The 72,089-nt window shown below is 34.5% G+C and overlaps 4 protein-coding genes and 1 long non-coding RNA gene across 5 annotated transcripts; 4 read left to right on the top strand and 1 right to left on the bottom strand.

Moving 5' to 3' along the window:
* Positions 1-14,226: 14,226 nt before the first annotated feature.
* LOC128221791 (uncharacterized) lies at positions 14,227-20,650 on the top strand. Its single transcript, XM_052930393.1, has 12 exons — positions 14,227-14,323; positions 14,783-15,100; positions 16,185-16,481; positions 16,724-17,029; positions 17,144-17,446; positions 17,645-17,962; positions 18,212-18,493; positions 18,743-18,862; positions 19,232-19,283; positions 19,502-19,518; positions 20,010-20,113; positions 20,465-20,650. The coding sequence occupies exons 1-12, from the start codon at positions 14,227-14,229 to the stop codon at positions 20,648-20,650; spliced, it is 2,400 nt and encodes a 799-aa protein (XP_052786353.1).
* A 7,829-nt stretch (positions 20,651-28,479) lies between these two features.
* Positions 28,480-40,646, bottom strand: LOC128221033 (macrophage mannose receptor 1-like). The gene is made up of 6 exons (XM_052929436.1): positions 40,277-40,646; positions 38,633-38,708; positions 31,545-31,670; positions 31,241-31,402; positions 29,044-29,202; positions 28,480-28,734 (listed from the first exon to the last, which is right to left on the bottom strand). The coding sequence occupies exons 1-6, from the start codon at positions 40,487-40,489 to the stop codon at positions 28,727-28,729; spliced, it is 744 nt and encodes a 247-aa protein (XP_052785396.1). The 5' UTR covers positions 40,490-40,646; the 3' UTR covers positions 28,480-28,726.
* Positions 40,647-48,331: 7,685 nt separating this feature from the next.
* LOC128221790 (uncharacterized) lies at positions 48,332-52,895 on the top strand. The gene is made up of 9 exons (XM_052930391.1): positions 48,332-48,534; positions 49,411-49,716; positions 49,841-50,143; positions 50,441-50,758; positions 50,989-51,108; positions 51,477-51,528; positions 51,748-51,764; positions 52,285-52,382; positions 52,710-52,895. The coding sequence occupies exons 1-9, from the start codon at positions 48,507-48,509 to the stop codon at positions 52,893-52,895; spliced, it is 1,428 nt and encodes a 475-aa protein (XP_052786351.1). The 5' UTR covers positions 48,332-48,506.
* A 6,698-nt stretch (positions 52,896-59,593) lies between these two features.
* Positions 59,594-61,399, top strand: LOC128221789 (uncharacterized). The gene is made up of 4 exons (XM_052930390.1): positions 59,594-59,878; positions 59,994-60,296; positions 60,557-60,874; positions 61,125-61,399. The coding sequence occupies exons 1-4, from the start codon at positions 59,785-59,787 to the stop codon at positions 61,397-61,399; spliced, it is 990 nt and encodes a 329-aa protein (XP_052786350.1). The 5' UTR covers positions 59,594-59,784.
* Positions 61,400-61,497: 98 nt separating this feature from the next.
* LOC128221031 (uncharacterized) lies at positions 61,498-62,255 on the top strand. The gene is made up of 3 exons (XR_008258873.1): positions 61,498-61,615; positions 61,988-62,039; positions 62,243-62,255. It is a non-coding gene; the product is annotated as an uncharacterized LOC128221031 (long non-coding RNA).
* Positions 62,256-72,089: the final 9,834 nt, after the last annotated feature.

Raw genomic sequence — 72,089 nt, 5'->3', positions numbered from 1 at the left:
TGAACAAAAATCTAACACTTTTAAGCTTAAGCCGCTGTGATATGAAGTATTTTTATCGTGTATTGAACAGTGTTAGGCGATGCAAAGTAATAGAATTGCGTGAAACAATTTCTGTAATATACTAATATGCTGTTTTTATTGATCGGGATTATTGTAAAAATAAATGTCTGCTTATTCGTAAGTCTTTAAAGTCGCATAAACGATAAACGAGGAAGTAAAGTTTGAACGCACATGTATACAAATAATGGACAAATAGTAAACACATTACAAAGCTGAGGGGATTACGTGATCCTTATCAGAACGCTAAACCCTCAAACTCGTGATAAGGCCGACCTTTACATCTCGAATTTCTAAATATAAAATTTTGGCAAAAAGATAGCACCGTATTATTCATTTATATGCAATCTCAACGAACATATTATCACCGCCATCAGGAATATTGAATACTTTAAGATATTGAAATCTGATTTGCAAATGTCATTATATGGGAAAATGCGACTGTATGAAAAGCATTTTAAATTTTGTCAAATCTGTGTTAATAAATGGTGGTATATGAGGGCTTGAGCGGGTGGTCCTCGTAATGTAAACACAGCAGGTTCATTTTGTACATGAATACGTGGAATGTGATCGGTTTGTACAAATACAAATTGTCAGGATCAATGGAACTCGTGTTTTACTGGGTTAATTTGAAAGGGGCTGTATCTGTATGCTGAATAGCGGGATTTTTTTTTGTCGAAAACTGACATAAACTTGGTACCGATATGTATAATGCATTGAAACTTACTAACTGAGGTGCCACATAGTTTACAATTAATTTATTTTTCGCAGTTTTTTCGTATTTTTCCATTAAAGAAGATTACTAGGTACGTCTACCTAGTAGAATTCATTCCTTATGCGTGATTGGCTAGTCGATGTTATCGCGTGATATTACCAAGTTCGGTATATAGCTTAAATATTCCAACCGTTTAGGGTAAGCCTTCGTTGCACAGTGGATACAACACTGGACTGCGATTTGGGCGACCCCGGTTTTACATTTTATAAAACAAAACTCTTTGTATAATGGCTTAAGAAACACCTGTCAACAGGATCTTCACTGTTTAACCTGGCGACAGGATCTTCACTGTTTAACCTGTCAACAGGATCTTCACTGTTTAATCTGTCAACAGGATCAAGATGGTTGTACCTTTAAACAGGATCTTAGTTATTGAACCTGAAGGAGGATCTGGAGTTTTGAACCTGTAACTAATGTAATCATACATTTGATATGGACTGCAAAATTAGATAAATGTCTTATTGTACATCGGGTACCTTAATATTCAAAAGTAGTAAAGCCACCGAGTTGGCGTATCTCAAGGACGCTGGTTTCCGACTGTCATTTTGTCGTATGATTATGGTCATGTACACTATTCACTCCAAGTGTCCACCATAATCTTATAACTTGAACACAGCTTGGAACAGAGATAAAATAATAATAAAATGAACCCTTCTTTCGATACGCGATAAATCAGGGCCGAGTTAAACACTCGCGAAATTCAAGGACAAAGGTTCCTGTATGACATACCGTCGTATACATTTACTCATGTATGCCACTTATTTCAAGTTTCATTCACAATATCATAGTGTAAGAGTACTAGAATACAAACTGGAACATCGATAAAACAAAGATAAAAAGAGCCGCATCTTTAGATACGCGTCAATAAGAGCTATTATGGAATACTTCGGTCTCAAGTGGTTTAAGTAGTTTGATAGTATTTGTAAAATAGGATGCGGGTTCAAAAGGAGCATTCAGTACAAAAGGGCTATGGGAGTTATATCCTCAAGTAGAATGCATTTAAAGAGGATTAAGTTCATATAATAGGTTATAAGGTACAGAGTGTCTTGCATATGTCGAAAATTTATACTGATAATGATATTGTTTAGCAAAATACATTCAAAACCTTTGACATAATTATACAAAATAAACTACTCGGACGAGCCAAGTAGTCAACACTGTTAACAAGTTGTAAAGAATTCAAGAATCAGTTGATATAAGGTAAAGAATAATTGAGCCATATACATAGAAACAAATGTGTGCTATTATATGCAGCACAGTCAATTTAATAAAACTTGATAAAACGTTCCACATTGACGTAGAATTCTTAAATGAGAACGGCATATGTGGATAAAAGAAAAGAAAATCCCTGTCTACAATTTATAATGTATTATTGAAAAAAATGAAAGTTCTTTGAAAATAAGTATTTTAAAGTGACTTTCATGTAACGATAATGTAATTAGGTCACACCTTCATTCTTATATGTGACAATATGTCGACCCACGCAGTGCACCTTCATTCTTATATGGGGCAATCTTCTAGACGCACGTATCGCTTCTTCATTTTTATATGGGGCATTCTTCTAGACACTAGTACCGCACTTCCATTCTCATGTGGGGCAATCCTCAAGACACACGTATCGCACCCTTATTCTTATATGGGGCAATCTTCTAGAGACACGTATCGCACCTTCATTGTCATAGGGGACAATATTCTAGACAAACGTATCGCACCTTCATTCTCATATGGGGCAATATTCTAGTCACACATATCGCACCTCCATTCTTATATGGGACAATCTTCTACGCACACGTATCGCAACTCCATTCTTATATGGGGCACTCTTCTAGACGCACGTATCGCCCCTCCATTCTTATATGGGGCAATTTTCTAGACACACGTATTGCACCTTCATCCGTATATGGGACAATGTTGTCGTCCAACGTAGTGCACCTTCATTCTTATATGGGGCAATCTTCTAGACACATGTATCGCCTCTTCATTCTTATATGGGGCAATCTTCTAGACACACGTATCGCACCTTGAATATTATATGGGAAAATTTTGATGACCCACGTAGTGCATCTCCATTATCATGTGGGGCAATCCTGTAGACACACGTATCGCACCCTTATTCTTTTATGGGGCAATCTTCTAGAGACACGTATCGCACCTTCCTTCTCATATGGGGCAATATTTTAGACACACGTATCGCACCTTCATTCTTAAATGGTGCAATATTCTAGACACGTATCGCACCTTCATTCTCATATGGGGCAATCGTCTAGACACACGTATCGCACCTCCATTTAAATTTGGCAATCTTCTAGACACACGTAACGAACCTCCATTCTTATATGAGACATTCGTCATGGGGCAATATTCTAGAAACACGTATCGCACCTCCATTCTCATATGTGGCAATCTTTTAGACACACGTATCGCACCTTCATTCTTATGTTGGGCAATCTTCTAGACACATGTATCTCAACTTCATTCTCATATGGGGCAATATTCTAGACACACGTATCGCACCTTCATTCTGATATGGGGCAATCTTCTAGACACACGTATCGCACCTTCATTCTTATATGGGGCAATATTCTAGACACACGTATCGCACCTTCATTCTGATATGGGGCAATATTCTAGACACACGTATCGCACCTTCATTCTTATATGGGGCAATATTCTAGACACACGTATCGCACCTCATATTCATATGGGGCAATATTCTATACACACATATAGCACCTTCAATCTTATATGGGAATTTATTCTAGACACACGTATCGCACCTTCATTCTTATATGGGTTAATGTTCTAGACCCACGTATCGCACCTTCATTCTCATAGGGTGCAATCTGTTAGACCCACGCATCGCAACATTATTCTTATATGGGCAATATTCTAGACCAATGTATTGCAACGTCGTTTTTATAAAGGGACAATTTTCTAGACTAACGTATCTCAACTTCATTATAATATGGGACTACCTTATCGTCCCAGGTATTGCACCTGGTACTGTTTAGTTTCCTTTGAAAAATTATCACATACTGTAAAATTTGGTAACATGCATAAAACTGATTTACATAAACATTAATATGTTTTTTGAACATTAACGAATACGCTTCGGTAAAATTACCCTTTCAAATCACATAATATCAATCTTTATATGAAAAGCTACAGAGAAAAACTCAGTATCCAAAAGTTTAAACATAAATCTCATATAATGGCACAGCGTAAACGCCAAAGACATATAACACAAAAAACAAAACATCACAACCAAGAGACATGGAACAACAGCACAAAACTTCACAAACATCACAGTTCATATATACTATATGAAACAACTAGGTATTTTTAACAAGTATTGTTAGTTACCACCTTGTAACGGTCACTATACCTTCATGAGCTGCTATATCTAAACCAAGCTATTTTATAACTGTATGTTAAAGATTATACTTAAACTATATTATGTTGTTTTTTTAATAGCCAGCTAACTAGCACGTCTTATTTTAGTAGATTTCTAGATTGCATCAAATACCTGAGCCGTTAAGAAGGGACTGTCACAGATTGCATGTGGGTGATTATTTTTTTTCAAAAAATAATAGTCTTAAACTTGATGTGCACATTGTTTTTATTCAGTAGAAGACTCCTATTTATGTCATTAGGTAAAAGGTCAATGTCTTTTTTAGAAAATATTGATGATCACTTTCGACAGGCGGCAGAAAATCGACTGCGCGGAAATCTAGTTTCATATCTTCTGTAGATATATTCATCCGGCAAGCGACCCTGAGAGTTAGTTATATATTACTGCAGTCTGATCATATAAAACACCAGAACGCACCTTTAAAATATTGGTTATCATTGTAGTTTTACATGATTTTCTATGTGGCATTTAGTGTTTACTAAACTGTGTCAAATATCAGAGTTGTTTTAATATGTAAATTGTATATTTATTTTGAATTGTGATTGCTTACTATGGAATAATAAAGCGTAACATGCATCGTGCATGTTAAAAACATCGTCTTCTATTACGTTTTAAGTGCGCAGTAAGTATTACCTTATTTCATGTAAAACATATTGTTATTTTATGCTTGACTTCGCAGTGAAACAACCTGTTCATATCCTTAAAATCGCACTAAAACATAGAAGTATTAATGCTTTACTGCGCAGTAAAACACGGGTGCTATACTATTCTTGACTTTGCTGTAAAACAATGTGTTATTTCATGGTTTACTTCGAAATAAAAGATTGTATTAAGTCATGCTTGTTTTTTTTGCAGTACAATATACTGTTTTTCTTTCTAAACAGCGCAATAAAACATGGTGTTATTTATGCTTGACTCAGCAGTAAACCGTGTGTTATTTTAGCTCGACTATTCGAATACTAAGGGGCTTTACCACTCGCCCTCGGTGTTGGCGTCGGCGTCCGGTTTAAGTTAAAGGGCAGGTTGGCATTTTTACTTTTAACTCCAAAACATCATTATCATATTTATTTTTTTAAGACAAACCGGTGTATAGTCGAGCTCAATTACCGACGACTGATATTATGTGTTTGACTGTGGAGCTAAACAAAGAGCTTTTTTATGCTTAACGGCTCAGTTAAACATGGTGTTATTTATGCTCGAGTTCGCAGTAAGACATTCTGTTATAATGCATGACTGCGCAGTAAAACTTAGTGGTAGTTTAATGCTTTACCGTGTGGTAAAAGCATTGTATCATTTTATGCTCACCTGCACATTAAAAATATACGTTAATCATTGACAGTGCAGCAAAACATGGTCGTATTTAATGTTTTATTGCACAGTAATGCAAGATTCTGTGCACCCCTATGTTATGTTGTTCATTTTGCTTGCATCCAATTAGGCTGTAATATGTGCATCATCAGGTTGCATCGTTTGTGCTCAACGTTGCGCTCGAGACTCAGAGTTTTGTTCAAGACGAATAAGCACTGGTGGATCAAAACAAATATAATTGTAAACATGGCCGTGAAAAGATACCGAGTTCCGGCCTTGTCGCGAATAAAGAAGGCGGCTTATCACCAGTTGTGAAAGAGGAAATTTTCGCTTACTACTTAGGTTATATCCAAACCCTTGAAAAAAAGCGTTGACTCGTTTTATGACTCGCAAACATGACCACAAACATCAACTAGCCCTTCACATAACCGGAGTCTTCTGTTCAAGAGTGGCAGGCAGACAGCGCTCGTGTACTCCACAGATTGCCCAGAGTATGAAACTTAACCCGAATGGCAGCTTTGTCTCGCTCTTGCTGGAATAGGATGAGTACCTTCTACCACGTGTCATTGAGGACACCTATCATTCAAGTCATCACTCTTGGAAAGAACGCTAATTCAAAACAAAAAACAACACATTTTTAGAGTTCTAGAGTTACGGACTTGATTTATACTCACTTCATGTAAGAAGGTGAATGACCACCTACTGGATGTCATAGAGGGCATGCCCAACTTCGACATAATATAAGACACCAAAAGTTTCTATTGTGAGGTTGTTAAATTAACCTAATATTCAATCGACGATTGTTTCTTTTATACGATTTGACTTGTAGAATGTTGAGGGAAGTTGCTAATAAGCATTTTACTGACATCGCTTTTGCAACATGAAGATTGTTACGAGCATGCATATAAATACAAAATGTGTAAATAGACAGATGCGAATCAATCCTTAGTTCAATTCCGAGTATTCAGCTTTTGTTAATATTGTCTAGTTTAGTTCAAAGGTAGTTTGCTTTTTATGATAACCACTTTTTGCGCCAATCTTATTGGGTTATCCCCTTTTTGCATGCATTGACTGTTTGTTTTGACCGGAAGATTCTAGCCTCGCAATATCTTTTTTATGATGGTTTCAGTGAATCGTTGTGCTGTGTATTTTGATTCTTTTGGTTTAACATTTTGTTTTCCAATGGGCTGCACTGATTTAGCAACTTCAGTGTCCTTATCCGCAAAACGCTTCTTGATAGCATATATGCTCGAATTTTGCCTCGTTACATCAGTATGAAATGTTTGTAAATGTAAATCAGCTTATTGCATAGAAAGGGCGGCTAGATGACTGTTAAACGTTTCGTTAAATGTTGAAATCGGCACTTTTATTGTTAAAATCAGTATGCAACTGCTGGAGAGTGAACAAGTCATGCACTTACTGTATACCAATCTCATTAATGTCCGTCTGTAAGTCTGACAGAATCACATATATGTCTTACTAGAGGAATTTGTCATTGGACTAATCATCGTCAGTTTCAATTGCGTTTCAAATTAGTTGGATAAGTCAGATTGATCGAGCATCTCATTCTTGATATTAATTTATTCATTGTTGACAACCACCTATGTGTCGCCGAGGATAAGTAACGTTGTAATGTTTGGCAACTCCTGTAGACCTCGTTAATGGTCGACAAGGAGTTACCTCCCTTGTTCTGGTATTGAAAGGTGTTCACTGATTTACCGTTATCGTTTTTAAAGTGCTGTTATCGGTAGTTAGCCAATAAGTAAATCCAGTAGCGCGCAAACTATTATTTTTCTTGGTTTGATACGTTGTTTTGATTCGTTATTCCGATGTTTTAAAGAAATTTGTAAAATTAAAATGTTTCCAGCAGGTAGTTGGGCAGATAGACTCAATCTTTGTCTTCGGTGTTTACCATGTGAAATTATACGGATTTTATGTTTCCTCAAGTTTATGCAAATTTTGATCAGATTTATCTTTTACGTTTTTACTTTATTCAGGATTGTTGGGATAAGAGTGAGGATGTGCACACAAATTTACATTTCACTGACCGTTCCAAGGCGGTACCTAACAATCCTTGATAAACATACCTAGTTTTTTTATATATAGTATGTATGCGCTGTGCTGTTTGTGGAGTTTTGTGCGGTTGTTCCATGTTTCTTGATTGTGATTTAGTGTTCTATGTCTTTGGCGTTAACTCAGTGCCATTATACCGGGTTTATGTTTAAACCTTTTGCTACTGAGCTTGTTTCTGTAGCTTTTCGCATAAATGTTGTTTTCAAAGATAAATCCTCAACCACTATATTGGCATCTAACTTGAAGTATTTGCGCTATTCCTCTTACTTATATGAATAAGCACATATACATTCCATGTCTGCATATTGAGTAGTATTGTTTGAATATGTTATTCAAACTATGGCCTTTATATATTTGACCTAGAGATTACGGTAATATGTTTTAGTAGTAATTGTTTTGCCTGTAATGTGCATAAGTCAATAATATAGCAACTACTCGATGTTTTGCAATAAAACTTCATACAAGGACTACCCATAATCCAACCTACTCAACAATGCAGCCATGTTATTATTTACCGTGTATTATTCATTATGGAACTTTATTTGTGGACAAAGTGGTGAAATGGTCTTAGTGGCAGCTTTTAGGCTTGTTATTTAATGTCTCATGGTATTACATTGATCAACCGTGCGGTATATTTGGTTATACATCTGAGAAACAAACGTGGTCGAGCGGGCTGTCTAAAGACACATCTTGTTCATTTTTTTTTTGTGATCATGGTCAAAATGTAAATAAGTATTAAGCCTCATAGCTTTTATGGGCCATCTTAGTTTAGTGCACACTTACTTTAAGACGAGTTACGTGGTATGATTATGTTACAAAACATTTCCTTACAGGACAGCGTAACGTTGTTTGAACCGAAATGTTTGATCAACAATTATCAGTGAATTTTTATGTGAATGCGGTATTTATCTCAGTTATACTGAAAAGTATTCCTGTATTAATATACTCTCACTGATTATCACTGGTATAAACTGATTATTGTTTTGCCGTGGTTTGCAGTCCTCACCTCACACATCATCACGCCTGCTTTAACAAATAATTGTTTGCCTAATACTTCTTTAAATCTGTTATTTCCTAAGATACTGAGGAGTGCTTGTAGCTCGCCATTATAGGACAATCTAACATCCTTATCCTTACAAAATTTATTTTGTTACTTTATTTAACGCAAAGAGCTGTTTTCATTATGATTTTACAAACTACAAACTTGTCTATCGTGGTTCTTGAAAAGATACTTTCCTTTAAAAGTCTCACGATGAGCCACAACCAAGATTGCGATGATACTTTTAACGGCGCGGATACTTTTAACGGCGCCGATACTTTTAACGGCGCCATGTTAAGCTCTTTAGTCGTTTTCTTTACTGTATGGAATAAAATGCAGAGGTTGCGTCTGCCAAATTCGCATATTACGTGTGATCACCTTTGATAAACAACAATATGCATAAATCAAATTTACCAAACATTCACATTTTACACTACTAAATATTGTATATCGGGGGTTCTAAAGTTCAGTTTTTGTCCTGAAAAAGGGATTATAACTTTTAGGCTTTTTGTCAGTTTTAAAGATTGATTTATTGCTCGGATATTTGTAACTACATTGTTTCTTGAGATGAATAACATGACCGTGTTTACAACTTCAGAAGGGTTCGAATCAACTTTGCTCTGCGTCATTCATGTATACCTTATATTCATACAGACCCAATGATTATTTTCCAGGATTGACAATAATCACGTGTTAGAACCCCTGATAAATGGGGAAAGAGAGTGTTTGTTCTATGAACATAATTTAGCTTCCACTCTTTATTGTATATGTGTATAGAACAATTATAAAAAATATAAAACACCATTGTTCTAGTAATAAGGAGACACATTTATAGATATATATATATAAGAAGAAAAGTACATTGATCTTCGACAATATCAAGCACAATATGATATAACCAAATGACATGTCTCAAGTCATTGATACATCATAGACAGACGCTTAAGCAGTTGACTGTTCCAGTTTTTCTTAGAATGTCCAATTGACACCTGCCGGTAATCATAGTGAAGCTATATGACAATGAATGCTATGGCATTTTGACTACTTCGTAGCGAGATAGAAATGATGATTTAAGCAAGAACAATGTACTTATACTATTAGCGGCAGGCCATGGTGTTGAATCACGTTGTATCGTAAACGGTTTTCACCATTTCCATGTTGACTCATGTTGTTTTGTAAACCGGTTTTTCTCATCCCCAAGTGAACTCACGTTGTATCGTACACCGGATTCCCCCATTCACAAGTGATCTCACGTTGTATCATGAACCGGTTTTCCCCATTCACAAGTGAACTGACGTTGTATCGTAAACCGGTTTTCCCCATTCACAAGTGAACTGACGTTGTATCGTGAACCGGTTTTTCCCATTCCCAAATGAACTCACGTTTTATCGTAAACCAGTTTGGCCCGATTTCAAATATTACCTCACGTTGTATATTTAGCCGGTTAGCACCATTTCCAAGCGGGTACTTTCTATTGTTAACCGGTTTGTCTCCTTTTTCAAGCTAGCTATCTTTTCCTGTTTGGTTTGATGCGGTAGCAAAAACATTTATTTACAAATGCTATTTTCAATGGCAACAATGTTTCTGTTTTTGCTTTGTTTGTTCAGGTAGTGGATTGTTCTATTTTAGTGAAATGGTGCTGTGTGTAAATGTTTCAAAAAAGAAACCAAAAATGGTTATACATGATTTTGTTACAAACTGGAGATTAAGAACCTATGTGCATTGCGTGCCGAAGGAATCACAACTGCCTACAACTGCAATAAATCAAACGTGTGCTATAAAATTATTTAGACTCAATGAACGCATAACCCTGGGTTAAATTATTTGCACCGTTATTTGCCCCGTTATTGGCTTAAATTTAACATTCGATCTACGATTGTAATGGGAATACTTTTTGCATGAACAAAAGGAGAATTAATAAACTATAACATACATTTAAATGCAGAAAACTTAGCTCCTCTTTCGAAAATGTACTTTGTATAACCAAAACGACGGTACCACTCACGTAATTGTTCTTTTTGTATGCATTATGCCGAAACGAGCGGAAGATATAAACATAAAATCACTATCTTCCCATTTCGAACTTCTTACATAATTTATCAACAATGGAAACAATAACAACACTAAAAACACAAACAACAGCAACAATACAAAAAATAAGAAAAAAGAAACAGCAACAAAATCAGCATGAACAAAATAACAATAATTATCGCATCGGTTAAATTGAACAGAAAGTTCAACCAAAGAAAATGTAATCATTTCAACAATAGACATGTATAACATTCTAAAAAATGAAATGAAATGAACGGTTTAAAAACATTCGATATAAGAATAAAACAGTCATGGAGTCTGAAACAATTAATGTATTGGCATGTGATAAAACATCATTAGTCAATATATGTTGATCGAATTAATGTTTTGTGGTATAGTTGTACCGGTAGTGAAGACATTAATAGGTTTAAACAGTAGTTGTCATAAGTTGAACTACAGTGAAATATAATATAAAAATAACAAATATTGCCAAATGATGTATTTGGTGATAGCGGAGCTTTATAAGCCATATTTTCGCCACTCGTGCAAATACGTTTTTCTATGTAAGTCGTGAAATAAAAATATAATCTTACACTAAAAATAAAAATATATCCTCTTTTTTCTTTTTGAAAACAACTAATAAGTAAACTAAAATATGACAAACAACTTTGACCTATCAACATTTGTTTTATTTGTATTTAATAAATAGACACAGTCTTTTTTATTCATTCAACTTAGTTCGTGCTTCATACATTTGACATTTTTAAGAAAAATAAAGTATAAATCCTTTCAGTGTATGTGAATGTCTACAGATGACATTATAGTTATTATTGCACAAAGACTATTACTATCAAACGTATTTGAACTAGAATTGAATAGACATAAATCAATCTTAATATTAAGGTCAATCATGGCCAAACCTTTAATCAGTTACTAATATCAATACAAAAGGAGTCTCAACCCTGAAAATGAAAACAAATATTAATTGCACATGCTTAAAGAACTATTTATTGCCAAGCAACTACATTTGCAAAAAACATCTCAGTGAGAATACAGAAAGTATTCTTTTATATTTTTGCTATAAAAATAGCATAACCCAAAACCAGTTAAAACATTGTTGCCAAATTAAATGTCCTGTTACCAATACAGCAGAATAATAGAAACACACATTTCTAAAACTTATTAAAATACCATCAAGTATTTGAAATGATAAATAAATTTGACAAAATATATATACCATGTTAACAGTGTAAAAAATTAAATGAGCTAAATTTCAATTCATTTAAAGTGTGATAAGGTATAACGTAAAGCCGCTGTAGATCTGTTCATGTTCGTTGTATTTGACACTTGTTCGTGTTTCCAGTGCGGAATTAAAAATATATTTTGACTGTATCATTTTATTGTTTCTATCTACATCAATTGATCATATTTTAAATGTTGTCCACGAATTTAAAATAGCTTCCCTAAATTAATTCAGTTATATAAAAAATAGTTCTGTTTTAGACATTTTACAGTGAAAAATTCACGTACATATGTATATATCTTCTGAATTTTAGATTTTCTAGACTGACCCTTTTCTCTTACCTTCCTACGGAAAGGTTTATTGTTTACATCTGGAAGGAAAACAATTGAATTAAACGATAAAAGCTGAAGATAGATGAACGAGAGAAAATAATTACAGTTAACGTTGGGGTATTTATGATGAAAATGTAAGTGATTTGTAGTATCAAGATTATCCTACATACTTAAAATAGTTCATGGATACGGTTCTTTATGATTAGATTTAGTCAATGACTTGTATTAAACTCAATGATTAGCAATACATGTATTGAATGATGTACCTACAACACTATATAATGAAAGGTCGGGGACAATTCAGTGAAATTCACGACAGCAAACAATTACGCGTAATTGGTGGAGGGGGAAGTTTAATACCTACAGCAATGTAGGTGTTGAACTTTGTTCCTACATAACTTAATACTAAAAGGTCGGGTATAGCTCGGTAAAATTCATGACCGCAAACAATCAAGCATAATTTGTGTGGAGGGGGGCGTGGGGGTTGTTGTTAAGGTCTGTCGCAATGTAGGTTTTAAATGATGTGCCTTCAAACACTTAAGACTAATACAACAGAATAATATTTTTCACATTTCTTAAACCAAGATATTTTTACTTTCAAGTATTTGAAATGATGAATTAATTTGACATAACATATATAACATTTTTTTAAAGATAATGATTGAAATAAGCTGAATTCTAATTCATTTAAGCTGTGATAGGGTAAAATATTAAGCCGCTGTGAAAAAAGTTCGGGTTTAGACATTTTACAGTTAAACTTTCACGTACATATGTATTCTTCTTAATTGTAGATCACATTCATTGACCCTTTTGTCTTGCCTTACTAAACAAATGTTGTTTTTTTCCATCTTGTGGGAAAAAAATGAATTAACAGAACAATAAAAACTGAAGATAGATGAACGAGGGATAATACTTACAGTTACCGTTGGGTTATATGATGCAAATGATTTGTTATATCAAGAATACAAGTATTGAATGATGTACCTACAGCACTATATAATAAAAGGTCGGGGATAATTTAGTAAATTTCTTGCCAGCAAGCAATTAAGCTTTATTGGTAGGTGTGGGGGGAAGTAAACGCCTATAGCAATGTAGGTTTCGAATGATGTACAAAACCACTTTATACTGAAAGGCCGGGTATTGTGTCAGTGAAAACACTGTCGATATGGGTTTAAGTGCCTGCATCAATGTAAGTCTTGAATTACCTTATCAAGGAAAAAATGTGTTTCTTTGTACCTTATAGCTTGTAGACACAACTGTCAATATTCCCGATTAAATGGGTGCACTTTATGTGAGATGTTCGAACTTATTCCTATGTATTTCTGTATACTTAAGCATATTAGTTACTAGTATTCATTTGAAGGTTAAATATATCATTGATACAATTTGAAATTTCAATAAATTATAAAAAGAAACATTCCCCCTTTCTACATTATTTCATCTTTCAATACCATTTAATTGTTTGAGAGATTTGTTTTAAATTTATAACAATGTAGTTTGGTAGGTAAAATGAATTTTTTTTTGTATAATATCCTTAATGTTACACATCACATCTGGCAATATAGCCTTTGGTGAGCGGTCAGCCTCCGAATATGACTGACTGAACCTCGGCTTAATTATTAACCACACTCAAGAAAACATCCATTTATTTCATAATCATTATCATTTCCGTTCGTTGTTGGCCTCTATGTGAGGACGGAAGGAGGCGGTAGTGAATACGCGGCAGATAATAAGAATTGGTGTGTAATAAGAACAAATGTTGGAACAGGAAGTGTCAACTGAGTTGCCAACACGAGTGGATATTGTTCACTCATGTTTCGGCGGAAATTAAATGGTATTGCATTGTGGGGTTACATGTGTCATTTTAATGTTTTTGAAAGAATTTAAGACTTTGGACTATTATTGTTAACTGAAAGCGTGAGGCAACCATTTTCTGTAGTATCTAACTAGTGGCACATGTCTAACAACCGCTACGTATCAATGCACATTTCTTCATGGTACCACGCAAGTGTAATGGATAGGTGCTGCCTGTTAACTCTGATATTTGATCTCGGTAAGCATTTTCGTTGTAATGACGTTGTGTGAACATCATTATTATGTAGCTGTTGCGTACTTTAAAACGTTCATCTGTGATGCAGAGTCTTACAACAATTTTACTAGTCGAAGAATGCCTGATATTCCTTTTCAAATTGTTTTAAAATAAATAAATTAGTATTTAGATAAAGATAAAGTTTTATTTGTATTTTAATTTCTTATTTTGTTTAATTTTTCAAGATTTTGTCGGTTGTGGTTAAGTCTTATCAAGGAATCTGTGCAGCTTCATGTTTCGATATTCACATACTCTTCATAGCTTTAACTTGATATTCTCCGTCGTAAAACATCGGATTGTAACAGCTCTTCAAACCTGAAATATGTTACTGTCAATAATTAGACTTAATTTGAGATAAAATGTCAAATAGCGTTATTGGTGGTAAAACATGTACTTGTTGTTGGTTTGCAACCTCTATTCCAGGTCTTTTTGGCTTCGCCTGTGCAGCCGGGAACCAATATGGAACGGTATCAGTGGTAGGTCCAGCTTTTGTGAACAGGGAGGTTACACTGAAAATGATACCGTTCTTTCCTTGGGGATGTGATGTAGAATGGAGATGCATTAGGGAGGGCAGCACAACATTCCAAACAATGACTGGGACAAAAGTTGAAAGATATTCGGAAGATGGGTCATTCTTTTTTAAATGGATAGCTTCAATTGAATATGAGAACGCTGACTTCTACGCAGTATGTTCAACAAACACGTCGATAGGAACAAGCATGGTATCTTTAAATATGAAAGGTAAATATCAAATACTGTTTTAGGCTATAACTACAGCTTGTATTGTTTGGGTTGTATTATGTTTAAAAATAACTGTTTGTGGTCATTTGCTTCATTATCATTAAAGATATAGCACTGTCGCACTAATTTATGTCGTTAAACCGTATTTTGTGACAGTCAAGTCCGATAATACATGTTTTATTGTTCGTAAATATTATTTTTTGTTGTCAAGTGCTTTAATTCTTTCAAGGGAGAGAAAGGTAAAATCCACATCTTAACCAGAAGCAGACTGCTTCAAACTCGGTCCACAGTCCCACAGATTTAACACTATTTACATACTCTTAGATTTAACCACTTTGCAGATCTTTCTAGAATCCCTTGAAATTCTTTACAAAGGCGCATATTAGCCTTATGTACTTCCAATTTGACCTGAAACTCTTATTTGTCATTAAAAAACATTTTATAATTCACCTGATGGTTAATTGACATAATGTGTCAACATCAAATAATACTTCTTAAATAATCTTACTGGCTATAGCCACCAATTGTGAATCAAAATAGTCCGTGACGTATAATTGAGCTAAGCCAAACTCTTTTGACTGATTGATTGAACACAAGGTCGAAGTCTCTTGCTCTTCGATAATGTCATGCACAGTATGATATTACCAAATGACTGGACCTTAATATTATTCAAGTCATCGAGACATCCGAAACAAATATTTTCGCGATTGACTGTTCCACCTATCCTCATAATGTACAATTGACACCTGCCAGTAATCATAGTGAAGCTATATGAACATAAATTCAAGGGCATTTTGACCACTTAGTAGCAAGACAGAAATGATGACCTAAACAGTAATATGCTGATAATATAAGCGAGAGGCCATGATGTTCAAAAGTATAATTACACATTCAGTGTAGTTGTTTTGGAACTAGGCTTCTCCATGTATTTTCTGTTGTAACACTATTTTTTTCTTAGCCCGTATCCCTAAACACCTATGAATATATGTTTGTCTTTTTAGAATTGAATTTTAATTGATTACAACCTAAAATTACAAAAACATAAGTAGATTAAGTCTATTTTATCATTTCGTATAATTAATAGATATTGATGGAAAATGTGGAGCTCTCGTGCAGTTAAGCCCGGTAGTACGCGGCGCAAACGTCGAACTGGGATATTTTCCAGCTGACTTTTATATACAGCGCCAAACATACAATACACGAACATGGAAGAAAAACATCAACGAGATACAGCTACGAAACGGTTCATACGAAGAAGACAAAATTTCTGAATATTTTTACAAATTAACGGTATTCAACTTTGATGAAACAGACGAGGGAACATATATTTTAGAGTGCAATCAAGGAGGACACACGGAATCAGTACACCTTAATATGCAGGGTACTATCATTGTACTTCACCAACTATTTAAACATTTTATTATATATATTAATTTTAGTGATATAAAAGAGCGTTTTGTTACGAATGCATTGAGTATAACCACGTGCCATATAAGTGTTAGAAAAGTAATATATGATCATGATAATTGGTGCAAAAGCAGCAATGTAAAAAACCTTTCCGTTTGTAGTTTTAAATGATATGCAATATGTCAAATGATTTAAATGAGTTATGTTCCTTTTCAGAGCAACCGAGCCACCCAATACTCGGTCCAATGTCCCTTGACTTTAAAACAACAGAATGCATTCATGTTTATGGTGGCTCTGACGTGTATTGCATAACTGACAATAGAACCGAACCAGTACAAGTTGTACTTTTAATTGGCCAGGATTCATTTGTTCTTGCTGAAAGCAAAGTAAACAAAGGGTCGTACCGGTTGCATAACATCCATAAACATATGGCTGGACTGTCGAGACGGAATGTGACATGCCTTGTTTCATATGCAGCCCTTGAAACACCTTACGAAGTGCACGGCATTCTATGTAACGTGGGTAAGCAAATAGGAGATACATAATGACATGACATAATGGTTTTTTAGTAGAGGTATAACGTATTGCATCTGGAATGATATTGAATGCTGTTTAAATATTGTGTTTCAATTCCAGAGGAAGGAAGCCCGCCCGAGCTAACAGTTCCCGAATTCGTTGTTGGAGAAAACTCAACAGCCGTATGTGAAGTGCGCAATGCTTTCCCAGCTCCGGCAATAGAAATACACGTTGGCAAAGTATTTCTAGCTGATGTTCAACAAACTGATTCATACAATACATCTTCTAATATGTTTATAAGTCGGGCAAAGAGGACAAAGACTTATAAAACGTGGAATGGAAAAGATATGTGTTGCAAAAGGCAAAGCAAAGATGATTTTGGTTTCAAAGATGTGTCAGTATGCAAATATATCAGTATAAAATGTAAGTATAACTCAGAAGGATTGTTTTAAACAAGCGTATTGTTAAAAGTTAAAAAAATGATAAGGAAAACACATTTAATATAACTTCATTTCCCATATTAAATGATTGTATTATTGGTGTGTGTGAGTTCGTATCATTGAAAAATAATCGATATATTTTAGATTTTAAACTCAAACACTTTTATACTTCTGTTTACAGATCCGCCTTCGGACATTTTCATATCCGTAAACAAAATACTGAAATATAACAACAATGTTTCAGTCAGATACTTAAACATGTCTTGTGAAACGAATGAATCCAATCCGCCTTGCAGAATTGAATGGTCAAGCGACAACGATAATATAACAGTCGTTCATAGCAACAACTGGACGAATGGTGAAAAAGGGAGTTACCTTTCTGTGTCCAACGTGCTTTACACTGTCACTGAAGACATTGGTGGGGTAACAATTACATGTGCAACAAAATGTAACCACTTCCCATCGCATTTATATAAAGACTATAAAATGTTATTTTCAGGTACGTACTCGATTTTATTTAATTGTAGAATTTCGTTCTCACTCTCAAACCGAGACTGCTATGTCTGTGTACCATTTTCCACAGGATCTATCTTCCGAAACGTACTTTATTTATCATATCTTTTCTTAAAGGTGATTTATCAACATGTTTCTGGGATAGGATTATAGAAACCTTACAATATGCAAATATCTATTGTTTTCTATTAGGTGTGATAACTAGTTTCTCAACAATTGCTACACAACATTTCAGATTGTCCGACTCTTAGTTTGAACACGACATCACATGTTAATTTATGTCCGAAAACTACATTGACAGTAAAATGTATTTTGGATGGCTGCAATGCTAAAGAGCAATGGACGCTACGCTGGGAAGATGAAAATAGCACTGTTATAAAGTATTGTAATAAAACAGGGGAATGCCTGTTAAGACTCAATTATACAGGAGAAGTGGAAAATACTTACACTTGCACAGCTTGGAAATCAGAAGAGCATCTGATAAATTCCTTGACCGTTTTAAGCTCAAGGACAGATGGTAAGTGATATTAACATATTTTATTGCCTTTTTTCTTTCAATATAATAGGGTTTTACAACAATGATATAGAGTATATAAAAAACAAATGGGATGGACACAAGTGCTAATAACATTAGTAACGTCTTCCCTATAGTAACGTCTTCCCCTTAGTAACGTCTTCCCAAAAATATGGTTAGTTGTTTATCTATTACTATACAATAAATGAAATGTCTTCGATATTTTTAATGATATGAAAAATTCTAATGCAGGAATGCAATGCCAGGACAATGACAATCAGACATTTTCTCCAATATTCCGATTTTCTGTCAAGAACTTTTTAATTGGAACAGTTGTTCTCTGTGGACTCTGCATCGTGTTTGCAATGGGAAGTAAGGATTTTCAATGAAGTGAAACGTTATTTTCTGCAAATAAGTCAGAACGTGCAGTTTTAAGAAGATTTACTGGCGTGAACAAACTCTTTATTTAAATTGTATTGTTTGATTTAGAAAAAGAAACAACAGTCCGTTTACCAGCACAATATTTAAAAGTAGGTTTAAAGACTGAATTATAGTCAAAGGCCAACAAGGGAATATAAATGTTTGTGCAAAATGTATTTAGCATAAGCAAGCAGTTAAATACATCTTTTCAAATTATACAACTATCACAAAATAAAAATACTTTCTACATAGACACTCCAAACTAAACTATTTGGAAAAAATGTATAATATATGTTTCAAATGTATGAATATCTGTTTCAGGATGGATATTTCTTAAACGACAAAAGGTCAACGCACTCAACACAGTTGAAATGTATGTACTAATTATAACTTTGATTTATTGATGGAGAACTTCAGAGACATGTTGCGCAGTTACTTATACTTAAATTATTGATATATTATGAAATTTATTAAGGACAGTTCTTCCGCTAAAACATAATTTCGTCTATCGAAATTTGTGTTTATAAAAGTCTTAAAAGGAAGCGTAAGTACGAAAAGAAGGCGTGAAATAATTGTTTCGATCTTTTTCAGTGTTGAAAATCACAGCGGTAAGTTTTTTATTGAGTTTACTAATACATACATGCGTTGGTACTTTTCTTGCCCTTTGAAAATCCCATCATATGCCAAGGTGGATCTTTTTCTTTGTTTTTGTTATACTACTATCTACTTATTCCGTATGAAACTTTACTATCCATTTCCGGAAAAAAATAAGTATAATAATCATAAAACTTTCACATAAATTAAATAAACATATCCAAATTAAAAGTCAGTGCTGCATTTGTATCACTTAAAAATTGAATAAATAAACATCTTTATAATATTTATCGCTTTCGAGATCATTTGCATCATTGCTAATTCTCTTTTTGTGTTCCATTATTGATTAATTGGCTATTATTTACCGAAAGCCACTTACACTTTGAAATACAGTCATTTGGAATCATATCCAGTTTTATATTGGTTCTATTTCTCTATATGCTATCATAACCTATATTTCTCCAAACTGCCCTTTATAAATGAAAGCAATTTATGATACTTTAAGATACAGACACCTCGTCAGAAAATGACGTCATACACATAAGAACGGAAGGTGTCCAGTATGCAGTCGTACAGAGGCAGCCTGCCACACAGAGGATTGAAACACAGGTAACTCACTTAACTTTGCAATGTATTCTTAGAGATTTATTCTGTGATGTAAATATCACACAAAAGTAGCTTGACCAGATGAAGTAAGACGTGCAAGTTAACCAACTTCTTTGCGTTTTACCGTAATTGTGAACATTCAAGATTGGAAAAAGTAAGGCAGTGCGCAATATGCTAAAAGGTGACGGACATTTATATCTTCAAAGGTAATGGTTTAGCATGCTTTACTACCAAATATGATGCCATGCAAGTTTAAACATGAAAGGATAATCTTTCTACGAGACCCGTAACCGGTTATACTTATACTTTCTAATTATGTCATTTGTTAACGTAATACAATGTTATATATTTCAGCAACCACATAATGACGACAGCTTAACGTACGCCGAGTTGGACATCAATTTCCTACAGGAAGCTCACGCCAGAATTCCGTCAAGGAGAAATGATATGCGGACGGAGTATGCTGACATTGAGGTTTCCTCAAAGCAGAAACCTGCTGTAGAAGATCCTGTGTACGACAATGCATCAGTGTTAATCTAGATCATAGACGAAAACATATAACCCAAATATACGCCGTATTGTATTGTTTCTATATTACATTACATATGCATGCTTTTATAGAAAATCACTTGTACATATATTGCAAATTATTGTTAACTTTTTTAAGTAAAAACTAAGGTTTTATGTAATCGTACAAATGTTCGTTATATTATACACCATTGTTATACCATCCTTCATCAAACATGCTTTGTTATTGGTTAGTTTTATTTTGCTGTAGTTCCATTTGATTTATATACCTTTTGAAAATGTAGTCTCCTCTAATATCCTGTGCAAGATACAAAGATCAGATTTTATTGATAATGCACAATCCTTTAAAACGTTATATATATTGGGCCTATACGTTAATCCGATATAGTTAGTTACTTTTACGTGTAATTTTCTTAAATCCGTTTAGGCTAAAATAGGAATGGCATACTGTATCAATCAACAACAAGTAGAAACCTGAATGAGGTAGTGTACAAAATGTAGCCCCCATTTTCATGTACCGGAACGTATTGTCAACATATGTGCGAATCATCGTAATATCATGTTTGTATATCAATGTTAAATGTATATGTCAAATTTAATTATTAGTAATGTACTTACGTACTTACTTACTTGCTTGCTTAACTTCTGAATACAATTTAATACAATAGTGTTTTCCTTATTGCTTTTATTTTTCGCTATTTTGCTGTACAACGATCATACTATTATTACACATTTGAGTGCAAAGATATACACATGTGTTGAGATTGTCTGATTTTGTACTATGATTATAGCTTTATTACACATATGTGAACAAAGATTCAAAATTATGCTAAGATGATTTGTATTAGACGGGTGTCCATTCTGGTTGTATCGTACCTTAGAGGAGTCAGCACTGTTTATCTGTCTGTACTTACTATTATTCAATTCAATTGTTTGTATCTTGTCGTTGAGTACTTAAGGTTTATAATACGTTTATATGCTGTTTTTGGTGTTATTTTATCAAGTTGCTGCAGGCCTTATAAATCTATAGGTTTAATTGTGCGATTATTTGATACGTTTAATCTTGAGATCCCATTAACCGGTTAGCTCACGTTCCCATGTAAACTCATGTTAAACCGTTAACTTTCAATTTAAAACACGTGCTGTCGTTAACCGGTTAGCTTCCGTTACCATGTAAACTCATGTTAAACCGTTAATTTTCAATTTAATACACGTGCTCTCGTTAACCGGTTTGCCCCCGTTCCCATGATGACTCATGTTGTACTGGTAACTTTCAATTTAATACACGTGCTGTCGTTAACCGGTTTTCCCCGATTTCCTATTTAATTCACTTGACTCATGTTGAACCGTTTACTTTTAATTTAATACACGTTTTATCGTTAACCTATTTGCGCTGATTTCCAATTTGATTCACTTGACTCATAGTGTACCGTTTACTTTTAATTCAATACACTTGCTGTCGTTAACCGGTTTGCCCCGATTTCCAATTAAATTCGCGTTGTATCTTAAGCCGGTATACACTTTTTCCAAGTTGACTAAAGTTCTATAATTTACTGGTTTGCCCCGATTTCCAATTTAATTCACGTTGTAACTTAAGCCGGTACACACTTTTTCCAAGTTGACTAACGTTCTATCGTTTACTGTTTTGCCCCGATTTCCAATTTAATTCACGTTGTATCTTAAGCCGGTATACACTTTTTCCAAGTTGACTAACGTTCTATCGTTTACCGGTTTGCTAGCTACTCAGGTTCTCGGTGTCTGGTTCGATGCGGTTATCAAAACGTTTATTGATAAGCGATATTTTGATTTTAAATTCAATGGCAGCAATAATGTATGTGTTTGTTGTATTTTGTAAACTCAGTGGATTGTGGCATCAGGAACTTGTACCTTTAAACCCTGTTGCTGTTAAAGGGTGATTATGTTGTTTTTTTTAATTCAGAAACTGAAAATACCTAGAATCAAATGAACATGTCTATAATAATAAAACAAAAACTTCCAACGTGCAATGTTTGTTAATTTTGTTTGTAAATGAAAATGTTACTACAACACAGGTGCACGATTTATATCTATCGTATCTGTGCCGCCTAAATATTATCACAGCCATGAAATAAAAAATTATAATAATATACCAGCGTACAACAGAAAACATCAACAACCGATTAATAGTTTATTGAACGGGAGTGAATTATACATGAACACCATTTTCGTGTTTTAGTTGCACCAACGTATTAGATCTATCTGAACATCATCTTACTTTCTTTTAAGCTTACAGTTCCCATAAATGCATCATACGTTATCCCTAAGGGATTGTGGGTACCAGGAACGTCGTATTGTCCATTTAAGTTTGCATAGTAACAATCATTGTACCACCACGCACCGTGTTCCAGGACGGCACAGTTGCTGTAATGCCAATGGTCGTGGTCATGGTCGAACGTCGAAAATAACATACCGTTGTGGTATGGGTAAAGATTGCCAGGGTGGTTCACTATAAAACAGGGTTTATATAAAATTATTAGGTATAAAGTATAACCACAGGCAATGAAGGGCGTTATGGTACGGGTATAGATTGCCAGGGTGGGTCACTATAAAAAGGGATTATATAAAATTATTAGGTATAAAGTATAACCACAGGCAGTGACTGGCCGTTGTGGTACGGGTATAGATTGTTAGGTGGTTCACTATAAAACAGGGTTTATATAAAAGAATTAGGTATAAAGTATAAATATAGGCAATGCCAGGCCGTTGTGGTACGGATATAGATTGCTAGGGTGGGTCACTATAAAACAGGGTTTATATAAGTGTACACATAAACAATGCCTGGCCGTTGTGGTATGGGAATAGTGCAATTGGATGGTTCTCCGTTAAGAAGGCTTATATAAATGTTGCCAAGAACAATTCCTGACACTCGTGGTAACGTGATATGGCGCCGGGGTGGTCAATTATAAAAAAGGTTTTATTTAAATAATCATCATAAGATCAAACGACAAAAATAATTTGCTTTACTTTGAAGTATTTTTAATTTCACCATATCATATGTAATTTTGTTTTCATAATAAAGTATGCTTTAACCCATTTGACGAACACACTTTTGTATTTGCACACGTGTTAAACATACATTCCTTTAACACCTTAGACTAAACTTTTTTAAGCTTAGAACCTCAGTGATGTCATTGGACTGTAAATTTAATTTGTTTATAAACTCAGTGGAATCATTGAGATATTTCTAAGCATAAGAATTGTATTCAATACTGCCCCAGAGAAACAAATCCTACAGTTTAACGAGTCGATCCTTTGGCCCACATGTAGCGCATAAGTTCTTGGACGTCCGATGCTAAATCCCTCGTACACGTCATACCCCCTCGTTCCATTGGCGGATACCAGATCGATACGTAGCGTGTTGTTGTGACGACGAGATGTCTGTTCAGCCAGATACCGCAAACCTAACAAGTAATACAAAACGGAGATTCCACAACGAGTTAAACACAGAACAGATTTAACAACAAGAAAAACACAAAGCATTTTTAACAACGAGTAATACAAAAAGATTAAACGTCAAGTAGTACACAAAGCAGATTAAACAACGAGTGAAATAAAAACAAGATTCACCAACGATTAATATACAGAGTAGATTTAAAAACGCGTAATATACGGAGAAGATTCAACAAAGAGTTATGCACAGAGTAGATTCAACAACGAGTAATACCCAGAGTAGATTGAACAACGAGTAATATACAGAGTAGATTGAACAACGAGTTATACACGGAGTAGATTCAATAACGAGCAATACACATAGTAAATTCAACAACGAGTTATACACAGAGTAGATTCAACAACGAGTTATACACAGAGTAGATTCAATTACGAGTAAAACACAGAGTAGATTCAATAACGAGTAATACACAGAGTAGATTCAACAACGAGTTATACACAGAGTAGATTCAACAAAGAGTAATACACAGAGTAGATTCAATAACGAGCAATACACAGAGTAGATTCAACAAGGAGTTATACACAGAGTAGATTCAATAACGAGTTTTACACAGAGTAGATTCAGTTGCGAGTAAAACACAGAGTAGATTCAATAACGAGTAATACACAGAGTAGATTCAACAACGAGCTATACACAGAGTAGATTCAACAACGAGTTTTACACAGAGTAGATTCAATTACGAGTAAAACTCAGAGTAGATTCAATAACGAGTAATACAGAGAGTAGATTCAACAACGAGTTATACACAGAGTAGATTCAACAACGAATAATACCCAGAGTAGATTCAACAACGAGTTATACACAGAGTAGATTCAACAACGAGTAATACACAGAGTCGATTCAACAACGAGTAATACACAGAGTAGATTCAATAACGAGTAATACACAGAGTAGATTCAACAACGAGTTATACACAGAGTAGATTCAACAACGAGTTTTACACAGAGTAGATTCAACAACGAGTAATACACATAGTAGATTCAATAACGAGCAATACGCAGAGTAGATTCAATAACGAGTAATACACAGAGTAGATTCAACAACGAGTTATACACAGAGTAGATTCAACAACGAGTAATACACAGAGTCGATTCAACAACGAGTAATACACAGAGTAGATTCAATAACGAGTAATACACAGAGTAGATTCAACAACGAGTTATACACAGAGTAGATTCAACAACGAGTTTTACACAGAGTAGATTCAACAACGAGTAATACACATAGTAGATTCAATAACGAGCAATACGCAGAGTAGATTCAACAACGAGTAATACACAGAGTAGATTCAATAACGAGCAATACGTAGAGTAGATTCAACAACGAGTAATGCACAAAGCAGATTCAATAACGAGTAATGCACAAAGCAGATTCTATAACGAGTAATATACAGATCAGATTTAGCACCGAGTAAAAGACAGAGACGATTTAACCACGAGTAATAAACAAAGCTGATTGAATAACGAGTAATACACAAAGCAGATTTAACAACGAGTTATACACAGAGCACATTTAACAACAAGTAATACACAAAGCAGATTCAACTAGTGTCGAAATACTTAATACAGTTGACCTTTTTTTACTGGCTTAATACTGAATGTTGTCCTTCTTGTCTTAAACTTTGATATCCAATAGAATAACAATACGATTTAAATAAGAATAAAACATGCTAAGAAGTTATTTTATATAATTTATATACTTATATACGTTTAGTAGAGTATTATTTTGAAAATTATAACGAATACGTATTTATGACGATCGGTTTATAACGTAGATGCATATCCAACTGAACTGATCATACACTTCAAATCTTTAAAGATGAACAATATAGACTCATGCAAAAACTATTTTTTTATTTTAATGCTTTATTGTTATGTTTAAATCATTGGACTTATGATTTGTGAACAGATAAATACATCAGCAATATTTGGCGTTTTTAGACAGGAGAAGTTTGTTGCCACCTAGCTGCATTCTCAGAAGGTTGATAGGAATGCACTTCTTTGGTATCATATGACCGGTACAGTTTGACATTGTAAAACTGCATGCATTCATAGTTATTTCATGCGAGATCGCTTGGTAGGAGTGATGCCTTTGATAAATCTGATCATTTGTTTTAAATATGTTAGGTTAAAAGTTATTAAAAAATTGACAAGTCAAGCATGAGTTCATCGGCATCACACTACTGTGGTTGCATAAAACTATTATGCGTTCCTTTTAACTGTTCTCAATGACACGATTAGGAATAAAAGAAGCATGCACATTACTAACAAAACTGTTTCAATTTAAAAAGCGTAAAAATAACTAGCGATTTCTGATTTATTAATGTCCTACAGAAATTGACAACTGTTTTGTGCATTTAAGTGTACAGTCGAAACCCGTTGGCTTGATATCCGAGGGACTAGCCAAAATACTTCGAGCCTCACGCATATCGACCCAAGCGGGAATGCTTACATAGAATAAAAACGGTCTTTTACAACAAGTTTGAGCAAACGAGGAAATCAAGACAAGCAATGTAAAGCTTATAGGTTTCGACTATATATGCATTGCCTAAATAATTTCATTAATATAAAACAGGAACATACCTGGTAGCAAACATCAACAACTCTACGACAACGATTAGGACAACAGAAGCTTGACAACACATGCAAGACACTATATATGACATTTTAAAACACAATGTTAAACTATACTAATAAAAAGTAGACATCATTTCTAAAGTGCTAGTATTCAAGTGGCGAATGAAACATCCTGACACACGTGTTCTTCAGTGTCGGCATCATTGTAAACATATATTTATCGTATATGGTATTTCATCACTGTTTCATTTCCGAAAATAACTTCTGAAGAAGAAGAATTTAGGTATCAAATGGTTGATAGTTCAAGTCTCCAACAACTCCAAATTTGTCAGGTGTCGTATTCAATGTATAGCTGCTACTATGCTCGACTGCCTTATCCACCTTTATAAAAGTTCAAAATTAATTGAGTTCTGCATGTTGAGTGCTCATCAAGTTGCAGATAATGTTTAATGATGGCCATTCTGTTCTTTGTCAGAGCACAATTACAACTGCAGAGCACTGACTATTCTTAACACGAAATGTATCCTGTAAACAGGTGTTACGCATGTTGGCTGTCCTAAACGAACTACTTATTTCGTAAAGTGGCGTAATTTGAATGGAAAGGTTAAATCATGCTTACGTGTACGTAAAGGAAAACAGCCGTCCTGGGACTGTGCTGTGATTTTGAAAAATAAAATATATATATATGGAGTTTGCAATTCAAAAGTAATAGTTACATTCCGTATTGTAACCTTTTTGATTTCAGAAAATGTTAATGAAGTAAAACCACATGAATTAACTTATACCAGCATTTACGAAGCCCTTGTTCAAAGGAACAAGATTACAGTCCAAATTAAGCTAAAAGAGTGACACATATTATAAATAGCAACACTGACCGATCAAACACACATCAAACTATATTCATTTAAACATACTGGGGTTACCGTTTTACAACGGTCAGCGACACAGCAACTTACTGGGGGTTTAACACGTTAAGGAACGTACATTCTTACACAATGCATCTGCTGTTTTGATATTTGTCGTTTCTCAAGCCATCATGCCATCATTAATTGTTTTGCTACTGGTCTTGTCCGTGTAATTTTCATTGTAGAGTAATTCCTTTTTTAGTAAATGTTGTTATCAGTGTGAAACTGAATTTAACCGTTGTGTTATTATTTAACAGTTTTGTTACACACTGCGTTATGAGTGGAAAATAAAATGAATTTAATAAAAATACTTAGTGATAATATTACTACAAGTAGGAAATATAACACACATTTTAATAACATAACACAAAACAACAACAACGTAAGAATAAATTTGTATTCGCAATCACAAGAAAGACCAACAAAGGCAGATAGGCGAATACAATATAAAGAATAACAAGGACATGAAGTAAAACACAAAATTTGAATGAAACTGTTTTTGACAGAAAAGTTAATAAATCATTTATTATAACAAAACATTTTTTTAATTTTTCTCAATTAAATTTAACCTTTATGTTTATGCAAATATAATTGTTGTTGGTCTGCCTAATTCCGAGCCTGCGCTGTCTTGTAATTGTCCTCGCCCTTGCAGATTGCATATTTGTGTGAATGAATGACCCCATCTTTTGTTTGTATATTGTACAAATGGACAATGAGTACTATCAAAACGAGATAAAAGATACTTCATAATTGTGTGTACATGACTTACAGAAACTTGCTTTAATCATGTTTACTATGCATTTATTACGCTCTATCACAGACATATGCACACAGAAACAGCAAGATATTTTTTTTAGTTTAAAGCTTGAATCCTTTAACATAGCTATCCACTCTAGATTGGTGTCAACGCTAATGTATAGCTGTAAAAGAAACAAAACATATATTTTACGGTCTATAACGGTGTGAAGGCTAATTTGTCATTCGGCACTAGATGCCAAAGAAAACAGTACACATATTTAACTGTCAGTAACGGTGTCAACTCTGATGTATCACTAGATTCCAATAAAATAGTACACGTATTTGATGTTCTGGAACGGTGCCAACACTGCACTCATCGCTAGATGCCTGTAAAAGAAAGTACACATATATTATGATAGAAAAAATCTGAACAAAACAAATTGGTTGTCCTTTGCTACCGTTCTGAAGGACATATAGGTTCGAGGAAAAGTGTATATATCAACAGCAGCCTGAATGAATGCTTGGCTTTTCTCAGTTTAGAATTGCCCGAGATACGTTTTCTGATGTGTGAGAAGGGTAAGGATATAAGTAAAAACCAGTGTTCGACAAAACTACTGACTGACAAATCAACGTGGGCGTTCGCTCCACCGTGGTCATGTATCCATATAATTATAATTGTATACACACACTACGCACCGTACTGGCAGACCCATGAAAGACGTTCCGTATGTAGCATATAGAAACTACACTCCGCCTGCATCCAACTACCGGAGTCGTGGCTCATGATGGCGCAATCCTTAATGTCGTTGTATACGGGATCTATGGGTGTCCAGTTAGTGTAACTAGTTGGCTGACCTGAAAGAAAGACGGTGCTGTACATACATGTAGAAGCCTCTTTTAAGGTCTAGTTTAAGACCTTCTATATACAACCTATTGCTCAAGATTTCATCTCCAGCTAACAGTGCTATTGTCCATAATCCAACTAGTCTTTGTGAGTACACCTAGTGTGACTAGTTGGTAGTCACAATAATGTACGTTGACGGATTTCTTTTACGAGTCTTGGTATGGCAAATCCTCCACGTACATATTTAGTTGCACCAAAAGTGGGTACTTAATCCGGTCGGGATTCCGGGTTTAACCATATTGTGTCAATAAAATATCATAAAAACAAGAAACATTACCAGATAATGATATTTTATTTTAGTTCCATTCACACACGAAATAAAAATCCTAATAATTATGAGTTTTATGTGCTTTTTCATTTCATATTGTCCAAACATAACTATATAAATACATGAGGGCACCTGCAAGGCTGCGGTTCTCAATTTTACAACAATCGGAACACATCGGAGATGGCCGAGTTGTTACGAGTGTATTTACGAGGTCTATCTCGAAGCGTGTCAGAGGTGGCCGAGGTTTAACGATGGGCTTAATTGTTGTCTGTGTCGGTTAAGTTTCGTTTTATTGGAAATGTAAATCCTGTGTTTAAATGCATTAAAAGCTTGTGTTTTTTCGAACTATCTTTGCACTTATAGGGTAAAATATGTATATAAAAACTTATAATCTATTTCAAACAAAAAATTACTTCTCTAAATACTGTTTCAATATTTTCAACCCCCACCCTGTTTTTGCACATCACTGTTTAGACTCTAGGGATAAGAAGAAGAATCCCATTCAACACGTCTTTTATTTTAGACTAGACTAGTTCGCTGACCGGAAAAATGTTAAGGAAGAAAATATGCTTTTTAAGTTGCTAGTGCTTTAATCAAGTAACGCAGAGTTTATCATGTAGTCAGTAGGTCCAATTTGGTGTAGCTTACATTTAAGTCCTGAACTTATATTTTGTGGTTTAGTAAATATATGGAAACTAAAAAAGTAATACAGTCTGGTATCTAACCTGCTTCCACCTACCCCAGAAGCATGGATACACAATTCCTTATATCCATGTACAGTGTGTCCTGGAAAACCAAGTATAGCTATCCGCACGTTATGCTTGGCCCGAGGCTTACAATTTTTATTTTGTATTTTTTTATAAATGTTGGGACAAGTGTAAGCGTATATCAACTAGTTTTAGCACCCCCCCCCCCGCCAGTAGACTCGTGTTCCCCACAGTAAACTCGTATTCCCCCTATCCCCAACACTCGTATTCCACCCATCTCGCTTACCGTTCTATGGTGTTCATTGTCGTTTTTGCCGTTGCAAATTGGGGAAGAAAGCATGTTTTAAACAGATTCACACCGCGTACGTGAAACAGCCTGTAGTTTGTGTTAAAAAAAGGTTTAAGTGGAAAGGTGTATTAAGACCTTAAATTATCCTGCAGACATTAAGTGCGAAATGACTTATTATTTGCTATCGGGGTTGGAGGGATAGGGACATTGATGTTTTACAAACATCTCTAGTGCTCTTATATATCCAAAGGGAAATAACTGCGGAGGATATTAGAATGATGAATCGGTTCTTTCAATAGAAAAGTTTCAAAACACCACTTCTACCTGTATAATGTGTACTTGAGAATGTGTATTTTGTACAAGTTTAGTATTACATATAAGACAGCACGAGAATAGTAAATTATTCAAAGATTATTACAGCGATTCTACAGGAACGTGTAAAAAATAAGTTATCAAACGATTTAAAACTCAACTGCATCTATGACATGTACGTGTGGTCATGCCAATATGCATAATTTTGGAAATGAAAATTGTTAAAAAAAATAAGGGGACTACCTCAAAACCCTGCGGCTAACCCTTTTTAGAAATAATTCTCGGTTCTGATTGAGCAGCGCAAGTGAAAACGTTACGCCCCAAAGTATAAGCTCTAACGTCAAATCATGAATCCGCCCCTACGTACTCTCTTACATTCATAAAACTACATCTAGCACCCCACTTATAGTTACCATCCACCCATCGCCATACACCTTCTTCGTCTCTATCGGAAAAACCAAGCCAGATATCAGCGGGCGGCTGAAGGTTATTAACAAGGGCATGGACGAGTGACTGCACGTGCGGATCTGTTATAACCACCAACATTCCTCCCCGCTCCGAACAATCCTTTGACGCTGGAACATGATACATAAAATTAAGGACACCTTTGTGCTATGTGAAACCAATTTATGTTAATATTGATACTATGTAATTAGCTATGGCCATTTGTATTCAAGACAACGGATATCGTTAATTTTTTGGGAATACAGTTCTTACCATCGGGCCAAGTTCCGGTCTTTAGCCGCAGTTCATAGCAATATCTCATGTACTGCCTAAACACTTTGTTCTGAATATTTGCGTGTACCTCAGATAGAAACTTGTATGGGCAAAGATCAATTCTATCTGAAAAACAACAACATTATTTGAAGATATTATTCAGCAAATTGTTGTATGTACTTACTGTTTTGACTCATTGTTTTTTTTTGCAAAATGAAATGTGAATTATTGTGAACAAATAGTAAAAATTAATAATAAAAAATAATAGTTAGATTCCTTAGTTGAACATTTCTAGTTGTCAAGTGAAAATTCTGATGATAATATATCATCATATGCTCACGGTCACATTGAAATAAAGATAGTTTTCTTTCCATACAGTCAAATATTACTTTGATATTTTTTTTGTGATTTAGGATTTTAACCCCCTTTAACTTCTAAATTAAGATTCAGCGAGCACAGGCCCTTAGCACAATTTCCTAAATATCGTTTCATTACCAAACACTCTGGGGGTTTCTGATTCCGTATGATACAGTAGCCTGATGTGGATGCGTAAATCTACTTAAGAAGCTTGTTGTCGAATTTTAATTATGATGTTAAGTAAATGATCGCTGTTCTTATTTTAAAATCCTTGTAAGGTGTTAAAAAAGAAATTCTAAGTTATTTGGTTGCTTGCATGTTGAGTACAATTCAATAGAAAACCTGTTGTCGTGCTGATGATCGGAGAAGTTATGATGTCTGCCGGTTTTGTAGATGTGATTGTGAACCTCGAAGTATCTGTTAAACTTTTTGATACTGACGCATTCAGTAAGTTGGGTGTGGTGATTTCTCTTTTTGTTGCCGACACTACTGTTGTGGCCTCTGCGAAACTAGTGTTCACTGATGGGTAATATAATTTTGGTGTGGTGACTTCTCCTAGTGTTGATAACACTTGTGTCGAGTAATATTCTGGTACAGTTATGTTATCTTTGTAAGCTGGTGATTTGGATATTAAGCTGAATGAAGTAGTGATTGGAGTTTGTGGTGTACTATGTGTTGGAATACTACTTTGATTTACTGGATGTTCTGTCTGGGTGGTCATGGCAGCACTTTGATTTGTTAAAGATGGTGTCATGTTTTCCCATATACCTGTTTGCATTGTTTTGCTTGGTTCAGGCTTCAATGAAATGTTTTGCGATGTTGTTACAGCTTTTGTTTTTGTAGTAGAGGTCAAATTGTTTGTTTGCGTAAAAACTGAACTATTTCCTACCAGTGGATTAACTGTATTATTAATGATTTCAGTGTGTACATGTATTGGAGCATTTGTGGTGGATTTGTAACCTGAATCAGTTATATAAGTGTTTCTAGTGGTTTTATTCGAGAGAACGGAAGAGGCTGTGAATGATTTTGTCTTTGTTAAAATGGACATCAGTATGCTGAAATCGGTGTTATGAACGCTTGAAAGAGTGGTTTCTACGTCGGTTTGATTTGTAAATGTTGTTGTTGTTATTGTTGGTGGTGTTGGTGTTGTTGTTGTTCTTGTTGTTGTTCTAGTTGTCGGTTTTGTTGTATCTGTGGAAGTGAAATATAAATTTAACTTTCTATGGGTTATAATTGACAAAAATAAAAAGAAACAACGCAATTATTTACCACATTTTAGCCTAAAATGTTATAATTATGGGAACTACTTTTATGCGCAGTCACCCATAGTCGCTTAGGTGTTAATCTTATCTGGTCATTGTTCAGTTTAATTTCGTCCCGTCCAGACGTCCAGTATTTGATTTAAAAAAGGTCAGCTCAGCTCGCTTACGATTGCGGCCGACGACAGACCCGTTCAACAACAGACATCGCCAGTTAATTTGACCGCTCTTCGCGGAAAGTCTGACGTCAATCTGAAAGTGGATCGGATGCTTCCTGCAGCCATCTTTGATAACAATCATGCAGAAGGTATCTTATCACACCCCTTGTCAACTAGTAAAATTAAATCAGGAAAGGTTTCGAAGGCTACTGACTTGTTGATCAATTCTCCTCAATTGTGGCCACATTCATTTGTTCCCGGTCGATTATGCAACAATACAAACATTGAATACACTGACATGACAATGGATTAGTTTGTAGCAGGTTACTGTGCGATTTTAATCCATCTTTTGTCTACCGGTTCGGTGGTCAGTGAAGTGAGATACAGACTTGTTTACCTGAGATCCTTGATGTGTTTTGCAAGTATGTATAATTGGACAAGTATTTTAAACATACACGAAAAAGTTCTGTGTGAAATTGAACGAGGGAATAGGGACTGTAGCTCGAACTTTTCGGATATTGAGAGTTCAAACCTTTTGCTTGAGAAATCGGGATCTCGATGACGCCCTGAAGCACAGAAGGTGGATAAGCGGCACGAGTTTTGCTCAAAATGGGAATGTTCAAAGAGCTCGCCACATACAGTTAAAATCGGCAGTGAAAATAGACTTGTGGAGCATATTTGTGCCGTGTTACATCAAAGACAAAGCTTGCATGGAACACCCAGAAACGGACATATCGTGCCCTCACCATGAATGACTACAGTCGTCAAAGAGTATCCCTTTGACTGAATCTGCTATGATAAAGAACAGTTTTCGGAATTTTATAGCAGATCATGACCGTATATTTCGTTCGGGGAAATCTAATTATAAACACTGTAAGATTCCTGAAACTTCCATGTGGAATATTGATTACTTACGTTCTGTTCTGACAAATTATGACGACATTGACATTTGTGATTTCTTGGAATACGGTTTTCCTGTAGGTTATGATAAATCGGAGCTTCCGGTCTCTGACCTACGGAATCACAAAGGTGCTATTGACTATCCGTCTCATGTTGACGAATTTATAAACACAGAGTTAGACTACGTTGCCTTACTTGGCCCATTCGACGACAATCCTCTGTGTTGAAATATGACTGTTTCACCTTTGAACACTGTTGAAAAGGATGAAAATCACGTCGTGTTATTGTTGACCTGAGTTGGCCAAACAAGACATCCGTTAATGATTGCATTTCTAAGGACATTTACCTTGGTGAGCAGACTTCACTTTGTTTCCCTATCGTTGGACTCCTTAATCGACATTCTGTTGCGGAAAGGACACGGTGCATTATTGTTTAAGACGGATTTAAAAAGAGCCTACCGCAAAATTCCGGTTGATCCTGGAGATATGCATTTGTTAGCATTTCGTTGGAATGGGAAATATTATATTGACACCCGTCTTCCTTTTAGACTTCGTTCTGCAGCTTACATTTGTCAGCGCGTAACTGACATGATAACTTTGCATTTTCCGTTGTCAACTATCTTGACGACTTTGGAGGTGGGGAGACGCCGGATCGCGCTACAGCTTCCTTTGACGTCATAAGTCGCACGTTCCGTAAAATTGGAGTTGAGGAGAACTTCAAGAAGGCGTGCGCCCCGTCCCCGTGTATGGTTTTCCTTGGCGTCTTGGTGGACGCTGCACTTTTGCAACTCAGGATTACGGATTGCCGCTTGATGGAGATTTTGCAGCTTCTTCCTATTAGGTTGGACCAGAAACGAGCATCTAAACGACAGATTCAATCTTTAGTAGGAAAACTCATATTCGTAGGAAAGTGTGTTAAGCCAAGTCGTATTTTTATTTCTAGAATTCTAATTGTGTTAAGAAGTGTACAAAAAGCAGAGTACAAAGTGAAATTGAATAATGAATTCAGAAAAGATGTCAAGTGGTGGTTTAACTTCGTACGTCAATACAATGTTGTTTCTGCTATTAAAGTACAAGCTTGGTCGCAACCTGATGTAGTTTTTTCTTGTGACGCCTGTCTTGGAGGAATAGGTGGTATATGTGGAAAAGAGTTCTTTCACCGCACTATTCCTGCTTTCATTTTGGATAAAAAGTTGACCATTGTGCATTACGAATGTTTAGCGGTGTTAATTTGTATTAAATCATGATGCTCAAGATGGAGTGGCAAGAAGATCACGATCTTCTGTGACAACGAAGCTGTGTGTTGTGTTATTAATTCTGGAAGAACAAGGGATGATTTTCTGTTGTGTTGTATAAGAGAAATAGCCTTTCTTGCGTGTACGAAGAAGTTTGAAATTCGAGCGTTCCATCTCATATCAGAGGATAACCGTCTGGCGGATCTGCTATCCCGCTGGGCGCTTGATGACTCATATGGCCGACTCTTTTTGGCCGAATCTGGCATGTCTCAGCAACAGGAAATTTCAGCTCCGGGTCATTACTTTACGTTTAAAAATGACTGGTGATATATCTGTAGCCAGTGTGACTTAGATATGAGATTGTTTGATACCGTGCATATTCGAACTGTATAACATGTTTTCAACACTAAACCTTGTTATCAAATTGTACCTTATAAGAGTATTTGTATGTAGAATTTTAGGGCTCAGTTTAATAATTATTTTATTATATTACAGATAATAATGAGCCCGTAAGTGTCTTGCGATCCGAATTATGCGCCTCCCAGAAGTCGGCGTTTGCCCTAGGAACTTACAGAAATTTACGAACTCAGATAAAAGTTTTTCTTCTATCCTGTGTATATTTCAATCTTGTGCATTTGCCGGTCTCAATAGATACTTTATGTTTGTATGTTTAGTTTTTAAGCAGACACTTCAAAACAGGACAGTCTATTCGTAATTACGTCAATGGAGTAAGGATCTATCATGATTTTTGTGGTATGGTTTTTCCTAACCTCGACGCCCTTTATAGACTTACTATGCGAGGCATTTCTAAACGTTCATTTCATACCCCACGCCAGGCGGCACCCATCACGCCTTTTATTTTGTTAAAATTATTTGACGTAATGAATCATGCTGATCCTTTTCATGCCACTATATGGTGCATGTTTTTATTTTGTTTCTATACTATGGCTAGGAAATCGAGTATCGCGCCTGTTACTTCATCTGATTTTGACCCTGTGTGATATATTTGTCGACAAGATGTACAAACTTGTGATTTTGGACTGGTTATTACTTTGAAATATGGTGAGACCAATCAATTTGGTGATAAGCATATAACAATTCCTGTATACAAATGCTTGTCTAACAAACTTTGTTTATTTGCGCGTTTGTTCATATGTGTAATTTGGTACCTGTTAACCCGTCTTGTCCCGCTTTTTGTATTAAAAAAGGGTCTGACATTATTGCAATTGATTCCTACTGTTTAGATGTAAGTTTCAAGAAATTGCTCAGTCGTACTGGTATTTCTTCGAATGATACCTTTTCTTTGCATTCTATTCGTAGGGGAGGGTCTACATTTTATTTTAATGTTTGAGTCTCTGGAGAAATTGTTAAGCTTTTTTGAAACTGGAGCTCTGACTGTTACTTAAGGTACTTACGGATCTCTAATTCTTCCTTGATGCAGGCTGCTTCTAAAGTTTCTAATGCGTTAAATAAATTTTAATTTGGCTGTTTTTGGCCATTTGGCTGCGACGTATTATTATATCTGTCTAAAGACCTACTTGTATAATATATATATTACTGGCGTCGCGGCCATTCTCGGCAAATTATTATTTATTTATTAAATGTTATATAATGTCTTGTCTTGTCTTTCTCTTTTGGAGTAACAATTAATTTACCACATTTTATCCTAAAATGTTATAATTATGGGAACTACTTTTATGCGCAGTCACCCATAGTCGCTTAGGTGTCAATCCGAACTGGTCATTTTTCAGTTTAATTTCGTCCCGTCCGGACGTCAAGTATTTGACTTAAAAAAACCCATCCCTCCCTCCCTTATACTTATTATTACCAATAGTAGTTTGTGTTAGTTTGCAATTTTCATGTATTATTAAATGCCTAGTTGAATGTATTACGGGCATTTGGCCGCGACGTATTATTATTTCTGTCTAAAGACCTACTTGTATAATATATATATTTCTGGCGTCGCGGCCATTCTCGGCAAATTATTATTTATTTATTAAATGATATAAAATGTCTTGTCCTGTCTTTCTCTTTTGGAGTAACGATTAATTATAAGGTAAAGTACGATTTCAAGTGGTTTATATCGATTTGTCAATTAAACAAAAAATATTATATTGTTCAATGTTTTGCAATTCAAGCTCGCAATCACTCCTAAATCGAGCATCAGCGCGCATAGAATTAATGGTTTAATTTTTAAAATGACGTTATGTTGGATTATTATTTGGCGCGCTTTTCTGAAAGAATGCAAATGATTCATTCACTGTTATTATATACCCTTTTTATTCATATATGTATACGAAAGCACTCCAACACACCGAAAGAAACTATTTTACTCGCAGTTATGCCTCTATATATCTATCAAATAAAAGACGAGTCATAAAGCACGGATAACCGAGATTTAGGATAATTTACTGAACTAACAACGATAGCATAAGACAGTCATGTGACAATGTGGGAGCAACTCTGGTATGATGGTAAATGAAGTTATTACATCAGTTCTGGTTTTACAAAAATTATATACTTAAAAACATTATTTCGATATTTTGATTACATTTCATTTTTCAAATCCGTTTTATCTGTTAAATCTAAGTAAATAATTTGTTTTATCCGTTACATCTTAGTCTTGACTCTGTCTTATCCGTTAATACGTGAAAAAGTACAGAAACAAGTTCAGTAGCCAAATGATTAAACGTAAACATGTTTATCAAGGTTTGTTAGGTATCGCCTTGGCACTGTCAGTAAATGTAATTGTATTGGACTGTTTTATCCGTTAAATCTAAATCATGACACTGTTTTATCCGTTTAATCTAAGTCAGGGCGCTGTTTTATCCGTCAAATATAAGTAAGGACTCTGTTTTAGTCAAAAATATATATCATATGATAAAACTAAGTCAGAAATAGTATCCATCTGTTAAAATGAAGTCGGATATCAGTGTTATATGTTATATCAAATACTGTAATAATTTTTGTCTTTTAAATATAAGATAGAAATCCGCTTAATCCGCGAAATCTTGAATTCAGAAATTTGTCCAATACAAATCAGAAATCATTTTTATTTGTTTTATCTAAGTCACAAATCATTTTTATTCTGTGAACTAAAGTTAGAACTTCGTTTTAACCGTTAAACCTAAGCCGAGATCATTTTTTATTTATTATTGTTAAAAAACATCGTCCACTCACATACTACGTCTCCATCTGAAGGACTGCCTGGACACATAAGTACATCTATGTTGGCATCGATGGCCAGATATCCTGCCTGAAATGATGTAATGAGACGTTTGTCACAACGACATGTATTTCAAAAGAAATGTTAGTATTTGTTTAATAGTTTAACAGGATGAGACAACTATTTTACATTGTTTTTGTGCTATGTACTGTTGGTTTGGTTATGATGTCAGATTGAAGAGGTTATGATATGAGCATTTTCGCACGTGTATAAATAGAATTCATTCAATGTATTTCAACAAAACGTTTATGTTTAAAGTTAACGAATAGCATCACCTGGATTGTAGAAGAAAGACTAGATAGTGATGGGGAAAGAAAAAAGAAGAAATTTGTGGTCGCTGAATATTATGGACATCCGGAAACAGGTATTCAGGTTGTGGTAAAATTATATGATAAGTGTTCTCAGTATATCAAAAAAGTCTCGCAACGTCTAATTCTACTACTCGCACATGTATGGTGACATCCGGGAACATATACCTTATTTTTTATCATATGAGATAAGTTCTGTTCCAAATGTGATGAGTGTTATGCTTGTTTTAGTTTTTTTTCTTTTGGAATGAGAAAGGTTCGGAATTATACTAACTGTATTTTTGTGCTGAAATGCATATGGAAGTTACCTTCATGCAATAATTATCCTAAATGTAATGATGAGGGACGTTAAAAATCTAGTAATTAAAAATGCTATTTTTCCTAATTTGATCAAAACGGATGCATATGTCTATTTTTCCCACTTAAATCAATTCCGGTTTCAACAAACACAAGTATATATATATTAGATCTTTTTCAGCAAACCTAGAATTTGACGTTACGAATTGCAAACAAACATAAAAATATGATGGTCAAGACAGTATTCATAAAATGAAAATATTACCAGCAAAAACACATATTTTAGACAGCAAAGAATAACAAAAATAGCTAAAATATCATGACCAAATATTTTTACAAATCTAGATATAGATATAATAGCTTTTAAGAATCGGCTAAACGATTATTATTAACCTCTCGCCCATTACTAACTGCTTTCTAAATGTAGTGCTTAATACGAATTATGTAATCTAATGCTTGCACACCTCAACATTGTAGGTTTTCCTGTGTTAATAAGCTTCTTTAAATAAAAGCTCATACATGTAGCCAAGGTGCGAGTCCTTACATGGGATAAGCTGGTGCCCCTTTTTACATATGTTGTTTGATGCTTAACAATTGTCATGAATTGTAAACAGTCAAAGTCTTAAAGGTAGCCAAATTATTTGTCTGCTTACGAGCTGTTCCGCCGGACAAGTGTACTCTGGTCCCCACAAGCAAAAATACCACATTCTCGCGCAATAGTGTGCCAACGATGGTTATTTAGCATGAATTGATTTTTTTTTTTACAATTCTTGTAAAATAAATAAAGTTTAAACAAACAGATCACTGAGATGGACGAACATCGAGTTAAAATGCAACGGTGTCCCATCTTGGAGGCGTCCCAGAGTTGATAAAAAAAATAAAAATCAAGTTCACTTACTGCCAAATCGGGGGTCCATACCTGGATGGGTTTTTTGTCTGCTAATGACTTTTAGAAATTATAAGATTGACAAAACACAAAACAGACTCACAAACCTTGTGTTCAAATGCGACGAGGCCCCACCCAGGGGGCTTTCCGATTGAGATAAGCGGTTTACAATCAAACTCATACATATAGCCAATCGGTTGACCCTCGGCTGGGCTAGAGTGAATTGTTGCCTCGACGTTGTAGTTACAAATGCAATCATAGTCACCCGTGACTAAGGCCCAAAAAGCGACACAGTAAACGACTGTTAACAATGTATACATGTCTTATAATCAACAAACGCGTAATGTCAGATTTTCGTCAAAATTATGCAATTTACACTATAGTAAGCCCAGCAATTTTCCTTCAACATATATTCAGCACAAACTAACCTTGTACCATTGACTCACTGGTATTTAACAATAGACATAAACTTTTTTATTGTTAAAACTGATTATTTGCATATATATATATCCATGTTCATTGTTTCACGATGAAGAAATGTTGTAGAATAAGTGATGAGCATTACAAAATGCATTTTCATACAAACGAAAGACAAGAATCTGCGATTTTCATCTTAATAAAATCCACCGAAATCAAATTCAAGAAGCTAAAGGCACAACAAAGTTATTTCTCAAAGTATAGACACTTAATTAAAACAAGTATATTCGATAGCGATTGTTCAAAAGCACATAACTCAATGCATGGACATAACTCCGTTGTATTGATGCAGTGGCTATTTTGCGTATACATTGTAAAAAAACGTTGTCTCATTTTAAGATAATGAATGTTATCATACACTATCATTTGTATCAGATAAAGTGTTCAAACATACCAGATTTAGAACATGTACACGACTGATACTTATTGTTGCATCTTTATCGTGACTGATTTGTTTTCTTTCTTGCTTTACTTGTTACACAATTAGCATTAAAAACTCTAATTTATATGTGAAAATTAGATAAACTAGAATACGCGTCGGCCATACTGGCTTTATTCAGATTAATTGTTAATTAACAGTACAATGGTCCCTTCAAGTAAAATGATTTGATAAACCACGGCATTTTACAATATATATCGGCAAACTAAAGATAATTGTATATAGTAGTAACAATGTACTCCTTTCGGACCCTGTTTAATTATTAAAGTGAGGGTTTGTCTAAATATTTGCGCAAAAAATAGTTGCATTTCAGGTTTGGTTTGCACTGTGATGTCTTTTGTCGGAACATAACATAACTACTGACCAGTGACTTTTCCCAACATGCAATTTATTTTGTGAAATGGCTTAATGTGCTTGATTCCGCGCAAATACACTGTAATGACGTCTAATGCAAGTTGACTTCTCTTAACCAGCGATTAACTCGAAAAGTAGCGATTCGAAGTTTATCTACCCCAAAACAGCAGTTTAGTTTTTAAATGGACTAACAAAAGTTGACTGCCTCTCAATAAATCTCTCAATAACCATGTGTACTAAATGCTGTAGCTTTTCGAAAGAGAACAGATGGACGAACAGTAGTGCAAACGAAATAAATGTAGACAAAACCAAGGCAATAATAGTTTTTCTTTTTAACATGTCCACAATTTTAGTAAAAGTAATATTATCAGTGACTGGAGGAAGCGGCATGCGTTTATGTACATCAGATACCTTGATATCGACTTATAAGAAAGGAGCGAGCATTGAGTAGTGGTATACCATACAATAATCTTTATTTTCCTCATAAGAACACGAACATGTAAGCGCCGTAAAATAGCCTACTATTTGGGCAATATCGACTCCTCAGTTACATACGGAGATGTTGTTGATTTCATAAAATCAAAAAAGCTTCAATTGACAAACATTAGAATGTATTATGGCAGCGAATCAGTATCTATAATGTTTAATTTGCCTTCGGATAGTTCTGAAGACGTAGAAAACGATGCTTTTTGGCCACCTGACATGGTGTTTAGACGTTGGAAGACCAGATCAGATTGGGAGACAGAAAGACAATCTAGGATTAAGAATAATGCACAACTTAGAACTAATAGGCGTGTTAAGCAACGCTCATACAATTTTGAAGCATCCTAGTCAAAAGGCATGACTCGATACAATTACAATCACGACAGTCGTGACGAGAGGTACGATGACTATGGTGATAATGAATACCGATATATATCGCCACGAACACGACAGGCACGACGATCGTTACTAATCAAACATGGATTATAAAACAAAAACTTCACTTCTAAGTATTCTATGTCTCTACTTAGCTTTGCTTATGGCTCCTACACAGCCTTATATTTTCTCATGGAACGTCCACGGTATAATGTCGTCAGCTTTCTCGCTCTCATGCATGCTTGACGAGCACAATGTTGACATCGGTAAAATATCTGAGCACAAGCTAAAGCCTGGTAACAAGCTGTTCTTAGACAGTATTCATGCTGATTTAAGTTATCTAACTATGGAACATAATGATACATCTTGCGAAACTAATGAAGTATCCTGCGGGAGAGCTGGTATCGCTTTCATGTTTCGTAAGAGACTGCTTGTTAATATCTCGCAAGTGCATGCGTGCCTAAATAACAGGGTAATTGGTATCGAGGTATGCAATGTTCTAGATATACCAACGTACATTTTTGGTGTATATTTACCGCCTGAAAACGACAGAACATTTTATTGTGAAGTTATTGGCGAATTAGAAGCGCTTATTTCATTTTACTGTACCCAGGGCCATGTAATAGTTGCTGGTGTTTGTAATGCTAAATTATACGACTATAGTCCAAAATCTGTGGCAATAACAAGAATCGTAAAAAGCTATTACCTTAAACCTGTTAACCTTCGCCCATATAGCAACTTTCACGACTATAGCTACGTAACTAACCGAACAATGATAGATCATATGATGGTATCCTCCAATTTATATATACGTGTCACATCGTTTGAAATCATTGACGAAAGTAAAATACTTACGTCTGATCACTTGCCATTAGTCATGACCCTTACGGCAGATACTCAAAGTCGAAATGCCGTTAACGATACAAATGTAAGGCAAACTCATGTCGCTTGGGATAGACTTACCCCTGACGACATTTGCATGTATCAAAAAATGTTAGATAAAGCGTTTATAAACGAGGAGTTATCTATACTCCCAGACGTTAATACATTAAATGAGACCATTGTATCAGTACTAGTATCAACGTGTGGCAAATATCTACCAACACACAGACCGATACACAAACCAAAGACTTACTGGAATGATGAAATAAAACAATTATATCTAACTGCAAAACACGAACGATTACAATGGATGCGAATGGTCGTCCGCGATATCCAAGCGATGATTCATTTAAAAGATTTAAGCGAGCAAAATCCCTTTTTAGAGCTACACAGCGGAGGCTCGCCGAAACATATGTGCATAATGTTTTCGATAAAATCGATAACGCGGCAGGAACAGATGACAAGTTATGCTGGCGCCTTCTTAGAAAGTTAAAAATTAAAAACCCTAACAGTGTTTCAAAACTTGAGGTTGATGGCATAAAGTACGAGGGTGAGATGATAAAGGATGATTTTGCTAGTTTTTACCGATCCGTATTTGATGTTAGCTATAATGTGCCGCTTTCAGAATTTTTTGCTTGAAGTTTAAAACAGAATTAATAAAAAGATTCGCGAATCTTTACCAGATAACACTATATCTAAAGAAATCTCAGAGCATGAAATTAGGATCGCGATTAAAAGATTAAAACGTAAAAAGCGCCCGGTTTTAAATGAACACGGTGGGCAACCAGTTATTATTGCCCTTAAGGTTCTGTTTAATGATATAGTACGCTACGAAGAATATCCAGCGTTATGGAAACGTAGTTACATCATCCGTATTTATAAAGGAAATGGCAAGCCACTGTCAAGCCCTAGTAGCTACAGGCCGATTTCACTTATTTCTACGTTTTGCAAAATATTCGAGCGTGTCATCGTAAATAGATTTAATAAAATGTCATTTTCCAAATTTCCGAATAAACATTAACAAGGATTTCAAAAAGGACTGAGTTATATAACTGCAGCCTTTAATCTACAGGAAGTAATTACACATAATCTCGATAGTGGAAGTAGTGTATATGTAGCTCAGTTAGATATGAAAGGCGCCTTTGATGTTGTCTGGCACGACTCCCTATTTTTGAAATTGCACGATCTTGGCATTCAAGGGAAGCTATGGGAAACCCTATACTTAATGGTTACCAAAACCTTACAACATACGTGAGGTGGTCTGGTTCAACGTCTGACTCTATAAATGTAATTAGATCTGTAAACCAAGGTGGCGTATTATCAGGCTTTTATTATTTAGTGCACATTAACGATCTGCTGAATCGATTAGAAACATCCGGATATGGCGCCAAAGTTGGTACAATTGCTGCAGGGAATCCTTCCCTCGCAGATGACATTACACTCGTTGCTTTAACGCCCTCTGGTCTTCAGCATATGCTTGATATCGTACAAGACTATGCAGTTCTTCCCAAATTTGAAATCAATACTACAAAATCTTGTTGCTTGTCGTTCTCCACAAAACGCTTGTCAGTTCCACTAATAGTAACATTTGCCGGATAATCGCTTAATTACGTAGAATCGTCTACTCATTTAGGGATATTAGTTAACTCTAAGTATTGGATGCGGTCTACAACACGTATTGAAGAACGGTGCCAAAAGGGCAAAAACTCATTCCATGCTATGAAAAGTTATGGACTACATGGCAAAGGTCTTAGTTCATTAACTGCCACTAGCATATATAAAAAAGTCATTATTCCAACTATTTTGTATGGAAGCGAATGTTGGAATAACCTTAAGTCATCGGATCTCGATATTATCAATAGGATTCAACATTATGTTGTTAAAATGATTCAAGGCTTTAATAAATACACACGTTCCGACATGTGTGAGTCAAAGATGGGACTATATCGTCTTATAAGCTTAGTCGAGATTTGCAAATTATATTTTCTGCAAAAGATAATAACGCTGCCTTCCGATAGTTTAACGCGACAACTTTTTATAAGGAAATATATAGCATTTCTTAATCGCCGAACAAGTAATCCAATGCTTGGCTTTTTACCTGACATATGCGCTTTGGTAAACAAATACCGCTTACAAGATAGCCTTAACGATTTCATATTGCATAATGTAGCGCGTTCTAAGTCGAGCTGAAAAAGCTCTATTCATAAAACCGTGAAACAGACAGAACTTACTTTATGGCGCGAAAGACTTATTAGAGACAGGGATTTTTCACTATTCAAAAATCTCCATAAACAAATTGAGCCATGTGTTATGTGGCAGTCCGCAAATAATCGCTCGGACTTAAAATGTGCGCACTTTATTGCTAACTTGTGGCTAGACACTGCACTGCACCCCGTCTGCTTAATTTGCAAACGCATGTTCTTTAACAAAACCGAACATATCGTGTTTGCTTGTCCGTGTACAGCAGCTGTACGCGATAGTTTTAATTGTTATATAAACATGGTATTTAGTCAACATGTCGGATCCGACTTAGCTAAAAAAGATTCGACAGTTTTCAGAGATTTTGTTTTAGGGAGCAAGTACATACAAAATGAAGACTATAATCAATTGCTGTTATGCAAGCTCAGATTTCGTTATGTACAAGATGCGTTCAATGTATACAATACTTTCGATAGTGTTTAAATAATACTGAAACAGTGGCATTTGTGCATACAATTGCTTAAGATGTTTATGTCTATATTGTATGATCATACAATTGCTGTTAGTTTGTCTTAAATATTGTGTCTGACTTGAACCCATTGTATACATGTATGTATTACTCTCATGCTACTTCATGCATGAAATAACTTTTCCTATTGAAATATTTAAACATGCTCATATATATTACATTGTGTTCTAATCTCCCATGCGGAGGATATATTGAATTAAATGAATCCACGGCGTTAGACCCATTTTATTTCCTTTTTGAGATGAAGAATATAGCGTCCGCCTGCGGTTGAAAGCTTCTTTCATATATATACACGATCTATCTTTCCATTTCATTGTCAAGTATAACTAAAACCTTTCCGGTTCGCCAGTTCAGCAATTGTTAACAGAAAGAGCGATCAGCATTTATTTTCCCATGTAGAAATTTTAGGGAAGGTCTTTTTGAATTTTCTGAAAATAATAAGTAATAAATGTAACACATTTGCATTTAGTACGATCGAGCAACAACAGTCACATTCATTAATACATCATTTCTTGGAGATATGCCACGACATTGGATGCTAATATGTGCGCAACTTGCCGTATTCCTTTTTGGTATGTTGGATAAATCGTGTTAATTTCAATATAATTAGTACTACTACTACCACTACTACTACCATTACTACTACTCCTACTACTACTACTACTACTACTACTACTACTACTACTACTACTACTACTACTACTACTACTACTACTACTACTACTAAAACTACTACTACTACTACTACTACTACTACTACTACTACTACTACTACTACTTCTACTACTACTACTACTACTACTACTACTACTACTACTACTACTACTACTACTACTACTACTACTACTACTACTACTACTACTACTACTACTTGTGATTTGTTTGAAATCTCTATTTCAGCTCATGTTTGCTACGGTAGCGAAGCGTTGAACCCGTATGGAACGATATCAGTGGTAGGACCAGCTTTTGTGAACCGGGAGGTGACACTTAAAGCGACACCGTTCTTTCATTGGGGTTGTGACGTAGAATGGACATGCATAAGGGATGGTAACATAACCCTCCAAACAATGAATGGGCCAAATGTTAAAAGATATTCGGAAAATGGATCGTTCTTTTTGAAATGGAATGCTTCATTGGAGTACAACAAATCTGACATTTACGCCGGATGTATAACAAACACAACGATAACAACACAGGTGGTATCCTTGGATATGAAAGGTAAATATCGAATACTATTTTAAGGCTTTAACAACAAATTGTATTGATTCGGTTGTCTTTTGATTGTTTTAATTACTGTTTGTTGTCATCATTTGTTTTATTCATTAAAGATTTAACACGCTTGCACCAATTAATGTCCTGTGATGTACTTAACCGTTAAACCGTTTTTCATATAACAGCAACGTCCGATAATACAAGCTAAATTGTTACTTAATATTTATTTTTTGTGGTCAAGTGTTTTTGTATTCTAATTGCGACTAAAGTAGAGATCTTAACCAGTAGCAGACTACCTTAGACTCGGTTCATAGACCATCAAATTAAAACCCATTTACATACTCTCAGATATTAACCAACTTTCTAGAATCTTTCTATAATCCCTTGAATTGCTTAATAAAGGCCAATATCAGCCTTAGGTACTTCCAATTTAAAATAAAACTTCCTTTTGAAATTAAAACGCTTTTTTAAAAATTCACCTGAAAGTTTAATGACATAATGTGTCAACATCAAATAATTCTTCTTAAAGAATCTTACTGGTTATAGCCACCAATTGTGAATCAAAATAGTCCGTGATGTATAATTATTCTAAGCCAAGTTCTTTTGACTGATTGTTTGAACACAAGGTCGAAATATCTTGATCTTCGATAATATCAAGCACAGTATGATATTACCAAATGACTGGACCTTAATAGTAGTCCACTCATTGAGACGTTCAAAACAGTTACTTAAGCGATTGACTGTTCCAGCTATCCTCAGAATGTAGAATTGACACCTCCCGGTAACCATAGTGGGGCTATATGAAAATAAATGCTATGACATTTTTGACTACTTAACAGCTAGATCAAATGGTGACCTAAACAGAAATGTATTAGCGAGAGGCCATGGTGTTTGAAAGGACCCGTACGCAATTAAGATAGGGTTGTTGGCACTGGGCTTGTCGATGTAGTTCTGTTCTAGTACTATTTGTTTCAGGGTCCGTATTCCTATATACCAAATATTTTCAAGTTTTTGGGGAAGTTTATGAAAGTGATTCTTAAATGGTCACAAGCTTAAAATGAAAAAAAAAAAACACATTAGTTGATTAAGTCTAAGAAATCAGTTTATATAATTTACAGACATTGTTGGACACTGTGGAGCCCTCGTGCTTTTAAGCCCGGTTGTTCGCGGCGCGAACGTCAAACTGGGATTTTTTCCGTCTGACTATTATATACAGCAACAAACAATTGCTAGACCAACATGGAAGAGAAATAACCAAGTGATACAATTACAAAACGGTTCTTACGAAGAACATAAAGTTTCTGAATATTTTTACAAATTAACGGTATTCAACTTCGATGAAGAAGATGAAGGAACGTATATTTTAGAATGCAATTCGGTATATGTCATGGAATCAGTGCAACTTTATATTCAAGGTACCTTTATTGTACTTCACTGCATAGTGTGACTTTTATTATTTATTAGGGATGGCAACGAGTACCCGAGTAGTCGAGTACTCGATTAATCATCCGAGTGCCTGAGTACCAAATCACTACTCGGATACTCAAAAAAATATTTTTTTTTATAAAATTCACCAAATACACGATTTACAGACTTTAGTATCAGATCTGGCTCGTTTCCGAGGAGAAAATTTACGGTCCCTCTAATCCCCGTTGTGTACGAAAATGACCCTAATAAATTAATTGACAGTTGTTGTAAGACAAACAAAGGGCCCTAATTTGCAAATAAGACTGATGTCAATTAACGAAGTTTTGATAGCGGAACATGTCCTACAGAACTGTATTGTTTACCAATTAGATAGTGTTCAACAAACTATGGACTTTGACGAGCGAATTAGTAACGACCGTTACATACAATGATTCCTGAATGGGCGTATTTTTGCAATGACAATTGATTGGTGGATATCTTCATTCAGGAATTATGAATATTAATGAGGTAAACAACAATATTTCAGTATGAAAAACTGTTATTGTCAATACTATTTCGTAGCGTAAATAACTAAACAAACTTATATTATTATTATTATTTTCATGAAAGATACATGTGTACACGAACTTGTCTTTCCCGAATACCAATTCAAGTTATCCGAGTAATCGAGTACCCGAGTACTCGATCGGAAGATTGTCCGAGTACTCGAGTACCGATTTTACTACTCTGTGCCATCTCTATTTTTTAAATTATTTTATGATTAAATTGATGTGCATTTTTACGATTGTATTGAATATAACAACAAGCCGTATAAGTGCATAAGCAGCAATGTAAACCAACTGTGAGTTTTGTTCTTCTTTCAGAACGACCAAGTTACCCAATACTCGGCCCAATGCCCCCTGACTTTAACACAACAGGATGCATTTATGTTTATAATGGCTCTGACGTGTATTGCAAAACTGAAAATGGAACCGAACCCGTACACGTCGCACTTTTAATTGGCCATGATTCATTTGTTCTTACTGAAAGCAAAGGAAACAAAGGGTTGTACATATTTAGTAACGTTCATCAACAAATGGCTGGACTGTCGAGACGAAATGTGACGTGCCAAGTTTCAAATGCAGCCCTTGAAACACCTTACGAAGTGCACGGAATTCTATGTAACGTGGGTAAGCAAATAGGAGACCCATATAAATAAGTTATGATGTATCATTTTGTGGAGGTCATGAAGGTCAAAATGTTTACATTTTGTATAATATTGAATGCTCTTATATCATTGTCTTTCAATTCCAGAAAAAGGAAGCCCGCCCGTGCTAGCAGTTCCTGAATTTCTCGTTGGAGAGAGCTCGACAGCAGTATGTGAAGTGCGCGATGCTATCCCAGCTCCGGCAATAGAAATGCACGTTGGCGCAGTATTGCTAGCTGATGTTCAACAAACTGATTCTTTTAATACATCTTCTAATACTTTTACAAGTCGAGCAAAGGCGAAAAAGATTAACAAATCGTGGAATGGAAATGAAATGTGTTGCATGAGGCAAAGCAGAGATTATCTTGGTTTAAAAGCTGTGTCAACATGCACAAATATCAATATGAAATGTAAGTTTAACTTAAAATAATTCTGCTAAAAAAACGTGAATTGGTAAAAGTTAAACAAGGAAAAATGTGATAAGAAATAACACATTTAATATAACTTCACTTGCCATGGTAAATGTTTGTATTATTGGAGTGTGTGTGTGTGTGCGCGCGTGCGCGTGCGCGTGCGCGCGTGTGTGTGTGTGTGTGTGTGCGTGTGTGTGCTCGTGCGTGTGTGTTGAAAAGAAAACGATGTAGTTTTAATTTTTAATTTTAATTGTTATTTACTGAATGTTTGAGCTTGTCATGTTCTGTTTTCAGTTCCGCCGTTAGACCTTTCCATAACTGCAAACAAAATACACGAGTATAGCAAAAATGTTTCTGTATGTTTCTTAAACATTTCTTGTGAAACGAATGAATCAAATCCGCCTTGCAGAATTGAATGGTCAAGCGACAACGATAATATAACAATCGTTCAAAGCAACAACTGGACGAATGGTGGAAATGGGAGTTACCGTTCTGTATCCAACGTGCTGTACACTGTCACTGAGGACATGGCTGAGGGAACAATATCATGCGCAACAAAATGTGACCATTTCCCATCGAATTTAAATAAAGACTATAAAATATTTTTTTCAGGTACGTACTCGATTTTATTTAAATGTCAAATATCGTTCAAACCGAGACCTCTATGTCCATGTACCCTTTTCCACAGGATCTATTTTCTGAAACGTGATGAGCATCTGAGAATTTCCTTGGTCGTTTTAAGCTCAAAGGGTTTGTAAATATCAGTTGTTTATTGATTACATTATAATAATATTTTTTAATGTCTTCGATTTATATTTATGATATGAAATATAATACTGCAGGAAAGAAATGCCAGGACAATGACGTTCAGACGTTTTCTTCAATATTTCGAAATCCTGTCACGAATCTTCTAATTGGAACAGGTGTTTTCTGTGGACTCTGCATCGTGTTTGCAATTGGAAGTAAGGATTTTTTCCAATGTAGTGAAACGTTATTTTCTGCAAATAAGTCAGAAAGTGCAGTTTTAAGAAGATTAACTGGCGTGAACAAACTCTTTATTCAAATTGTATTGTTTAATTTAGAATAAATACAACAGTCCGTTTAACAGTACAATATTTGACGGTAGGTTTTAAGACTGATTTATGAAAATACAAGAGCCAACAAGGGAATATAAATGTTTGTGCGAAAAATATTTATTATAAACATGCAGTTTTATACATCTTTTCAAATTGTACAATTATCACAAAAACTATATACATAGACACTTCAAACAAAACTATTTGGAAAAAATGTAGAATATTTGTTTAAAATCTACGAATATCTGTTTCAGGATATATATTTCTTAAACGGCTAAAGGTCAACGCAATCAACACCGTTGAAATGTATGTATTAATTATATCTTTGATTTTTTGATGGAGAACTTCAGATATGTGTTGCGCAGATAGATATGCTTAAATTGATGATATATTATGACATTTATTAAGTACAGTTCTTCCGCTAAAACATAACTTCGTCTAACGATATTTGTGTTGATATATGTCTTACAAGTAAGCGTAAGAACGAATAAAAAGTAATGAAATAATTGTTGCGTTCTTTTTCAGTGTTGAAAATCACAGCGGTAAGTTTGTTTTTAATGAGATTACTAATACGTATTTGCGTTGGTTCTTTTCTTGCCCTTTGAAAATCCCATCATGTACACAGGTGGATCTTTTTATTTGTTTTTGTTTAAACAAGTGTAATACTAGTATCTCTATATCCCGTATGAAACTTTACTATCGATTTCGGGAATAAAATAAATATAATAATCATGAAACCTTTTAATAAATTAAATAAGCATATACAAATCAAAAGTCGGTGCTGATTTTATATCACTAAAATAATTGAATAAATAAAGTGAACATCTTTATAAAATCTTACGCTTTACATATAATTTGTATCCTGGCACATTCTGGGTTTGAAACAAATTGATTGATTGATTTGCAATAAGTTATCAAAAGCCACTTACACTTTGAAATACAATCATTGGGAAACATATTCAGTTATTCATTATTGGTGCTTTGTCTCTTTATACTGGTAGCATTACCTATATCTCTCCAAATGGACCTTTATAAATAATAACAATCAATGATGCCTTTAAGACACCTCGTCGGAAAATGACGTGATACACATATCAACGGAAGGTGTCCGGTATGCAGTCGTACAGAGGCAGCCTGGCACACAGAGGATTGAAACACAGGTAACTCATTGAACTTTTCGAGGTATCTTTAGAGATAATTACTGTGATGCTAATGTCACACTAACACTTCAAAGTAGCTTAACCAGAGGAAGTAAGACGTGCAGGCCTTTGAGTTTCACCGTTATGAAAACTACCAAAATTGCAAACAGTAACATCATAAGGTGACGGGCATTAATATCTTCAAAGGTTATTATGATAAACTACAAAATATGATGCCATGCAAGTTTAAACATACAAGGATACTCTTTCAACGAGATCCGTACCCGGTTATACTTATACTTACTAATCATATCATTTGTTTACTTGGTACAATGTTAAAAATTCCAGCAACCACATAATGATGACAGTCTAACGTACGCCGAGTTAGACATCAATTACCTACAGGAAGCTCACGCTAGAGTTCCGTCAAGGAGAAACGATACGCGGACGGAGTATGCTGACATTGAGTTTCACTCAACACAGACACCTGCTGTAGAAGATCCTGTGTACGACAATGCATCAACGAAGATCTAGATCAAAGACCAAAACATATAACACAAATATACTGCCGTATTGTATTGTTTCTATATTGTATTCCATATGCATGGTATTTTAGAAAATCACTTGTAAAAATATTGTAAATTCTTATTAAATTGTTTTAGTAAAGAAATGATGTTTTCTTGTAATCGTACAAATGTACGATAGACTGTATTCCCTTGCGATACCATTCTTTTTCAAAAAATGCTTTGTTATTGGTTTGTTAGTTTTATATTGCTTTTGTTCCATATGATTTATTTTGATATTTACGCAGCATTGTTTTATAATTATGTAGTATGCTCATAATAACCTTTTTGAGAAAGGCATAATTATCGAAATCAAATAGCTTTTAAAAACTAAGTCACCTCTAATATCATCTGAAGGATACAATACATATTTCATCGATAATGCACCTTTAAATCGTTATATATGGATATTAGTAGGACCAAATTGCTTTAAAGAACTAAGCCTACCCTAATATTTTTATCGTTATATTTTAGTTTGACCCATTTTGATTGTTTGTTCAACAGACATATTGAGCAACCTAGTTCGTTTGCCTGCATGTTTTTGCAAAAACGACTTTTCATTTGCTCGTGTGTTTGCTACCGCATTTGAAAGTTGGGGGAAAATCCAAGATGTATATTTTTTATGAGAGCAAAACATCAGCCCCTAGGGTCTGAACGTATTGTCAACAGGTGGGAATCATCGTAATAATATGATAGTATATGAATGTTAAATGCATATGTCAGATTAATTAACTATTAATGTACATACTTACTTGCTTGCTTATGTTCTGAATAAAATCGTGTTTTCCTTATTGTTTTCATTTTGTGTAACTATTGGGGTCAGTTTCCAACGTGCAGCATGAGTCAAGGCGTTGCCTCTACGGGCTTGAAGTATTGTTGCCGGAAACATTATTATACTTAAATTTTACTAAATCAGTAATTGACACATACAAAGAGTGAAAAGGAAGTTTTTGTCATATAATTATTGAACGTGGAAGTGTTTTCCCTCTTTTTACAGTTCTGCTGCAGTTGACAATTTATTTAATATGTACACAAACATGTGCAAGAGTAAGTGTTTAAATAAGATAGAGCTATTATACAATTGATAAAGTACCACCTTTCATGCAAAGAATGTGTAATAAAAGAAATAGAAACAAAACCTATCACATACTATTAAATATTGCACAATGATTATTACTATCAAGAGAATTTGTGTGTCTCTAACTATAATTCAATGGACAAAAATCCATCGGAATATATAGGTAAATCTAGGCCAAAATTAAACAATTAGTAATATAAATGAGACAAAAGGATCCTTAACCCTAAAATTTGAAGAAAGTATTGACTGTACAAGCTTAATAAGTTATTTGCAGCCAGGCTTCAATGATACGTCTTCATCTGCAAACACATCTTAGTGAGAATACAGAATGTATTCTTTTTTGTTTGTTTTAATTATAACATAACCCAAAAACAGTAAAAACGCTGTTGCAAAATGTTAAACATAAACAAAAGTGTTGTTTAGATTTAAATGAAATGTACAAGTACAACTTAAATTAAGACCAATACAGCAGAAGAATCAAAACAATCATTTATTAAACGTTCAAACTACGTCTAGGTATTTGAAATGATAAACGAGCTAAATAACATAATATAAACATTATGTTTACAGTTTAATGCTTACAAAAGTTGTGATAGGGTGTATTATTAAGCCGCTATTCAATTGTTTATGTTCTATGGATTTTGAAAAGTACTCGTGTTTCCAGTGCGGAATTAAATGTATATTTTGAATGTATCATTTAATTTATTATATCTTATCTAAATGTTGCTCACAAACTTTACATAGCTTTGCTAAATTCAGGTATATAAAATATAGTTCTGTTTTTGACATTTTACAGCGAACTATTCACGTGCAAATGCATTCTTTAGGAGTGGAGTGACCCCTTTGTCTTGCCATCCAACAAAAAGGTTTATTTTTTACATCTTGTGGGAAACAGAATTGTATTTACATAAAGATGAGAAATTGATGATTAATGAACAAGGAAATTTATTGAACTGAATGATTAGCAAAACAAGTATTGAATGATGTACCTACAACACTAAAAACTGAAAGGCCGGATATAATTTAGTGAAATTGATAACAGAAGCCAACTAAGCATATTTAGTAGGGATGGTGTTAAACGCCTGCAGCAATGAAGGTTTTGGATGATGTACCTACATCACTTTATATTTAAAGGCCGGGTATTGTGTCAGTGAGATGACTGTCGGGATTGTTTAAGTGCCAACACCAATGTAGGCTTTGAATGATGTATCTACATCATATATGACAGGCTGGGTATTGTATCAGTGATAAAACTGTCGAGATGGTTTAAGTGTCAACACCAATGTAGGCTTTGAATGCTGCATCTACATCACTTTATACTAACAGGAAGGGTATCGTATCAGTGATAACATTGTCGGTATGGGTTTAAGTGTCTGCATCAATGTAAGTCTTGAATTACCTGATCAGGGGAATATGAATGTGTTTGTTTCACTTTATACAATTTCAATTCCCCTTAGACTAGGGCTGCAGTAAAATTTTTAAATATATTGTGTAACATCGGTTGCTTATATGATCTTATTTAGGACATATTTAACATAAGATTGAGTTTACAAAGCGTTCTTAGTTTTTAATGAAGTCAATTGATACAATGTGCAAATCGATATTTTTATCATTGCGATTCATTGCTTGTAGTCACCACTGACACTGTCAACATTGCGGAGTGAATGGCTGCACTTAAAGTGAGATGTTCGAACTAATTCCTATGCATTTCTGTATATTTAAGCATATAAGCTATGCATGTGAGAGTTAATATATTGCATTGATACAATTTGAAGTTTCAACAAATTATAAAAAGCAACATTCCCTTTTAACATTTTTTTTCTTTCAATACAGTATTACGTGTGTGAGAGATTAGTTTTAAATTTATAATAAATATATAGTTTGGTAGGTAAAATGTAAATAATTTGTTCATTATCAATAATGTTAAACACCACTTCTGAAAATATAGCATTATAATGAGCGGTCAGTCTCCGAATATGACTAAACCTCGGTCTAATTATTAGACGCACACAAAAAACACGCATTTATTTCATAATCATTATCATTTCCGTTCGCTGTTGGCCCCTATGAGTGTACGGAAGGAGATGGTGGTGAATACAGGGTTTGTAATAAGAGCAAATGCTTATTCCAGTCTGCTTATTTGAACAGGAAATGGCAACCGCTTTTCCATCACAATTTGGGCTACTAAACTTTAAGCGGACATTAAATGGTATTGCATTGTGTGGTTAAATGTGTCATTTGAATGTATATGAAAGAATGGAAGACTTTGGACTACTATGAAATCATTTATATTCGTTGGCATGAAATTTCGTGGTTTTTCGAAATTTAACATTTTCGTGGGTACTTGTATTCGAGGTTTTTCAATTTTGAAAAAAAAATCCGAAACTGCGATCGTCCTAAATCGTCTGCATAATCTCCACGCGCTGGGCACATGATTTCCGTCTTCTACGCCATACGGTTTATGACACTTGCAATAGTGGTACAACATGCCAGTTAGTGCATATATCCATGTCAATTATCTATTTAATAGGAAATTAAGGTCATAAAAGAAGATGCACCCTGGTCAAAGATATAGATAGGCTAAGACATCGAATACCAATTAAGAATTTTGCAAACTGTGAAAACACAGTGAAGGTGCGTATATTTGAGTAAACAATCAATGTAATCGATTAAATATTTAATTTAAAAAAAACATCGAGTACCGACATTCAACACGCACATCTTGTAAACCTGTAGATTTTCATGAACAGCACACGTTACAGCATGTGTTTCTGTCATTTAGTCCTTATTTTTTTTTAATTGATTTGGTTTATTACTTGTTAAATGCAGATATAATATATTAACAAAACCATAATAGTAAGATATACTGTGAGTTTGTATACCGCTGTATCCTGCGAATAATATACTACAGTAAGTACATAACAAGGCAATTGAAAAAGGTAATAAAAGGACTATACTTCGTGGGATCTTTAATTCGTGGATCCCCCACCCACGAAAGCCACGAACATTAATGCCTCACGAACATTAATGATTTCACAGTATTTATGTTAACTGAAAGGGTGAGACAACTAATAGCCGTATTAATTATCTAACTAGTGACACATGTCTACCCACCACTACGTTTCAACGCACTTTTTCCACAATGGTGTAATGGATAGGTTCTGTCTGTTTACGCTGATATTTAATCTCGGTAAGCGTTTCCGTTTTAATTACTTTTCGTAAATATCGTTAGTATGTAGCTGTGCGTACTTTCAAAACGTTCATATGTGTTTTGAATTTTGAGAACAGTTTAGCAATTGTACAATGTATCATATATTATTTCAAATTGTTTGAAAAAAAAAATAGAATTTAGATATCGAAGTTTTATTGGTATTTGTCTACTTATTTCGTTCATATTTCAAGATTTTGTTTTTGTTATGTCATTACGGAACAGTGCAGCTTCATGTTCCGATATCTACACACTGTTCATTAAAACCTGTCGGATATTCTCTGACGTTTAACACCGGATTGTAACAACCCTTCAAACCAGATAAGTTCTACGTTTACTAGTAAGACTTCATTTGAGAAAACGTTATTGAGGGTGAGATATGTATTTGTAACTGGTCTGCAACATGTTTTAAGGTCTGTTTGGCTACGCATGTGCAGCCGGGAACAAGTATGGAACGATATCAGTGGTAGGACCAGCTTTTGTTAACAGCAAGGTAACACTGAAAGTGACACCGTTCTACCCTTGGAAGTGTGATGTAAAATGGATATGCATTAGGGACGGTAGCCCAACACTCCAAACAATGAATGGGACAAATGTTAAAAGATATTCAGAAGATGGTTCGTTCTTTTTGAAATGGAAGGCTTCAATTGAATACAACAAGTCTGACTTTTACGCCGTATGTTCAACAAACACAACGATACGAACAAGCTGGGTGTATTTGGTTATGAAAGGTAAATATCGTAGACTTTTTTAAAGCTTTAACCACAACTTCAGCTTGTATTAATTGGGTTGTCTTACGTGTTTAAATTACTGTTTGTTGTCATTATCTGTTTATTCATTAAAGATAAAACACTTTAACACCGATTTATGTCCTATAGCCGTTAAATCGGTTTTTTTATGAGACAGCCACGTTCGTCCAATAATACAAGTTACATTGTTAATAAATATTTAGTTTTGCGGTCAAGTGTTTTTGTTTTCTAAGCGAGTGCAAAATAGAATCGAGTTCTTAACAAGTAACCGACTGCCTTAGACTCGGTCCTTATACAATCCGATTAAAACCTATTTACATACACTTGGATTTTAAACACCTTACAGAATCTTTCTAGAATCCCTTGAATTTCCCAAATAAAGGCCCATATCAGCCTATGCACTTCCAATTAGACCTGAAACGTCTCTTTGCCATTCAAAAGCTTCTTTTTTAAATTCATCTGATAGTTGAATGACATAATGTATAAACATAAAATGTGTTTTCTTAAAGAATCTTAATGGTTATAGCCACCGATTGTGAATCAAAATAGTCCGTGACGTATAATTGAGCTTAACAAAACTCTTTTGGCCGATTATTTGAATACAAGGTCGAAATATTTTGATCTTCGATCATGTCAAGCACAGTATGATATTACCATAGGATTGGACCTTAATAGTATTCAAGTCATTGAGACATCCGAAATAAATACTTGACTGCTCCAGCTATCCTCAGAATGTAAAATTGACACCTGCAGGTAAACATAGTGGGGCTATATGAAAATAAATGCTATGACATTATTGACTACTTAACCGCTAGATCAAATGATGACCTAAACAGAAATGGCGAGAGGCCATGGTGTTAAAAAGGATCAGTACGCAATTAGGGTAGGGTTGTTGGCATTGGGCTTGTCGATGTAGTTCTGTTCTAGTACTTTTTGTTTACGGGTCCGTATTTTTATACACCAAATATTTTCAGCCTTTTGGGGAGGTTTATGAAAGCGGTTCTTAAATGGTCACAATCTAAAAATAGAAAAAAAAACCCATAATTTTATTAAGTCCAATAAATCAGTTCATATAACTTACAGACATTGTTGGTAACTGTGGAGCTCTCGTGCTCCTAAGCCCGGTTGTTCGCGGCGCGAACGTCAAACTGGGATTTTTTCCGTCTGACTATTATATACAGCACCAAACAAGTGCTAGACGAACATGGACGAAATTCCTTCAAGAGATACAGCTACGAAACGGTTCTTACGAAGAGGATATGGTTTCTGAATATTTTTACAAATAAACGGTATTCAACTTTGATGAAAAAAACGAGGGAACATACACTTTAAAGTGCAATGATGTAGGAACCACGGAGTCTGTGCATCTAAATATTCAAGGTAACTTGTATTGTACGTCACGGAATATTCGTACGTTTTATTATGTATATTATTGTATTATTATAATTTTGTCCGTTTTGTTACGTCTCTTTGGAATAAAATAACGCGTAATATAAGTATTAGGACAAAAATTAATGATCATGATGATAAGTGTATACGCAACCATAACCTTTTCATCTGTAGTATTAAATGTTATGAAATATGCAAAATGACTTGGAGGAGTTCTTTTTCAGAGCGACCCAGTTACCCAGTAATCGGTCCAAAGTCCATTGACTTTAACATAACAGGATGCATTTATGTTTATGCTGGCTCTGACGTGTATTGCAAAACTGACAATGGAACCGAACCCGTACAAGTCGTACTTTTACTTGGCAATGATTCATTTGTTCTTGCTGAAAGCAAAGAGAACAATGGGTTGTACAAGTTCCATAACGTTCATCAACATATGGCTGGACTGTCGAGACGGAATGTGACATGCCTAGTTTCAAATGCAGCCCTTGACACACCTTACGAAGTGCACGGCATTCTATGTGACGTGGGTAAGCAAATAGGAGATACATAATGACAAGCTATGATTCGTTATTTTGTGCAAAGCAAAATATTTCGATTTTGTATGATATTGAATGCTGTTTAATCATTGTGTTTTAACTTCAGAGAAAGGAAGCCCGCCCGAGCTAACAGTTCCCGAATTCCTTGTTGGAGAAAGCTCGAAAGCAGTATGTGAGGTGCGCAATGCTATCCCAGCTCCGGCATTAGCAATACACGTTGGCACAGTCTTGCTAGCTGATGTTCAACAAACTGATTCATTCAATACATCTTCTAATACTTTTACAAGTTTAGCAAGGGCGACAAACACTAATAAATCGTGGAATGGAAAAGAAATGTGTTGCACAAGGCAAAGCAAAGAATGCTTTGGTTTTAGAAGTTCGTCAGTTTGCCAAAATATAAGTATAAAATGTAAGTTTAACACAAAATGACTGTTAAAATACGCGTATTTGTAAAAGTTAAAAAATGAAAATGTAATAGGAAAGAATACTCTTAATATAATTTCATTTCCCATGGTTTATCTTTGTACTACTGGGGCTGTAGTTGTATCATTGAAAAGGAAACATTATAGTCTTGAATTGCATATCATTGAAAAATAAACGATATATTTTTGTATTTTCTAACTTTAAAACGGTTAATTGATGTTTAAGCTTGTCATATTTTGTTTCCAGTTCCGCCGTCGGATCTTTACATATCCGTAAACAAAATACACGAGTATAACAACAATGTTTCTATATATCTCTTAAACATGTCTTGTGAAACGAATGAATCAAATCCGCCTTGTACGATTAAATGGTCAAGCGACAACGATAACATAACAGTCGTTCAAAGCAACAAATGTACGAATGGTGAAAACGGGAGTTACCATTCTGTATTCAACGTGCTTTACAATGTCACTGAAGACATGGTTGGGGAAACCATTACATGTGCAACAACATGTGACCATTTCCCATTCCGTTCAAATCAAGACTACAAAATATATATTTCAGGTACGTACTTGAATTTATTTCATATTCGAATTTCTTGCACACTTTCCAACCGAGACTGCTATGTTTTTTTTTACAGGATCTACTTTCCTAAACGTACTTAAATTATCATATCTTTCATTCAAGCTGCTTGATCAACATGTACCGGGGATGAGATTAAAGAAGTAAATAGTATAATAGTTATTGTTTTCTACAAGGTCTGTATTTGTTATAATTTTTTTAGTTTCTCAACAATTTCTACAATACATTTCAGATTGTCAGACTCTTAATTTGAACACGACATCACCTGTTCATTTATGTCCGAATAATACATTTATCGTCAAATGTCATTTGGATGGCTGCAATGCTAAATCGCAATGGACGCTTTGCTGGGAAGATGAAAATAGAACTGTAATAAAGACTCGTAATAAAATAGGTGAATGCCTCTTAACACTGAATTATACCGGAAAAGAGGGAAAAACATACTCTTGCATCGCTTGGAAAACAAATGAGCATCTGAGAAATTCCTTGGCCATTTTAAGCTCATGACAGATGGTTTGTAGTTGTTCAGTTGTTTATCTATTATATTTATAATAAATGAAATGTCTCCGATGTTTTTTTATGATATGAAATATATTATTGCAGGGAAGCAATGCCAGGACAATGCCATACAGACATTTTCTTCAATATTCCGATTTCCTGTCAAGAATCTTCTTATTGGAACATGTGTTTTCTGTGGACTCTGTATCGTGCTTGCAATTGGAAGTAAGAATTTTGTTTCAATGAAGTGAAACTTTAATTTCTGCAATAAAGACAAAACGCGAAATTTTGAAAGGGTTTACAGGTGTAAAGTCTTCCTACAACTTGTTTCTTTTGATTCAGAATTTTTTTTTTCAACAGTCCGAATAACATTACAACATTTCAGATACTGATTTATGAAAGAGACAAGGGCCAACTAGGGAATACATATATATATTGTGCGAAAATTATTTAGTACAGGCATACAAATTTATTCATTTTCAAAATGTACAACTAACACAATAAAAATATCTTTATAGTAGACTCTACATAGATAAAATAAAACTATCTGGAACAAATGTTGATTAAATGTTTGAAATTAACAAAACTCTTTTTTAGGATGTATATTTATTAAACGGCGAAAGGTCAGCGCAATCATCACAAATGAAATGTATGTATCAATTATAATTTGTGTTAAGTGATGGGGAAATTCAGATATGTGTTGTACAATTAGATATGCTTAAATTGTCGATATATAATGAAATTTATTATTTCCTGTAAAGCAGACCTTCTTCTAACGATATTTCTGTTTATATAACTCATTCCCGGATAAGTACAAATGACAACTAATGATATAACTTGCGTATTTTTCAGTGTTCAAAATCACAGCGGTAAGAATCTATTTAAATCGTTACTAATGCGTACATGCGTGGTCCTTTCCATGGCCTTTGAAATCCCAGCATGTACACAGCTGGATATTTATGTTGCTGTCTTTTGGTTAAGTTAACAAGTGTTATTAACCATGTCTAATTATCCTGTGTACTACTTTGTTATCCTTTTCAGGAAAAAATAAACATCATAATCATGAAACTTTCAAATTAAAAATATAAACATATCCAAATTAAAATTCAGTTAACATTTATTTATTTAAATATGTAATTGCCAATTGTATTTTATTTGATACAATAAACATTGTTGCTTATGTATCCCTTTACTAATTAAATAAATAAAGTGAAAATATTTATGGAGATCATCCTTGAAAATTCTTGGTTTGTAACATTTATTGATTGGCTATAATTATTGACTAAATTGTTATCAAAATTCACTTACAATTTGAAATACAGTCATTGGGAATCATATCCAGTTTTATACTCTATGTTCTTGTTTTCTTTCTACTAGTATAATAAACTATAACCTTGCAAATGGACCTTTATACATTATGATACCTTAAGTAACAGACACCTCGGCGGACAATGACGTGGTACACATAACAACGCAAGGTGTCCAGTATGCAGTCATACAGAGGCAGCCTGCCACACAGAGGATTGGAACACAGGTAACTCACTTAACTTTGCAATGTATTCTTAGAGATGTTTCTGTGATGTGAATGTCATACAAAATTTTAAGTAGCGTTACCAGATGATTTGTGTACGTAGTACAATGTTACATATTCCAGCAACCACATAATGTAGACAGCCTAACGTACGCCGAGTTGGACATCAATTTCCTACAGGAAGCCGTCGCCAGAGTTCCGTCGAGGAGAAACTATACGCGGACGGAGTATGCTGACATTGAGTTTCACTCAACACAGGAACCTGCTGTAGAAGATCCTGTGTACGACAATGCATCAACGAAGATCTAGATCAAAGACAAAAACATATAACCCAAATATACTGCCGTACTGTATTGTTTCTATATTGTATTCCATATGCATGATGTTTTTAGAAAATCACTTGTACAAATACTGTAAATTCTTATTAAATTGTTAAAGTCAAGAAATGATGTTTTCTTGTAATCGTACAAATGTACGATGGACTGTACTCCCTTGCGATACCATTCTTTTTCCAAAATGCTTTGTTATTGGTTAGTTTTATTTTGCTTTTGTTCCATATGATTAATTTTGATATTTACGCAGCATTGTATTATATGTAGGAAGCCCATAATTGTATAATTGCTTTGAGAAAAGGTATAATTATCGGATTCAAATACCATTTAAAAATGAAGTCTCCTCTAATATCCTGTGCAGGAATGATCTGATTTTATCGATAATGCACAGTTCTTTAAAGCGTTATATACTTGGGCTTATACGTTAATCCGATATAGTTAGTAACTTTTACGTGTAATTTTCTTAAATTTCCATCCAGTTTAAGCTAAAATAGGAATGGAACACTGTATCAATCAACAACATGTAGAAACCTGATTGAGGAAGTGTACAAAATGTAGGCCAATTTTCATGTACCGGAACGTACTGTCAACATGTGCGAATCATCGTAATATTATGTTAGTATATCAATGTTAGATGCATATGCCAAATTAGTTTTTTAATAATGTACTTACTTACTTATTTTATTGCTTACTTTCTGAATAAAATTAAATAAAATCGTGTTTTCCTTATTGCTGTCATTTTTCGCTAATTTTCTGTACAATGATCATAATATTATTAAACATTTCAGTGTATAGATTTACACATTTATTGAGAATGTGTCTCTTCTAGATTTTGCACTATGATTAAATCATCATTACACGTATGTGTGCAAAAGATTAAAAGTTTTACTAAGATTCTTTATATTAGCCAGGTTTCTATTCTGGTTGTATCGTACCATAGAGGAGTCAACACTTTTTATCTGTCTGTATCTATTATTCCATGCAATTCTTTGTATCATGTCGTTGAGTACTAAAGGTACTCATAAATATAGGTTTAAATGTACGCTGTCAAGGAAAGTTTGATGTTGAGATCTCATTTACCGGTTTGTAACCATTCCCACGCTGACTCACGTTGTATCGTAAACTTCTTATTTAACTCACTTTGTATCGTTAACCGGTTTGCCCCGATTTCCAGTTGAACGCACGCTGTATCTTTAGCCGGTTAACACCATTTCCAAGTTAAGTTGTATCGAAAACACGATTTACACCATTCCCTAGTTGATTAATGTTCTATGGTCAACCGGGTTGCCCCCGCTTCTAAGCTTCAGTTTTTGGTTCAATGCGGTTGCTAAAACATTTATTTATAAAGGATATTTCGATTTATAATTCACTGGCAACTTTAATGTACAAGTTTGTTTGTTTTTGTTAATGCAGTTTATTCGGATATTGACAGTTAAACCAATTACTATTAAAGGGTGGTGTAGGTAATTTGATCACCAAAAGGAGGCAACAATTATAATACATGATCCAAACTGGTGATTTTTGCACAAACGTGCATTGCGAGTCGAAGGAAACACATCTGCCTACAACTGTAAAAATGTGTGATGCGTGCTAGGTTTTATCCAGACTCAATAACGCATGGACCTGGGTTAAATTATTTTTCCTTTTAATGGCTTGCAATTAACATTCGATGTACGATTTTAATTGGTATACTTTCTTGCATCAACAAAAGCAGTAATTAATAAACTATAATTAACTACATTAAAATGCATCAATACTTAGCTCCTCTTTCGAAAATGTTATTTTTACTACCAAAACAACGTTACACCAATATATATGTATAACATTCTAAAATATTAATAATCAACGGTTTAAATACATTCCATTAAACAATTAAACAGTCAATGAGTCTGAAACGTTTGATAAAACATCATTAGCCAATATTAGTTATTTAATACATGTTGATCGAATTAATGTTTTGTGGTGAAAGTTGTACCGGCCGTGAAGCAATTGATAGATTTAAACAGTTGTTGTGATAAGTTAAAGCATAATAAAATATAATATACAAATAACAGATCTTACCAAATGATGTATTTGGTGATAGCAAAAGGCGGAGCTTTCTAAGCCTATTATTCGCCACTCGTGCAAAAATGTTTCATATGAAACTCGTGAAACAAAATACGATACAACACTGCAATCAACAAAGATACTCTACTCTTCTGAGGACAACTAAAAGTATATATTAAATAATACCGAACACCTTTGACATATGAACACATTTTCTGAATTAGATAAATGGATGCAATCTAAGTTTGATGTTTTTATTCATTCAGTTAAGTTCGTATTTCATACATTTGACATTTCAAAGAAAAATAAAATATCTATACTAACAGTTTAATTTTGAATGTCTACAGGGTCCGATTCACAACACACACATTGGGCCTTCCAATAAAGGATGATAGCCCTTGGCCAACAAACAAAGAATGATTGCAAAATAATTCAAATTAGCAGCAATGCAAATGTGACATCGGTATATTACCAAACTGGCTATTCAAACAGAGAAATGATGAAAAAAATAGTTCAATGACTAATCCACTCTTAATGCCAACAGTGCTATTTCATGTATCATTTACTTAAACAATATTGGCTAATAAGAAGAAACAACATTTTAACCCTAGAACATATTTAATCATAATAGAAATAATAAAATATAACCTGAAGAAACATAAGAACCCTTGATACTCAAAACAGAGACAGGTACGTATGTATATGGGGTATACTAGATAGGACGATTGTAACGATTGCCCCCCCCCCCCTTTACAATAGAAACATCAGAATAAGATACGTTTGTCAATCAGTTTAGTCGAATTATGTACAGTTATAATTCGTATGTAAGAATCATTTGCTGTATTCACAATTGTCCCGATTCAACTTGGCAAGGAAGGGTTACGGCGCCTGAATTTAGCTATGTAATGAAGAAGATTTGTCAATTTCAAAACCACTTAAAAAGGTTTGCGTGAATCATCGAACAAATTTGCTCTTTATACGAACGATTCGCTACACTGTCAACAATTGAAATGCTATTCACGACGTATGCATTCTAAACTAATATGTTGTTGTTGTTGTTGTTATGTCGTAACTAAAAATAAATGTAACTGATAAAAAAGCAATTTTAGACATATCTCCTTGTGAAAATGAATAATCTGTAAAGGCGCAATACCTGAAATATGACTGTATCAATGAATTATCTGCTTTGTATTAAATGTAAGATTAATCCACTAAAAAAATACATTACTCGTACACAAATGAAGTAGTGTCTAACAAAACCATAAGTACACCCGAGCACAATGAATCGGTCGATTAATGTTATAAGATAGAATAACAAAGAGAAATCAAATAAACATGATGCGAAGCAGAAAGAGGTTTTCTAGTTATATCTATAAGGCAAGCCATTTTAAAGTTAATCTCCCCATTTTTTAAAAAATCTCCGAAAGGGTATTTCCGAAACACACTCCGGCTTGCATATCGAATGAACGACAAACCCTTCGTCAACATAGAAAATGGTTTGTTTGTTCTATATATGTTGAAATACGCTAGCCCTACTACTGCTACTGTATATTTGAAGGTTTGTTTGAAAAGCTACCAACCATTTCTTACTAGTGTCAGTAGAGATCAGCATAGTTCAGCAGACATGTGACCAAATATTAGCAAACAACATTGCTAGTCTGTGGCATACGTTTCAATAAAAGCATTCTTTTCATTTCAAAATATGTAAATCAACTTAAATGTTTAAACTATGGTAATAGTAGTATATATGTACCATGCATGCGACTATTTATTTAACATATACACAAACATGTAAAATAGGAAGTGTATACATTAAATAGAGCCACTATGCAATTGACAAAGTATACATTTTTATTAGAATATGTGTAATAAAAGAAATAGAAATAAACCATATCACATAACAATGATAATTGAATGGACAAAATTCGATCTAAATATAAAGGTAAATCATGGCTTAACATTTACACAATTACTAAAATAAATGAAACAAAAAGAATCATAACGTTAAATTGTGGAGAAATAATTGATTGTACAAGCTTAATGAACTATTTGCAGCAAATTAAATTTGACACTTCCACATCTGCAAACACATCTCAGTGAGAATACAGAATATAGTCTTATTTGTTTGTTATAAATATAACATAACCCATAACCACTGTTGCAAAATGTTAAACATGAACAAATTTGTTGTTAAAATTTAAATGAAAAGTTCAAATGCTTCTTAAATAAAGACCAATACAGCAGACAAATCTAAACAATCATTTTTTAAAAGTTTAAAATACCTATATTAGGTATTTGAATTGATAAATGAACTTGATATACTATAAACATCATGTTTACGGGTTAATGTTTAAAATGAGCTAAAATCTAATTCATTTAAGCTGCGAAAGTGCCTGTGAAAAACTATTCTTGTTCGTTGTATTTTGAAAAGTGTTCGTGTTTCCAGTACGGAAAAAAAGGTATATTTTGAATGTATCAATTAATTCATTCTATCTAAACATACGTATCATTTTAAAACTCACAAACTTATCATAGCCTTGGAAAATTAAGGTATTATATATAAAAGCATAGTTTTGTTTTAGACATTTTACAGCGAAATATGTACGTACATTTGTATTCTTTTATTTTTATTTTAGATCACTTAAGAGTGACCCCTTTATCTTGCCTTCCAAACAAAGTTGTTTTTTACATCTTGTGGAAAACAGAATTGTATTATCAGAAATTAAAAAACTGATGATAAATGAGCGAGGGATTATAACTACAGTTTACGTTGTTTTTTTTATAATGAAAATGTAAATGGTTTGTTATATCAAGATAATTCTTCACAATTGAAATTGAAAACTTCTTAAATTGAGTTATGTAAATGTATTGAAGTTGATGATTAGTAATACAAGCATTGTACTGACCGTTCCAAGGCTGTTCCTAACAATCCTTGATAAACATACCTTGTTTTCTATATAGTATATATATATGCACTGTGCTGTTTGTGGAGTTTTGTGCTGTTGTTCCATGTTTCTTGTTTGTGACATTTTGTGTTTATATTCTATGTCTTTGGCGTTTAGCCTGTGCCATTAAACAGGGCTTATGTTTAAACTTTTGGCTACTGAGCTTGTTTCTGTTGTTTTTCACATAAGTATTGATCGCATTATTGTTTTGCGTTAATGCTCTATGAACGAAATTGGGCAAGCGAGCAGTTTACCAAGAAGCGTTCAATTGCGATCAACTCTCTTTAAAAATGAGCGGCAGGTCAGTCTCCGAATCTGACTAAACATCGGCATAATTATAAGTTACACGCAAGACAACACCCACTCGTCTAATTCTGATTATCATTATTTATAAGAAAAACGATTATATCGTTGCTTTACTATATACGAGGACGCTGCTGATACTGGGTTTGAAATACGAATACGAGGTATTTTCCTTTGAAGCCTCTGTCTATCGTTTTGAACAGGAAATGGCTACTTAATTATCACCACGAGTGCACTGAGCGGCGTTATATGGTTTACTAAAATATAGACGGACATAAAATGTTATACCATTGTGTGGTTACATGTGCGATTGTTAATGGTTTTGAAAGAATGGAAGCCTTTGGACTATCATTGTTAACTGAAAGTGTCAGACAACCAATTTCCTTATTATAAATCTAACTGGTGACACATGTCTTACTACCACTACGTATCAAAGTACTTTTATTCAAGGTACCTCGCAAGTGTTAGCATAGGTACTGTCTGGTTGCTCTGATATTTGATCTCGGTAAGCCTTTTCGTTGTATTGACGTTGTGTAAATTATATAGAACTATGTAGATGTTGCATCAATAACGTTCATGTGTTTTAAATATAAGAACAATTTTAGTACTTGTATAAGATAGTGGAAGAAAACGTTTGTTTTAACAATGCTTATGAAATTGTTTGAGAATACATAAATAAATATATAGATAAAGACACATGTTGAAGAAACTTTACTGGATATTGTCTTTCTTTCGTTTATATTTCAAGATTTTGTGACAACACGGAATATGTGCAGCTTCATGTTTTGATATTAACACATTGTTCATTGCTTTAGCTGATGTGATATTAAACAACCTATTGTATCAACCCTTCAAACCTAAAAAATAATTACCGTACAATATTAGACTTAATTAGAGATAGGTAGTCAAATTGGCGTTATTGAGGGTGAGATATGTGCTTGTAACTGGTTTGCAACCTCTATTCCAGGTCTTTTTGGCTACGCCAGTGCAGCTTGGAACAAGTATGGAACGATATCAGTGATAGTACCAGCTTTTGTGAACAGGGAGGTAACACTGAAAGCGACACCATTCTATCCTTGGGGATGTGATGTAGAATGGAGATGCATGAGGGATGGTAGCACAACATTCCAAACAATGACTGGGACAAATGTTGAAAGATATTCTGAAGATGGTTCGTTCGTTTTGAAATGGAAAGCTTCATTGGAATACAAAAAATCTGACTTTTACGCCGTATGTTCAACACAACGATACGAACAAGCTTGGTATATTTGGTTTTGAAAGGTAAATATCGAAGACTGTTTTAAGGCTTTAGCCACAGCTTGTATTGATTCGGTTGTCTTATGTTTACCAATTTATTTCCTGTAGCCGTTAAATCGTTTGTTTTTTATGAAACAATCACGTTCGTCCGACAAGTTACATTGTTACTAAATATTTAGTTTTGTGGTCAAGTAATTTTGTTTTCTAAAGCGAGTGCAAAGTGGAATCAAGTTCTTAACATGAAGCAGACTGCCTTAGACTCGGTCCATAGTCAATCCGATTAAAACCCATTTACATACACTCAGATTTTAAAAACATTGCAGAATCTTTCTAGAATCCCTTGAATTTCTCAATAAAGGCCCATATCAGCCTATGCACTACCAATTAGACCTGAAACGCCTTTTTGCCATTCAAAAGCATCTTTTTTTAAATTCACTCGATAGTTGAATGACATAATGTATCAACATAAAATGTTTTTTTTCTTAAAGAATCTTACTGGTTATAGCCACCGATTGTGAATCAAAATAGCCGTGAGGTATAATTGAGCTAAGCCAAACTCTTTTGGCCGATTGTTTGAATACAAGGTCAAATCATCTTGATCTTCGATAATGTCAAGCACAGTATGATATTGCCAATTGACTGGACCTTAATATTATTCAAGTCGAGACATCCGTATACTTAAGTGATTGACTGTTCCAGCTATCCTCAGAATCTACAATTGACACCTGCCGGTAATCATAGTGAAGCTATATGACAATAAATTCAAGGACATTTTGACAACTTAATAGCTAGACAGAAATGATGACCTAAATAGTAATATAGTAATAATATAAAGGAGAGGCCATGGTGTTCAAAAGTATATTTACACATTCAGGGTAGTTTGTTTGGCACTGGGCCTCTCAATGTAGTTTCTGTTGTAACATTATTTGTTTCTGGGCCCGTATCCCTAAAACACCTAGGAACATATGTTTGTCTTTTTAGAAGTAAATTTTAAATGATTACAACATAAAATTACAAAAACATAAGTAGATTAAGTCTAATTTATCATTTCGTATAATTAACAGATATTGTTGGACATTGTGGTGCTCTCGTGCTGTTAAGCCCGGTACTACGCGGCGCGAACGTCGAACTAGGATATCTTCCAGCTGACCGTTATATACAGCGCCAATCATACAATACACGAACATGGAAGAAAAACATCAACGCGATACAGCTACGAAACGGTTCTTACGAAGAAAACAAAGTTTCTGAATATTTTTACAAATTAACGGTATTCAACTTTGATGAAACAGACGAGGGAACATATACTTTAGAGTGCTATCTAGGAGGACCAACGGAATCAGTACACCTTAATAGGCAGGGTACTATCATTGTACCTCACCAACTATTGAAATATTTGTTATTTATAATAAATTTGGTTATATAAACGAGAGTTTTGTTACGAATGTATTAAGTATAACCATGAGTCAGTGTTGTAAAAATAGTATATGATCATAATAATTAGTGCATAAGCAGAAATGTAAAAACCTTTTGCTATGTAGTTTTAAATGATATGCAATATGTTAAATGATTTAAATGAGTTCTGTTCCTTTTCAGAGCGACCGAGTTACCCAGTACTCGGTCCAAAGCGCCCTGACTTTAATATAACAGGATGCATTTATGTTTATGGGGGCTCTGACGTGTATTGCAAAACTGAAAATGGAACCGAACCAGTGCAAGTCGTACTTTTAATTGGAAATGATTCATTTGTTCTCGCTGCAAGCAAAAGGAACAAAGGGTTGTACCGTTTTCATAACGTTCATCAGCATATGGTTGGACTGTCGAGACGGAATGTGACGTGCCAAGTTTCAAATGCAGCCCTTAAAACAGCTCATGAAGTGCACGGCATCCTATGTACCGTAGGTAAAAAAACATGAGACGCATAATAACCAGCTTTGATTAGTGGTTTAGTGGAGGTTAAACGTATTGCATCATATTGAATGCTGTTTAATTATTATCATTGTGTTTCAATTCCAGAGGAAGGAAGCTCGCCCGAACTAACTGTTCCCGAATTCGTTTTTGGAGAAAACGCAACAACAGTATGTGAAGTGCGCAATGCTTTCCCAGCTCCGGCAATAGAAATATACGTTGGCAATGAATTGCTAACTGATGTTCAACAAACTGATTCATTCAATACATCTTCTTATATGTTTACAAGTCGGGCAAAGAGGACAAATACTAATAACACATGGAATGGAAAAGATATGTGTTGCAAAAGGCAAAGCAAATATTATTTTGGTTTCAAA

This window comes from Mya arenaria, chromosome 16, assembly GCF_026914265.1.
Source record: "Mya arenaria isolate MELC-2E11 chromosome 16, ASM2691426v1".
NCBI classification, from domain to species: domain Eukaryota; kingdom Metazoa; phylum Mollusca; class Bivalvia; order Myida; family Myidae; genus Mya; species Mya arenaria.
Note: the sequence above shows the minus strand (reverse complement) of the source record. Positions and strands in the feature narration are given on the sequence as shown.

Bases quoted from the DNA above. Each gene is read 5' to 3' on its own strand.
- LOC128221790 (XM_052930391.1), top strand. From the start codon at position 48,507: ATGGAATCAGTGCAACTTTATATTCAAG. The intron at 48,535-49,410 runs GTACCTTTATTG...TTCTTCTTTCAG, and splicing joins AGTGCAACTTTATATTCAAG to AACGACCAAGTTACCCAATA. The intron at 49,717-49,840 runs GTAAGCAAATAG...TTTCAATTCCAG, and splicing joins CGGAATTCTATGTAACGTGG to AAAAAGGAAGCCCGCCCGTG.
- LOC128221033 (XM_052929436.1), bottom strand. From the start codon at position 40,489: ATGTATACATTGTTAACAGTCGTTTACTGTGTCGCTTTTTGGGCCTTA. The intron at 38,709-40,276 runs GTTTGTGAGTCT...ACATCATTTCAG, and splicing joins TCGTCGCATTTGAACACAAG to GCAGGATATCTGGCCATCGA. The intron at 29,203-31,240 runs GTAACTATAAGT...TCTTTCTTTCAG, and splicing joins TGTATGGCGATGGGTGGATG to GTCAGCCAACTAGTTACACT.
- LOC128221791 (XM_052930393.1), top strand. From the start codon at position 14,227: ATGTCTAACAACCGCTACGTATCAATGCACATTTCTTCATGGTACCAC. The intron at 14,324-14,782 runs GTAAGCATTTTC...CCTCTATTCCAG, and splicing joins AACTCTGATATTTGATCTCG to GTCTTTTTGGCTTCGCCTGT. The intron at 18,863-19,231 runs GTAAGGATTTTC...TATCTGTTTCAG, and splicing joins CATCGTGTTTGCAATGGGAA to GATGGATATTTCTTAAACGA.
- LOC128221789 (XM_052930390.1), top strand. From the start codon at position 59,785: ATGGCTGGACTGTCGAGACGGAATGTGACATGCCTAGTTTCAAATGCA. The intron at 59,879-59,993 runs GTAAGCAAATAG...TTTTAACTTCAG, and splicing joins CGGCATTCTATGTGACGTGG to AGAAAGGAAGCCCGCCCGAG. The intron at 60,297-60,556 runs GTAAGTTTAACA...TTTTGTTTCCAG, and splicing joins CCAAAATATAAGTATAAAAT to TTCCGCCGTCGGATCTTTAC.